The sequence below is a fragment of the Chelonoidis abingdonii genome, chromosome 19 (assembly GCF_003597395.2).
Source record: "Chelonoidis abingdonii isolate Lonesome George chromosome 19, CheloAbing_2.0, whole genome shotgun sequence".
NCBI classification, from domain to species: Eukaryota; Metazoa; Chordata; order Testudines; family Testudinidae; genus Chelonoidis; species Chelonoidis abingdonii.
In genome coordinates, this window is record NC_133787.1 from 35,973,117 (window position 1) to 36,045,205 (window position 72,089).

A 72,089-nucleotide genomic window follows, 5' to 3' on the forward strand; every position below is an offset into this window, starting at 1 on the left:
ATCAAGTTTTCCCACACCGCACTTCAAACAAAGGATTTAGGGCAGTCATATTTTGGGGTGGCACTGTAAGGCATATGAGTGGCTGGACACGGGCCCTCAGAATGCAGTGTAGACACTGGAGCCCCAGGCTTGAACAATTACTAACCTGGAATTACAAACGAGTATAGCAGATGTTCAAGCCTAGCTTAACAAACCCAGGATCTGCTAACATGAGTTCTACTAACCCTCGGCTTGCATTGCAATGTAGACATACCCTGTCAAACTATGAGATCAGAATCAGGCCTTCAGCATCTAGCTCTTTCAGGCCCATGCTGTATTGTTCCAAGATCAAGTTAAAACTAACTTGGGGCTGGGATTGTCACTTGCTGTGTGTTGGTACAATGTCCAGCCCAATGGGGTCTTGAACCTGATTGGGATCACTACATGAGACAACAATATAAATAATGATAATAGTCTTTATTATTAGCTGCCTCTGTAATGGAGAATATTCTGACCCTTATACTTTCTTGCAGACCTGGGTGAACTATTTGGAGTTGCCAGTTAATTTTAAAATAATCATCTTCTGATCACAAATAGTAAAAAGCATTTCATTCATTTCTCAAGTCTAGCCAGTGAATGGCTTATGTGAACAAATTATTAACCAACACTAATATTATTATATGCAAATTTTATGAATTATTAATATTATATGCAAATATTATGAATTATTAACCATCACCAATGCTCTGAGCATTTGCTTCTTATAAGTCATTATCCCTGCTCTATGAATGGTCACGTAATGCCCATATTATTTTTTCTTGTCCCTGATGATGAATCCCTAATCCATAGAGTTTTTACCACAACTGTGCAAACATTTCTGCTGTTCAAATACATATTTGCCTAAGCATTTGTAGCACATTCTCTTTCTGCAAACATTTTTGCCAACAAAAATATGCATGGAAGAAAGACACCTCAGGCAACATTTTTCAAAAGCACCTATCATCCAACACCTCAAAGGTCTTCAGGTGCCTAACTCTCATTGACTTCATTGGTATGCCTGTGCACGACCCTAACTCTCATTGAATGTCAGCGCCTAAGCACCTGAATCACTTCTGAAAATGGAACTTAGGCTTGTCTCTCAGAGGCTTTTTAAAATTTTACCTCGTGTCTAAAATTTCCCACTATGGATAACCCCATTGTAGTGCCACTAGTAGTGACAATGGCAGGTTCTAGACAACATACTAGGGCCAGTGAAAAAGAGGCAATTGTATTTCTGTGAAACATTTCAAATGAACCGGTTTCATCTGAGGGGTTTTTTTTTCCACATGAAGTTTAGGGGCTTTTTTTAAATGACAAAACTGAAATGAAAACACTCTCTCTCTCTCTGGTTATTGGACACCAAACTGAGACAAATGTTTCAAGCCAAAAACTAAACTGAGCAACATGAATTGCATTTCTGGTTTGTTTGGGATTTTTTTTTGGGGGGGGGGGTGGAAAAATTGACAGTGTCATCAAAATTGAACAGATTTTTGCAGAACATTTTGCTTTTAATGAAAACGCATTATTGATGGAGAAAAGAGTGGAAACAAATAAAAAATCCTGACACGGGGATGACTTATCGGCTGAGTCTGAGAGAGGACAAGGTAGGTGAGGGAATCTCTTTTATTGGCCCAACTTTCACAGAATATCAGGGTTGAAAGGGACCTCAGGTCATCTAGTCCAGCCCCTGCTCCATGCAGGACCAATCCCCAACTAAATCATCCCAGCCAACTTTCTCTCTCACCATCAGAAGCTGGGCCGGTAAAAGAGAGTCCCTTTGCCCACCTTGTGTTGCTAACAGCCTGGGACCAGCAGGGCTACAACAACGCTGCACAGGAGTCAGACCAACAAGCGTTTAACCCCCCAGAAACTGCCCTGGTGATATTGCTACCCCAGCTGCAGACACAGCCTAAGAGCCGCCGCTGACACAAGGCCACGCGTGTATCTGAATGGCCCTTCCAGGGAGGCTTTATTTTGCACTATTCCGCCTACGCTCCGCTCTTATTCTTCCCCGGGCTGTGCTGGGCTTTCGTGCCAGGGGAGCGGTGCTCCCGAGACCGCGCGGAGCGAGGGACAGGCTGCGACACGCGGGCAGCCCCCGCCGCTGGCCCGTCCCCGCATGGCCCTAGCCCTGAAGAACCGCACCCCGAGCGGACGGCAGATGGCGCCAGCGCCGTGTTAAAGGGCTCTGCTGGCAGGCCGCTTAACCCTTGCGTTGCCGCCGAGTATTTCTGCACCAATTGCAGTCGCTTTTAGCTCTGCTGCTCCTCTTTTCTCTTGGGGGCAGGGGGTACCCGGAAGCCATATCCCTCCAAGCCCCACCAAGGCCTTTGGAATCCTGCACTGCTTTATTTTCCTAATTTGCAAAACACCCCAGCCTCCCCTCCCTCCTTTACAAGGGGCCCTACAAAGCCCAGAACTGGCTTGAAAGACAGTGATCAGACTTGCTCTTTGAGGCAGGAGGCCATGCAACAAGGCGGGGGAGGGGCTAAAACATAGAGCAACAGCCCAAGACCTGTGGTCAAGGTGTCATTTTGCTCCTCTTTCCTACCCTATTTAATAGACCCTTGACTCCACTAGAGATTTAACTCTGGCTCCATCCTCCCAGGGAACATGCTGCTATTCAAACTCAACCCTGCTATGAAACCAGGGCCTGGCTGATCTTGCTTTTTGCTAAAGGGGGGAGGGGGGGGATTCCCAGTAGTTGTTTCTCTGCTGCACAGCTGGGGGCTTAGCTGGAGAAATGTATCCCAAACCTGCAAAAAGCTGGGCCTGACCTGCTGGAGAATATTCTTGGCATCCAGGTCATGGGCACACCTTCAAAGAGCTATAAACCAACTCATTAAGCAGGATCTTTGCTAGGTGAAAAACATAGCTAGGGGAAATCCTTACCCCTTACCCAGGCATCCTGAGGGCAATCTGACTCCCACTACCTGAGCCAGAGACTATGGCCAAGCAATTAGGGCCCGGATCCTCAAAAGTATTGGTATAGGCTCCTAGTGAAATCAACAGAAGTTGAGTCTAAATAGATCTGAGCATCTGGGCCTTTGTGTATTTAGTGTCTGCTCATATTTGGACACAGTTCATCATGCATGCACACCTATAGGTCCCATAAAGGGCATAGTTATTATCAAAGCAAGCTTCTACTATCTTCTGGAGCAACTCATACCGGGAAATGGCTGCCCTGATACAGGAGAAGGCCCCAGAGATGTAGCAGCCTCCAGGGGTTTATCTTTTTCTCCCTGGCCGTAGGTGTATGAGATGGAGTGCTGCCTGTCTGTTTAGACTGCGCTCACTGACTTGAGGAATATGTGGCGTCCATGGTATGTGGTGGTTCTGTTTTTCCAGGTTTCAAAAAAAATTAACCATGCAAAACTTTCCTGTGGAATGGAGTTAAGGCCTCTGGGAGACTTGGCCTGCAGCCTGCAAGGTGCGTTCTCTCTCCCTCCACCCCACTCTGAGACCAGACTTTCCAGGGATTTATTGTATACACAAAAGGCAAGCCTGAAATGAAGCTGAAGACTGAAAATGAATCTTGGGAAAGATAAGGAGACTTCAAGGAAAAGAACCACTTGGTGGCGTTTGAACTTCTAACCTCAGGACCTTTATCTCGGATACACCTAGTAAAGATATTTGCTTCGGAAGCAAAATCCCTGACCCTAGAGTCTATGTTACATGGCCCAATTCTAGCAGGGCTACTCAGGGAAATGCCATGGATGAATAGCTGTATCTATTTAGGGCTGAGATTTCTTCTGAATCTTTGTGGATTTTAGCAGTAGTTTAAAACAGACTAGAGAGATTTAAGGTATGCAGATATTCCAACTATACCTGCCTGTAGACCTGTGGATTAATTGTATGTGTGCGTACACTTATTCTCTGTATAATTCGATTGATAACATCACAAGTGTGTGTGTGTGTGTGTGTGTGTGTGTGTGTGTGTGTCCAAATAAGTCCCATAAAAGGCATAGTTATTATCAAGGCAAGCTTTTACTGTTGACCAGAGGAACTCCAACAAGTGAAAGGGCTGGCCCAGAGATATAGCACCCTCCAGGGGTTGTTTTTTTTTCCTCCCTGGCTCTAGGTGTATGAGGCAGAGTGCTAGACACCTCTACTTTCTGCATTAGAGGTATATGTATTATAGCCTCTACTTTCTGCATTCTCTCTCTCTTTAATGCAGAAAGTTGAAGATAATAATACACATACCTCTAATATAGAAACACTCTCTCGCTTTCTCTTCTCATCTATCTATCCATCCCCACCCACCCTATCTATCGCCATCCACCCCATCTATCTATCTATCTATCTGCAGATTAATTGACAGGTCTATATCAAAATACATGTATATACTTCCTAGTTTCTGCATAAGCAGTATATGAACTATATCCTCTAATTTATAAACTATATTTATACCTACAAAGAGTGAAAGAGAGAAATGAATTACAGCTCCATATAGGTATGTATATCTATACAGAAGTAGAAATGTAGGTGTCTATATACTGCTATCTACCGATATGGCTATTTACCTATGGATAATGGCTGTCTATATCTACTTTCCCCGTGCTCTCTCGCTAAATAGCGAGAACTACAGGCATCCTATACACAGGCCCAGGCCTATCTCTAGCTAGCGAAGCAGCTTCTGGCTTCCATAACGCTGTGTGGGGTTGTCAGTAGCCAAGGAAGAGCTCTCAGCCCTTGGTGTTATCCTCCACTGAGTCCTGGTGTTTAATATGAGCCATTAGTCGCGATTAAGATTTGTAAACTTGTGTTAGATTCAGCTAGATTTCTCCTCCCTCCCCCCAGCACAGCCCAGTTAGGGTGGATCTCAGGCACTGGGCTGCTTTGTCGCCCTGCAACGAGACCCTTTAGGTGGCAGGCTCAGGCCCTGGTCCCCCGGGGGAGGGTTGGCTTTAAAGACAACGGCTCCAGTTCCGAAGGTAACAGGCGCAGCCTGCCGCAGTGACCCTGCCTATGGGAGGGATGGTGCTGGGACGACACTTGCAGTTAGCATCGTCCCCGACCGCAGGGCCAAGCGGATACGCTGGGAACGTTAAGGCTGGTGTGGGTTAAATTGCTCCCCCCACCCCGACCCTGCCTAGCATCGGGCCCTCTCCCCGCAAAGCCTTGCTTCGGGGAGGCCTTTGGAGAGTGGGTGGCAAGTTACTGCAGCAAAACCTCTCGAGAGCGTAAGATGCTTGGCCTGATTCTCTGTATAATTGACTTGATAACATCCCAATCAGATCGAGAGACAAGATCTAGTGACCTGTGTGCTCTGTACGTCGGTAGATAAAACAGGTTTATTGGGGAATTGAGAAGCAAAACGTAAACCGCTTTTACTCAGCTCCGACTTGTCCTGCAAACACCTATATTCCCTGGCTATGGAGAGGGGGAAAGCGACAGAGCCGTTGCTTTCTAACTGCGAGCCGCCTTCTGCTTCAAGCGCTCAGATGCCCGTCCGGTCCCACCCAGAGCTTTCCTGAAACTGAAAAATCTGGCCTCTTGCAGGCAATTCTTTAGGTTGTTTTCGAAATCACGTAGCCAAGGCGTGTAGGGCACTTGGTGCTTTTAGCACAGCTGATTCGAGAGATAGACTGTGGGGGGGGAAGGGCTTTTAATTCTTTAGTGTCTTAAAAAATCCATAAAATACCTGGTAATTTACAGTTTCTAAAAATGCCTGAAAGTCTCCCCAGCAGCGGGAGGAAAGAACAAAGCAAACGTTAATGGGACGCCACAACAAGCCATGCACCCTAAAGCAGAGAGGAAAAGAAACAGGGAGGTGGGGATGCCAAGCAAACAGACTTTCGCTAGCGCGGTTGCAACGCCGAAGATCTGCCCTTTTACTGCTGTTTGGTGTTTATTCCTTCGGGCAATGAACCTACAGGTTTCCTGAGCAGCGGCTGGTTGTGCTGTTTGTTTTGCTCTTGCTGGGTTTGAGGGTAAGTTTTGTTTTGGGGGGTGGTGATGGCGGAGAGCAGGGCGGAGTATTTTGTTTTTAAGGCGTTTTCTCAGCCCATTGATCTGATTTTTCTCTTTTATTTCTCCGCTAATTCTTTTTGCATTTCATTCTATTATTTCTAATGCGGGGGAGGGGAGAGAAAGAGGGGGGTGTTCTATGGTCTTTACACCGAAATAAAAGCCCCTTCAGGTCAAGTGAATGTCGCTTTATTGACTTCACCCGGAATTACCAAAAAGAGACAGAGCCCCTGGCTTTACCAATCTGCCTTCGCTTTAGAGACAGCAGCTTGTGCCATCAATTGCGTTCGTCGGGTTTATCGATAATTTCTGTGTAACCGAGCCCCATATAAATTACCCCCTCACGTCCAAAATGTCAAGTTTGAAAAGAGCCAGTTTCAGGAGCTGTGGATCGCAAAAGGGAATGAAGCTGCGGTGGGTCCAGTCCAGAGATCAGCCCAAAGAGGAAAAGAGGTGTTATCAAAGGAAAGCTAGTTAATTTCAAGTCATTCATTAAGGGCTTGATCCCAAACCCATTAAGACAGTTGGCTGTTGATCTGGTCCTAAGCAAGAAAAACAGATCAGTTGATTTAGGGCACCGCTGTCCATGAAATCTGGTTTGTTCGCTACTTCATTAGCTTCAGCTAATCCCAACATATGTTTTAAAAACACACCATTTTAGTTCCTTATAATAGGAAAAGCAGACTGTAGTGTTGGCAGATAAAAATCCCACTGTATAATGGGTAGGAAGAAAAGAGAAAGGAAGCCTTGAATTATATTTATCTTCATCAGCACGAAATTCCTTCGACCAAAAAAAAAAACTGTCAAAAATAATATTCTCCTTGCAAAAATCGCCTCCGGGTATTTTTAAAATTATTACTAGTATTATTTTAAAGATTTCTTTAAAACAAGGGGATTGAATTTAGCCTGGGATAAAGGACTTCTTGGAAGCAGAAGCCAAGAACAATAGCAGCTCCTTTCAAGTTTGCACTGAAATATGAAATTGTTTTAAAAAAAGTGAAGATATTCAAGTAAATTATCCTGGACTGCAGGGATACGAGCTGTGGCCATTTGCAGAGGGGGAAGATCTCGTTGTAAATATAGGGTCCTATTATGCTTCCTTGCTCACCCTACCATCCCATTGGCACCGCAAAGGGAGTTGGGGCACCAAATAATGCACAGTTGGGCCCTCTATGGGCTGATCCAAAGCCTAAAGCTGCCAATGGAAAGATTCCCACAGACTTTGGATGGGGGGCCCTATGTCCCCCATAGAGGTGTCGCACACTCTCACCACGTATTACAGCGCATGCTATTTTATTTACTGTTCATACAATTGTGAAGACCATGTACAAATAACATACATGTTTTATTTTTGGTTCGGTTTTTTTTTAAAGGACAAACGTACACAAAGGGGGCAAAAAAATCACAATTACCATTTAATACAGTGCAGAAGAAAATTAAAATAGGTGTCACCGAACTGTACAAAGGCGGGACAAAAAAGGGGGGGCGGGAGGAGGAAATAATCCTTCATTATATATATATTTATATAAAACACGGGGCGGATTGTCTTTACACGCAGATCAGACATTTTAAAAATGTACAATGGCTAGCTAAAAAAATCTATATGGCAAATATTGCCAACAAAATTACCCCACTTTAATACTGATCAACTGAGGCTACTGGTGTCTCGATTATTAGCAAAAACAAAAAAAAAAGGAGAATAAATAACAGGATGAGCCTGGCTATTTTTTTTTTCAAAGTGCCTTATTCTCTCTGCACGTGGTCTGATCCTGCAGTCTGAGGCAGGCAAATAACTCCCTTTGGGAGGTTTTTGCCTAATGCGGGGTTGCAGGCAAAAAAAAACAAACCAAAACGAACAAACAAAGGTAGGTATCTAAAGCAGGGGCTAGACTGGAGCCTAGGCTAAAGCCAATGGGAGGGATTTTGTTGCCCTTATTGAGACGCCAACCCCCCCCCCCGCCGCCCCCCAATTCCTCGTGAGCCAATGTGTAGTCCTTAGTGTATAGCGCTGATTCACACACTCCCTAACCCAACAGGGAGAGGGAGACCACAAAATCTATTGCAGAATTTGGAGAATAGGCCACAAATGCACAATCACATGAAAAGAGGGCACGTGGAGTTCTTTTCTGCTCTCAGGGAAGTCAATAGCCCCACAGTCATTGACTTGGATGGTGCAGGAAAGCCCCCCCCCACACACCAGTAAAGAGCTGATAGGGAATAACACAGGCACAGAGAGGAATTATTTTCTCTTTTCTCTTTTTAAGGCAGTGAGGGGTTGGAAGAGCCCTTGGCCAGAAATCCCATCTGTGTTCTGAAGAAGATTCCAAGCAATTCCTTAACCCTTCAGTGACACATCCCAACCAGACCATTTCCAAAAGCTTTCCATGCTCCTTTTAAAGCTCATCGTGACTAGAGTTCTGGTCCAAGCAAACCTTTCCCGATCACTTCCATCTCATATTTTCCGGTTGTTTTTTTTTTTTAAACACTCATTTTTTTTTTTGCTTGTTTTTTTAAAAAATACAATTTTGGATTTTTTTCCCCACCCCATCAATAAAAAAATAAGCGCTCGTTTTAGCAATGAAACAGACACGTGATTCTTGGAAACTTAGTCAGACCACAGCCCCCGAGCGATGCTACACACGAAGGAAAGAGACAGCACCCCGGGTTCACTTTACCCTTTCCAAAAAGGCACGCGTAGCCCTGCTTCTTTCGCTTAGTGTTAATTCATTTCAAAATGTTCCCCAACGCCTGGCTTCTGCGGAAGGCTTCTATACCTCCAGAGTAAAATCAGTCTAATTATTTGGATGTCCCTTTAGCACAGAGGGTCTTTTGGGAGGTCCCTTCCACACAGAAAGTTTCCTTTGTGTCATGATTGGGGGGTGGTCCCCAAAAGTTGGCTTCTTTGCCTGTTATCACATAACACACGGCTTGATGTCTTGGTATGTCACTTGCTGGTGATAGTAAGATCCGCTCCCTGCTGAATGCATCGAGGAAGAGGCCATCGCGTTGAAAGAGAAGACGAACTCTTTCCTGTCACACATGCTTGGAGACTGGGAATGATACCGCGGGATTCCTGGAAGAAATCGGGGATCAGAATTAAAATGAAGCTTTAGCAAGTGGCTAGACCAGTAATCCTATAGAGAGGTTTAAATCGAAGGAAGCCGCTTGGGGGATCTCTACCATCACCCCGTGCTGGCTGTGGGGCATTGGGGAGGAGGGTTTTCACTGCACGGAAGGGAACACGCCAGTGCTGCATTATCATCCCAGAGGGGGTTGTTGCGCTCAAACAGGTGCCGTCACGGCTTCGATGTCTGCAGTCCTTACTCAGAGGAAATTCCCATTGACTTTAATGGGAGTTTTGCCCGAATGCGAATTGCAGGGTAGGGCGGTATATTTCCTGGCTGGCTAAGGAAGCAGAGGCATTTCGAAGATGTGTGTTTACATTCTGCGTCCTTGATATACAGATTGCGGGCCTGATGCTCCTTCCGTGGGAGTCAACGGGGGAAGGAAAGGCCCCTTGATTTCCAAGGGGATCTACCGGGCTTTGACTGCTTACTCCTCCCTGCTCCCACTACTCCTGAGCTCTGACAACGAAAAGAAGAAGAGTTAGCAAACGTGGGGGTCAAATGTGAGGAAGCCCAGAGAGCCTGGGGTTTTTAAGCAGAACTCCCATCGAAATCGAAGTGAAACCTTCAGGAGATTGCCCCCAGTGACACCAGAAGCAAAGCAATGCGATATTAAACCAAACCACAGCAATGGGAACAAGGATAATAATAGGAGTAAGCGCCAGGATGCCGACAGCCTTCCGAATTATTCATTTTTTCCCCAGCACAAAATCAATCAACTCTGAAACGCTTCCTTCTACCCGATCTTTGTAAACCAAACCCAAGTCCTCCCAGGTTGGTGCCATTGTTACACGCTTGGTGTTTAAAATGTTGTATTTAAAACCCCGTAGTGTTTGTCCGATTCTGACTAAATTATAGTTTGCAGTTAATTTCGAATGATTAATCCGGACTAGTCCCATGGAATTTTGCAGCTAATCTGAAGTGATTCATCCGGTCTATTCCAATTATATTTTCGCAGTTGATCTGAAATTATTAATCCGGATTACTCCAGGCGCTGCAGTTTAGTTCCCTGAACAGTATGTTTACACGTCTGAGGGGCTGAACGTTCCACCTGCCATCCGATAGGTGGGAAAGGAGATTTGCCACGAGCGACACCGCAGCGTTCACTCTTGCTGTTTCATGGCCTCTATTCCGGTTCACTCTTATTTTATGGGACTCAATTTACACGTCGGACTGTACGTTTCTCTAGCAGGCCCGCATTTCAAAGCCCAGATTGGCTCACAAAAGCCCCCCAGGAGCTGTATTAAAATGCAGTTCCCCCAAACAGCACTCGATTAAAATGGCGAGAGAAATAGGAGGGGAAGAGGCAGCGATTTTTTAAAAGGCTGCTGAAGTTAATTGTCAGGTTTCAACACAAAAGTCAGGCCACGGAGAAACCCCGGGTTTAGTCCTATTGACAAACAGCAACTCTGTGCGGCAGTTTTAAAACTTTCCTGCTTTGCGATCACTTCGTTTCTATTCTTACTGCGAGCCCAGAAAATGTGATCGAGCGGGCCCACTAGCCGCTAATCCAGTTCATCGTGTCTACAGCGTATCGGTTCAAGGAGCCGATCGAACAAAACTGCCACTGAGGTCAGAGTTGATCCAGAGATCTGGATTCATTTTTGGTTCGACGTTTTTAGTGCCCGATCTAATCGATTCGTTCAGATCCGGTTAAACTATATCGGAACATTTCCCCCTCTTCGGGTACCACAGTCACCCCACTCCCTTCTCAGTAGTACAAGGCCTAGCACGAAATTGCTCACGGGACAAGAAGCGCCAACCTCCGCGCAGAAAAAAGATCCCTGGAAAAACAGGCCGGCGGAACTGGTTTCAACGCCATGCGTGACAGGCGTGAAAACCTGAAATCCTGGCCTCTGGGCACTCTCCCGGCCTGCAGTGGAGCCAGTGTTTCATCCTAGGTCCCCTAGAATGGGCCGGTGCAAACAGCGCATAGTCGGACTGTCCACACCGCAGGAAAAGGGAATCCCCAGCAGAGCCGCAGGCTGCTGGGCCTGAGATAACCTCTTGCCGGAGCTCGCTGCTCCTGCCGGCCGCTGCCCTCCTCAACCCTATCCTTGCCACTGGCGTATTCCCTAGAAGCGAGCCCTGTCCGGGAGTGGCTCAGCCCCTGGCCACAACACTCCGCGGCTCCTAGAAACCGCATCCCCCTCCCCAGGCGAAATCCACCGATCGCACCTCGCGGGATATTTCCCTCCCTGCAAATAATAGCTGATCTCCCCAGCACAAGGGGAGCAGGTGCGTTGGTTTAATTCACTCTGGCAAGGAAAAACATGATCCCTGACTGGGAAACAAAACTCTAGATTACTTTACTTCGGGGTCATCTATCGCGACATCCTCCTGTCCCCAGCCACAATTCCCCGCTAAACTACCGCGGAGCTAGCTCTGTCTGCAAAATCGACGGCATTTCACGGCTCTAATGTGAGTGCTTAGGTGTGGATATAGCTAGTCAGCTCTACTGCTCTGATTAGGTAGGAAGCGATCGTTAACGTACCAATCCAGCAACTACTCTGGCTTGTTATACAGGCTGCGAAGAGACTGCAGAGAAATAACCCCTAATTGGAGGATCCAATGCAAACCAGAGTGCACCGAAAAAGGTGGGAGGAGTGATATCAGATTTGGGGCCTGAATTACTAAATGGAATCTGAAATCAGAAAGATAGATAACTAAAATATCACACACATGCACTTGTATTTATCTGCCTAATTTCACATTTAGACATTACAGATTTAAAATCTTTTCCTAAAGGCCGCGAAAATGGTGTCCCAAAACTTACACAACAGCCGTGGGAGAAAAGAGGTAGCGGCCGGGGCCTCACGCCTCTACATGCGTGTGTATATGTTTACGTGCGCGAGCGGGCATGTCCATGCGTATGAGTGTGTGTGTGTGTCATGCCTGAGCATACAAACACTTGCAGGAAGTGTCCGTACGGTCACTTGCACGGATCGATGGCCTGGCTCGCGTGAGATCACTTGCATGGATGTTGCAGCTACGCTGCATGCATGCTCCAGGGCCTGCTCCGCAGCAGTGCACTTGGGAAGGCCCACGCTTTCCCCAGGCCGCCGGGCACCGGCCCCCCCACCGCCCCTGTTACCTTGCAGCTCTGCGGCGTTGTGGCTGTTCTGGTGCAGGTAGGACTGGTCCAGGGAGTGCGTGGAGAGGCCGGAGGAGAGCGGGTTGGCCGCGGGGTTGCACGGGGACAGGGACTGCTGCTTGATGTAGGGCGCCCCGCTGTTCAAGGCAGCCGAGGCCGGCGGGGCCCAGGGCGAGGCCGAGCTGGAGTACACCGAGTGGGGCTCCATCACCCCGCCGCTGGCCAGCAGCGGGGAGGCCGGCACGGAGCTCTCGTGGTGCGGGTAGTCGCCCCCGGAGGAGCCGGTGCAGCTGCCCATGTAGGAGTGCCCGCCGTTGGCAGGCAGGTGAGGCACGGAGTGTCCCCCCAGGCCCATGCTGTCCACGTTGCCGGGCAAGTGCCCGTTCATCATGCCCAGGCCCCCGTCCAGGCCCAGGCTGTTGGGGCCGCAGGAGAGGCCCCCGGCCGAGCCCTGGAAGCTGTAGCTCTCCGGGGAGAGGTGGTTGAAGCCCAGGCTGTTCATCATGCTGTACATGGGCTTGAGGGCTTGGCATTTCCTCCTGAACCCGCGGGGCCTCCTGCGGAAGGAGCCTTCCTCGAACATGAACTCGCTGGCCGGGTCGATGGTCCAGTAGTGGCCCTTGCCCGGGCGGCCCAGCCCCTTGGGCAGCTTGATGAAGCACTCGTTAAGCGAGAGGTTGTGGCGCACCGAGTTCTTCCAGCCCTGGTAGGAGCCGCGGAAGAAGGGGAAGCGGCTCTGCAGGAACTGGTAGATCTCGCTCAGCGTCAGGCGCTTGGACGGCGAGCTCTGGATGGCCATGACGATCAGGGCGATGTAGGAGTAAGGGGGCTTCTCCGGCCGCCGGATCCCGGCGTTGCTCTTCTTGGCTTTGCCGCCGCCGCCCGCGGGAGTGCTGCTGGCGGCGGAGGAGGCCGACTCCATGGCGGAGCCCGGCTGCTGCTGCTGCTGCTGCTGCTTCTCCAGCGCCGAGGACATGAGGCTGCAGCCGCCGTGCGCCGCGGGAGGAGGGGGCTGAGAGGAAGGAGCCTGCTGCACCTCTGCAGTCATCGACAGCGGCGTCCCCAAACCAGCTCCGGCCCCCCTCTGCTCAGCCCTCCTCCCCCCCTGCCCCGGCCGCGCTGCTGGGGGTTATTTGCCCCCCCTTCTAGGTGCAGGGGGGCTTTCCACCAGGAGCCTGCACCCCCTGGGAATAAACAAACGCCAGTGACCCCTCCACCCTGCCCCTAAATCCGAGCCCCGCGGCAAGGCTGAGCCAGAGGCTAAGCGACTGGCCCGCTGTCCGGGCTCCGGTGCGGAGCAGAGAAGCCCCCTGGAATTGTTTTGTTTTGTTTTTTTTCTTTTCCCCTACGTTGTTTTGCAAGAGGCTGGTCTCCCCCAACGCCGCCTCCTGGCTCTCAGCTCGGCTGCTGCTGCTGCTGCTGCTGGGACTTGCTTTTCATCTCAGTCGGGCTGGTTCTGCCCCCAGCCGAGCCGATCGCCTTTAACTTTATCTCGTGTCAGCGGCGTCTGTCGGGTCTTGACAGTCAGACGTAAGAAGCAAGAGGAGTTCCCCGCCCCAACCAACTCCCCCCCTCCCCTTCTCCTTCCCCCCCGCCCCCCTTCGCTCAAGCTCAGCTCTGGTGGGCACTTAAAGGGACCTTTACACTCCGGTCAACTGATTTGCAACTGACTCACAGGCGACTCCTTCTCGTATTGTACGTCAATCCCTTCTCAGTACGCCCCCCCCCACTCAGGCGGTCTGTGGGGGTGATTTGGGGGAGTGGGGGCCGGGAGAGAGGGAGTTTTATTGTCTTTATTTTGCCTCGCAGGTAGCAACGTTTTTAAGTCACTAACATTTTCCTCTGGACTCCTCTGATTGTCAGCCCCATCTTCCAAACCCCAGCTGAGGACCGTGAAGACAAAGTTGCTCTGAACTGGGCAGTTTTCTGAGATCTTTGCTCTTACAGTCTCTAGTCTTAAATCATAACAGAGATCGAACCGGAGCGGGGCAGGGGGCTGGCGGGGTGGGGGAGTCAACGCGCCTGCAGGATTTAAGAGACAAAAATCCAAGCAGCAGCAGGTTTAAGTGCCCGGGCTACTCGCGTATAGCCCGAGAAAAACAGCTGTTTGCTGGCTCCGAAAGCCACGGGGGCTGTTTGTACACAACTATGAAAAAGGGGAAATGCGACTCGCCCTGGAGTGCGAATCTAATTTGAAATGTAGCAGGAGTGAAGCTCGCCCACTTAAAAACCCAGTTTCTTATTTCTTTTGAAGATAGACAGGAACATGGGCAGGATGTTTATACGGCGAAATGTAAACATCGTCTCAGGGGTTCTTTAATAAAAAGAAATCAGAAAGAAAACTCCCTGGTAGTTCGCATAGGGCCCCGTGCTGCGCCGTATAAAATAGCGCCCTTCGCCTGATTTGCTGCCGGGTTAGACTTTTGTTGTTGTTTGTTGTTGTTGTGATATAAATATGTGTTGATTTTTTCAGCTATGCCCAGACTTTGATCCTCAGAAGTAATGGATCTCTCCCTCTCCCTCTCTCTCTCTCTCTCTCTCACACACACACACACACACACACACCACATGGGGGGGGGGGCGAGGAGGAAAAGGAGGGCAAAGCCTTACTCAGACCCCCACCCCCCAAAAGTCTGACCATCTTTTCATCAGTAAAGCTGTCACTCACTAATCAAGGTAAGTCACTTTAAACTTTTGTCACCTTCTTGCCAGGCGCGCGTGGTAACTTTTGCACAATTAAGCTGTGAGAGGGGCTTGTGCGGGGGGCGGAGGGGGGCTTTCACAGTTCATCGCTAGAAACTGAGCAGATGTGCTGGCTGTTGCCGTTTTCTTTCTTGTCAAGATGGGGGGGGGGGGCAAAGGCCAGATAGTACGAAAAAAATCCAACTGAGTTTGTGCTGCTGCTGCCTGTTCTCGGCTCTGCATTGTCTTAGCCGAGTGAAAGGCTGAAACCCCCTCCGCCTTCTCTCCTTCCTCCTTTAATTCCCCCTTCTGCCCAGATTCGCTTTTAAGGGTTTTATGATAATTTAATACCTTTTAAAAGGAAGATAGATACTGATCGGGTTTCCAAAATCCCTGTTAACGTTATTTGCAGCCAGTCGTTACTAGCCTCTAGGGCGCCTGACACATCTGTGATACCACCAACAGGGATTTCACATCAGGATTTTTTCTTCTTCTTCTTTTCCCCTTGCAACGCTCAGAAGCAATCGCCAGCGTTTGCAAGAGGTAGCAGGACGTGTGTTTCTACGGGAAACAAGCGGATTTCGGGACTTTTGCAGCTCAGTTCAGATCTGTCAGTGTGCCTCGGTATATAGTTGTGTGTAACTGGCCCTTAAACCGTGCTAACAATACAGAAAAGTGAAGCATCGATGGCACGGTATGCACTGCAGAGAATGCTTTGCTGGTTGGGATTTCACAGCCGGTAAAATGCCCTAAGCTGCAAGCGAGAAAGAAAGCTCTCTAGTAAATAGCCTGGATTCAGGGCCTGGGTTGCAGGATAATCCACATATAACTGCAGTGTGTCAGGGGGCTTTCTGTTTCTATATGGTCTTCTCCCCCGGCTATAGAAATACGGTGAAATGTTTCCATAAATTGATATTATACGGAGAAGGGACCATCCCCCAGCGCGGAAAATCTCGTCCCACATCTCCATCTCAAAGCAGGAAGACACATGGTTTAAAATACCATTCTATGCCAGAAAAAGCACAGAGCACAGGGGGATAACAAATAATCCGTGTATCGTGTGTTGTTCCTCGGTTTAAAACAAAAAATCAGACATTTCCCCAGCTCTTCTTCAGTAAGTAAGCATATGCTTTCTCTGTTTACAGATGCCAAATTTATAATGCGGCATAACCTTCTTAAATCAGCCTTTAATTTTCTTATGAGCATATCTAACCTATTTTTATCTATTGCAGTCATTGTGTTATAGCTCAAATTATTATTTGTCTCGATTTCTTTAAAGTATGAAATCGCATTGTAGGTACCTTGCTCCCTCTCCCTTCCTCTCTTCCTCCGTCCCTCCCCCCCGCCACTTTGCTTGAAAGAAATATAAAGAATGAACTTGGAAATTAAACAATTCAGAACCCAGATTATATATGTCAATTCCAGAATTCTAAACAAGGGATGCAACGTATTAAGATCTTTTGCAATTGTTTCTGGGGTGCTGCTAAGGACACATTGCAAATAAAATTCTGGCTTTACTGCTTGCACTGCAGTTCAAGTTAAAATGTTGGTGGTAATTTATATGAGGAAGTATCTCCACTATTGTATCAGGAAAAAACAATCAGCTGGAGCAAACGTGACGCTTGTTTCAGTGGTCTTAACGAAACAATGTTCTTTAAAATAAAACAATCTTTTGCTTAATTGTTTTCTTTGTTTCCCCCAGTGACTTTTGGGAGAGTGAAGTTTTTTTTCCGACGTATTTATCTGGTAAACGTAAAAAATATATATAATCTGCTCCGTATTTCATAGGCCTATCTGTGGGAAAGGAAGAAATATTACATCGTTTTATGTAGTAAACTAACCCGTGTATTTAGTAAATAGCACAGGGATTTTATTTTACAATAAATTAACCCTCAGTGTCACTCTTATTATAGCCTGAGAGGACCATGTTGTTAGGTAACTTGTTATCTTCAGTGCTTTGTTGGTTATAAAACGTCAAAATTATTCAAAATATGATCAAGACTGGATTCTTGAAGGGCAAATAGAATAGGTCTTAAATTCCTGCTCTAGAAAGATGTCAGGCTGGAGATTCGTGTAGATAGATATTTTCCTGTATAAAACAAATAAAATAAAATATAAGATTCCCCCCACTCCATCTGTGGCGCCGTCAGCAAAATAAACTGGATGGGGGAAATATAATTTGGAGCATTTATTGTCTTTCAAAAATATGTTGCCACTCTGATGCAGATTTCACATCAGACAGTTGGACTAAAAAATCGCCCAGTGGGCCTGTAATGTTGTTTTTTTTTTAAAAAAAACGCTTTGTTTTCAAATTAATTTCCAAAGACATTTCTTTCTCCTTTTTTTAAAATCGGCAATGCTTTGTGTAAAAATAGACAAATCTGAGCTTTCTTCCTTTTCCTGCACTGAAGGTATTTTTACTAGCTAATTGCTTAAGTGAACTAGACTCTGCAACAAGCCAGCCTGTAATCCGAGTATGGAAATGTATATAGGTTGTATTGTTGTAAGAAGACTGTGCAGTTGGGTGCTGCTTTGCTAAGAGGCCCATGTGTTTATCCGAGCGCAGACCACCCATGGAGAGGGGAGAGACACGCGTGCGTCCTCCTCCCCACTGCCCCTGCTTTTCATTAACACCAGGGACTTCAGTTGGAGAAGCCCGCCCCCCTACTTCGCTTTCTGGAGGCGATCGCCCAAACTCCTTGCTTTAGCCCAGTGCAAACGGATGCCTAAACGTTTACATAAGGTAGGAGGGGAGGGAGCGATGGGGCTGATTCAACCAGCGGGTTACAGACGGAGGGAGGAGGGCTGGCATTTTGTTAGCTTGTAAATAGTCCAGCCTAAAAGGTGTTGACAGGAGGGGGCACTATTTGGGGGGCGCTTCGGGCAGCTCCTTGGCATCTCCTCTCTATAATAAGCTGTCCACAAGAGGCTCCTCCAGGAGGGAAAGCCCGGGAGACGCTTGCTCCCCATCCCACCTTTAAGAGCCAAACGGCACGTGTGCAAAGCAGATTAACCAGCGAAGGTCTGGGCAAGGCTAGGGGGGAATGCAGCGCCCTCAGGGCAGTTCTAGCAGCCGCGATCTGGTGCTATTATTAACGGTCGGACCCGGCGCCGTTTTCGGTCTCACGCACCATCCGCGTTGTAGCGTCTCCGGGTAGGTGGGGGGGGGGTAAAAAACCTCTTTAAAGGCACCGTAAGTGAGTTCATGCAGGAAATATGTGGCGGAAAAGACAAGCTTTCCCGGAGCGCCGCTGATTTCCCTGGAGACCAGCAAGGCAAGAAAGCCAGCTTTAGCAACCCAGGCTTGGCCACAAGAGGTTAAAGGCAGAGGGTAGCAGGCCATTGGGCGGAACAGGATTCAGATGCAGGTCCATGCCGTGAGAGTGCAGCCAGGATATAACTAGCTACACAATGCAGCATCCCCACACCCAGGCATACATAAGCCATTCCCTGGTTCCTTTCTGCTTGGGGAAAGTCACCCAAAAACTAGGGCCTACTTTCATCCCTCCCATAACTCTTATTGGTTTCAAATCAGCCCTGATCGGAACCTCTGATTCCATAACTGATCCTTTTATTCATTTATCTAGAATGTATGGTTCCTATTACACAACATATACCTGTGCATATACAGGTTTCCGCACACGGGTGTATACATCTGCGCCCTGACATATGTTATGAATGTATGAATATGGTTTTCATGAACAGTAGAATGTTATCCTATATCTACACACACATCGATGGGATCCAACAAGCGTAGGTTCCTAGTTGGGGGCTGAGTGAAATCCATAAGGGTTTAGGGGAGCCTGAAGATTGACCCCGAGTTTTGGGGCGACTTTGCACAAATGACCGCCGCTGAGTTGTCGAATCCAGCTGCTGTTGGTTCTACTGGAGCATAAATGCAGCACTTAAGGCCTCCTGGCAGCTGTGGGTTAGGGAGAAGTTCAAGCCTTGGTCAGAAAAAAGGATTGTGCTTTTCAGCTGCCTGGTCCCGAGGTTGCCCCAAAGCGCACAGTTTCCATGACGTTCTTCAATGAAATATTTGACAACATCACAGCGCAGGAATTTACAGCCCTGTGTAGCGCAAGATTTTTGGGGAATTTGCTGGCAGGAACAGCCCCTCAAACAGAAACCAGTTCCCGAGATATTAACCTTCAGACGTTACTATTTAGCTCCAAGACACAATCGCTTCCCACAGAGGAGACCTTTAAAATATCTCCGTGTATTTATATCTTCGCTTACGGGTGGGTAGCTAGAATGCTTTCCTTTGAGCATTTTCTCGCTGGCTGGAACTCAGATCTGCGTAGCCTACCACGGCATAAATAGAGAGGAGAGGGAGGGAGAGAGATTCAGTGGGCGAACTCCGCAGCCTGCCAAGATGTTACTGAATTGCTAAGCTGCGAAGTGGCTAAGGTTGCTTCGCTATATATGGGCCAAAAAAACAAACAAACCCTCAACTTGTTGCAAAGCCTAGAGCCAATCTCAGCACCCAGCGGGAAATCTTAGTAGGATTTCACCTTTAGGTGACATTCTTTCAGGCAATTCTGCCCTCACTGAAATTCAGTGCGGTCAGGATCGGGCCCTGCCTGGAGGCAGAAGTTGGTGCTTTCTGATAAAACGTGTTCGTTTCCCCTAGCCTCCACATACTGTACTTTCGGTAGATCTGGCCTAACCACCGTTAGATTCAAAAGAAGCTTTGTCTCGCACTCCCAGACTGGGACAGACTTCCGGAGTGAAAGGAGCTTTCTCGCTTCGATGCGGGTGTATCAAGTAGTTGGGTGCAAGAGAAAAGAGAAAAGCTGTAAATACTCTAATATAGAGAAAGGGAGATTAGAGTGAACCCCAACGTCTGATTCCTGCTACAGCCGCGGACAGGGCACTCTTATTGGCGGGTATTTGGAGGGAAGTTATTTGAGGTCGGATCTTGCAATCCTTTCTCAGGCAAAGTTCCCAGTGAGCCTGCAGGATCGGTTCTGTCTGGACTCTAGTCTGTTATCTCACCGGTCCCCACCTTGTTTTGTTTTATAACCTCCCTTCTCGCGATCATTTTTTGTTAGGGCTGGGCTTTCCCTTGGTTAAATCAGGGGGCAGGATCTTGCCTCTTTCACCTCTTGCAAGGTGACGCTGCTCTGGGTCATGCGTTGCGTTCCTCAGCAAATCCGCTCTTGAACCAACCCAAGACTCCCTTCAAGACAATCCTTATTTCCCATGATTTTTGACGCTATTTTCAGAATAAGCTGCTGCATGGAAAGTGCAGTGTTATTTAAAGAGAGGAGAATACGCTGACAAAAACAGGGTTAAAGGATCCTTTGGGGGAAAATAAATATTTATATAGATCAAAGTAGCACACCAAAAGATGCCTTTCTAACCCCAACGAGCGTTATTAACCACACAATAGTCTTGCTCTGAGTAACTTGTTGTCCAGAGAAATGTTTGAGTCCCACGAATAGTTCAGATAAGTAATCTCTCTTACTTTCCTATGTGTGCCGAAGGAAAATAATTCGGAAGGAGCTAAATTGGTTTGCTGAATGAAGATAAAACAGCAACAGAGTCATTAGAAGGACAGTTATTCCTGTAGCATGAACAACTTTAATCCTTTGAGAGCAAGGTTTTATAAACTGTATCTTCCCGCCCCCGAATCATGCTTGAATTTATTTTCAATTTTTGCCTTTATAATCAACATGCATTTGAAATGCCCTAATCCAGATTTCAGGTGGTTGGAATGGCGCAAAAGTAAATGACAAAATGCATCAAAGACAGAGGATTTTGATTTTATGTGACTTGGGGAAATAGCTGCATTTGTTGTTTGTGGACAAGGGAAATTGTTTTAATTGTTGTGGTGTTGCAAGAAACTTTTGTTTCCCTCTTTGCAAAGCTTTCACCATTTTGTGAGTTGTAAAAGTCCTGCTCTATAGATAGAGTTTGGGACCGAAAAGGAAATACTGTTTTGTATTTATTCACAGTTAAGCGACGGGAGGAAAAGTTTTTCTAATATATAGAGTGAAAAGAATTAATACAGTATATTTCCATTCTATATCAGGGACAAGCGAGCGTGTTGATTTTTCTACTAAAGAAATAGCACAATGGGATGCAAAAAATATAAAATAACCAAATAGGTTACAGAAGTTCCCAGGAGTTGATTTACATGTGCTCTAATTGCTCTCTTTGACCATAAGAGTCTTCCTAAAGTGTTAATACCTCGCTGATTAATATCCAAATTAGTTCTCTCAATAAGTGACGTCTTGTTGTCCAGACGCACAATGTGTTGGTACAATCAAACAGAAATATCCACATGACTTTGAAAAGTTAAAGAAGGTAAGGAGTTATATGAGCCGAAAACTAGATCCGAGTTTCTGATAGTTGAGGCGTTGATCCAAAGGAGAAATATAAATCACCCCATTAGCTTATGAGATCAACCGTGTGCTGATTGTCCATACCTAGAGAACATACCCGAATGCACATGTTTAGAACAGGGCGGCACCATTACATGCAAGACAATAGGGACTTCATTAACCGTTTCTCCGGCAGAGGTGGGGTGCGGATCGCCTATTTGGCAGGCACAATCTGTGCGTTATTGTGAAACCTTATCCCGCCTGCAATCCGTTCGTTAAAGCCTCTAGCAGGCTTTTGAGCCAAGCGCCCTCCTCTTGTGTGGAGTCAGAGAGGTCAGTGGAAGAGACCAGAGCTACGTTAGAAGCAGGATGTTGGGTCCATATGTCCCATGTATGTCGATGAATCTCCCCCGAAGCCTGCATCCTGGGGGAGAGATGTTCCAGGCGAACGAATTGGGGTCCCTGGACTTTTAGAAGGATGCTGTGGGGCCTCTTTGGGGGAATACATTACAGCAAACTTTGAACTCTCTCAGTGGATGGGGAAGTCCAGTCTGGTCCCCCCCAACAATAACCAAAGAACCTTTCCACGCATTGTGTCCAATCAAAACCCTCCAGTTACCTGGAGCACCGCAGAAAGCCCGTTTAATAGATTCATAGACCCTAGGACTGGAAGGGACCTCGAGAGGTCATTGAGTCCAGTCCCTTTCACCCCAGACTCACAGGCTGGCAGAAACTATTTCCAGCTAAGAGGTTTGTTAATATCAAAGTGTCAGTGGTGTTCCTTGGCTGACAATATTTCCGTGCGGAATGGAATGAGACAAACTCCCCTGAAGTCTTATTTTAAACCCTTTCCATACTAGAATTCAAAGCCTTCAGAGAAATATTCCATCCTCCACTTCCCCTCCCGGCGGTTACCAACTAGAGTGTGATGTAGAAAGAGTTTAGTATCCTTAACCCAAGGATGTGCGTGGAATGATCGTTCTTCAATACGATACAATCACCTCTCTTGACTAGCTAAGGATAGTAGCGTGTATTGAACTGTAATAAATTGATCACGCGCAAATACAAACATTTTTAGACTAATCCCAAGAGATAACCGAAGAGTCCTGACATATTTCATCCACCACCTAAAGAATACTACAGGTAGGAGTCATCGATAGATGACTATGGCATTTCAAAAAAGCCACTCCCCAAACGCACATGTAAATAAATGCATGCTGTAGATCTGCAGTGCGTGGTGAGCTTTTGTGCTCACGTATCTATGGAGTAAAAGCAGGAGGAGATTTTCGATAAAAGGATCAGTCAAAATACATTTCAGTGCAAACTCTACCCTCCATGTCCTTTTCTATAAGCCAGGCTAATACAGATGCGCTTTGTTTATAACCGCCTTAAGGACAGATCTCCATCTGAAATTCCCACTGTACACAATGATCTGCAAACAAGGCATCCGGGTGAGTTAGCCACCTGCTAAGAGAAGGCTCCTATAAATTAATCCATGATTTAACTTTCACAGAACTAACGGATTCTCTACCCCCTCACACACACACACGCCTTGTGGGTGCTAAATACAGCCCCAGGCAGCTCTCTAGCAAACTGTCCAGAGTTCTCCAGCTCTCTGGGCAGAAAGATAACCGGTTAGATAGCGACATTCATGCATTTTTACTGTCTGGTGACAATAAGGAGGTTCTGCAATTCTTTTGCAGTCTGATTCGTGAAGGCTTAAGACTCAGTCTTCCAAATGACCCAGCCTTGGTAACGTCACACTAACTGCGGGGAAAGCGTATGTAAATACTCATCATACAAGGAACGTTTATCATCAAGTGCTGTGCTTAAAACAATGCCTCTTTGAGGTACTGTCATTGCCAGTGATTAGAATATGAAGAAATAAATAGAACAATAGAAAATGAAGATTATAGACTAGGATGGCAGGTCCTGTGTTGCAAAGCCCCGCACAGGGGGAATAGCCTGTACTCCCTCTGCTATTCCTTTCGGTGAGGAGTTGCAGGGCTGGGCGCTGAGACCGGGTATCCACATACCTATGAGTGGCAATCCAAAGGCCAGATTCTGCTCCCTTTGGTGCGAACCGGATTAGAAGGCAGGGCAAAGGTTAGCCCCCTGAGTAAGAGAGTCATTGACCTCAGTGGAGTGGGCTGGATCCCCTCACACTTAGTTTCTCCTTCAAAGCATGTTCTTTCTCCTGGCCTTACTGTGTCCCTTGGCGAAAGGACACCAGAACAACACCTTGTTTTGAAATATTCCTTTAAACAGGCCAGAGGGTCAAGGGTAAAGCACATTAAATAAACCTCTCTCCGAACCCCATCCTGAACACCGTTATGATGCCCACACTTTCTCCTTTTGCAAAATGGGAATAGCAAACCCGCCCCCTCGGATAAACTAGTTAGTTAGCTGTGCAGGGCTGGGGTAATTTAAAGAACTAGGGATTATTCACTATTCTTTTGGTACAGTAAAGTTGGATATGTTTGGAAGGATCAGTAAATGGTCACGTTGTCAAGACTCCATTTAACCCTGCCGCTTTTAATAATTGTAATCAGAAATGCAGGCAGAAATAGAATTAGGTTCCACCCGATGTTGATCCTGCAAAGCTCAGCCAGGCAGAATTTCTGTTGAGTTTAGTGAAAGTTCTACTTCCCCCTGGGATGCAGGATTGGGCCCCTCCCTGAAGCTAGTCTCTCTCTGACAGTGAGTGAAACCAGGCCCCCATTCAAATCCATGGCAAAACTCCCATAGATTTCAGTTGAGCCAGGATGTCACCCAGTGCATGTATTTTGGGCGTAGGTCCATACACAGAGCTGGATAATATTACTCCGCACCCACCGATAGTTAGTTTCACCGATTATAGATTATGCCGCCAATTAACATTTGGTGATTTTTACCTTCTTGCGTCCATAATAAATCTCAAATTTAAACTATATACAGAAATGAAGGCAAAGGAGGAAAGCTCTGGACGCCTATCTGTGGTGTAAACGATGCAAAACGACTTTTGACATATCCTGCCTACGCAGGAAAATACAATTTTCTCTTCTCACCCCCCTTTAAGGCTAAGCAATTGTTCTGGGTGGAACCTATCCCAGCGCCTTAACGCAGAAATTATCTTCAGACTGACTTTTTTTTTCTTTAAGGTCAAGAATTGATTCTCATTTGTCGTTCATCATTTAATCTGAATAGGCGAAAGCCTGCTCCTTTAAACGATATGGTGGCGGTTTTCACCACAGTTTTAGCGTTTAATTATAATAGTTTTAGCTTTTAATTATAATTATAATTAATGTTATGGAGTCCCCACTATGCGAACAGACACAAGAATATATAAGCACATACCCCCAGTCTGTATCAAACTAGAGGGGCAGCGCTTGTTAGAAATACAACAGTTTAGACAATCATATCGCTCATTTCCTATACAAGTAATCATTGAAACGGTTAATCTCCTTTTAAGAATCTGTTTCAGGCTAAGTATATATGCATTGTTTTTAACACAAAAGAACACTCTAAGAAATTACTCTGGAAAAAAAATCCTCAAAGGATTTGATTAGGGTTAATTCAAATGGAAACATGAAATTTAGAAAAGCAGATACAGGAGTCTCTGCAAAAGACTGGTATTTGCTTCTGGAGTGACTTGTGCTCTGCAATAAAGCAGTTGTTTTTTCCATGAGTCCATGTAATTATAGGGTCTGATAGATTAAGTTTTCCCATTCTAGGTTTATACTTCGTGTGTCCCTCCCTCCTCGCCAGGCAAACTTTGTAGAAATTTATTGAAAATGCAAAATACCAACCCTTAAATTCTATGGCTTTTTCCTTAGTCGCACGTGAATTTTTAAAATATCTCAGTGGTTGGAGGGGAAAACGCTCAGGTCCTGACAGCTAATCTCCCCATCAACTGCATCTCCAGTCCTTAAAATATGCCTCCAAAATATCGTTTTGCAGCTAATCCAATTAAAATCGGTAAATCAAAGAGAGATCGAGGCAGAAGTTTAGTTAGCCTTAAACAACGGAATTTGGATTGATATCTTAAAGGCATAAGAAGAGTGAATGAATGATACAGTAAGCGTGTTTTACACTGAGATTATTTTTCTGACATTCTGGGAATTCTACAGTTAAAAACAAAAATCGCTCAACATTTCCCCCCTGGAGAGTGATATTATTTGAATGTTATAAATCATTAATTTAAAGCATCGTCGACGATCAGGAAATGTATCCTTTGAGCGGAGAGGTCCTGGATGAAATTGTTGTCCTAAAATATCTGCTGGGTGTTGGTTTAAAATGATGTTAGGAATCTCCGCACAGAGGTTTATGAATGTAGCTCTCAATTGTCGCATTCGTTTCTAGATAGTTGTTAAAGCGACTACATGTCGAGGTGCAGGGAGGTGATATCACCTCGATTCACCGTGTTTAAAATCACCCCGAGCACCGAAAGAGCTTTTTCTCCGCCGAGTCTCAAACGAGTGCTGCCTTCTTTTCTATCCCATAGCCTACAGCTTGTATTTCGAGCGACCCTGGAGGGCGAGATCCCTCCTCTTTACCTAGCTACTCCCAACCGCCTCAATCATGCTGAAACTTCCAACGCCAGGCTGGGAGATAAGGCAGAAAGTGATAGCAAGGCGGCCTGGGTTTTTGGTCTCTGCAGAACAGAGCTCCCCACGCACCCCCGGCCACCAGAAATGGATGTAAATCAGAATCAGCACCGGGGGTTGCTATTTGCCTCTTCGCTTTGGAATCTCGTTTAAGGCCACAATGTTATATTACGCGGTGGAGGAACCAGTGCGCTGGATTGAAACTCGCGAGTCAGAGCAGAACTGAGCCCTGTTCCGCGCGGCTGAAAGGGCTGATTCTGGGAAGCCCTGTGCTAGAAATATTTGCTCAGAACTGCCCCACAGTGAGAGCAGAAATTACAAGGAGGCAAATTGCAGCAGACACTTCTGTATATATTTATTGCAAAACCAACAGGAGGGCAAAATGCTAAGCACTTAAACCGCACACAAGCCCTTGTCTATATAGCTATGGCATCTGGGGAGAGGTTGTGTCATATTCACAGAGGCATTAAACTCCGCTGGTGGATATTAAAGCAGTATCAAGTGCTTTGATTAAAACAAATATACGCGTGTTGTGAAATTAGCGCAGGGATGTCATAAAGGAGGGTTATCACCTAGGGGAAGCGTTTGAGACTGCAGAGCTCTAAGAGAAGCCATGTGTCTGATTTGCACAGATTTCACTTAATTGAAAGAAGCCATTTCTCTGGAATGTTCTCCAAGGTCACCCTGCAACTGTAAAGTGTTTGATTCAGCTGCTTGAAGAAAACAACATATTCTGCAGGTAGATAGATTAGACGCGCACGGGCACAGGTAAATTTCCCTCCGAAACTGTCAATGGGGAAGGAGCAAGGAGACAGAGAGCGAGCAAAAAAAGCCCCCACATGTAAAACAACCACATAAATACCGATCACCTCACTTCAGAAGGAGCAGTTTCATTTGTTCTTTCTCTGTTTCTCTCCCCAGAGCCAGTAGTCAAAGCAAAGCAACGTACCTAACCCAAAGGAATTGTCACCCAGAGCTTGAATTCTGCATACAGTGTTGAATCCAGAACCTTAGATACTCTCTGAAGTTGAGGCACAAGAATGGAAAGAGACTGAGAATAAGGATTTTTTTTTTTTTTAGTTAACCTATCAAAGTTTTGTTGTATAGGGATAGTTTGGCTGGGTGAGAACGTCAATTGAAGTAAAAAACACCAAAATAGACTTTTGGAGGTGGGGGATCAGTTGTGGGGGGATATCTAGCTATATCGTGTATGTATTTTAGTACATATAGACATTGAATGAATGTCTCTATATATTTTTAAATACTTACTTGTAAACCTTTATAAGTAAGAAGTATTGAGAAAGAGAGAGACGTGTGCACACATTCATTCACACACTGAAGGCAAGCTAATATGCTCGCTGAAAGCAACGAGATGGTCTCTACATTCACTTTACTGGCTTAGTAGGTGGCCGTGTATATTTTTGTTGAGTGGTGTTTATGTTAGTAAAAAAGGATGAGATTACAAACAGACCACTGAATGCCCTGAATTTTGCTGCTGGATTGGTAAATTGTATAAGTAATCAGTTTCTGTGAGCAAATATGATTGTTGTAGTTTTCGCAGAAACACATTTGCATTATTTGGGGAGATTTGCTGTGTGTGGTTATTGCTGCTTTTGTCTTGCTCCAAGCTATATAATATGTTTCCCATCAGCTCCTAAGAAAGAGACAGTCGAGACAAGGACAGACTAGCTTTGGTGCTGGGATTGGATTTGGAAAATAACTGAAAGTGCACACGAAAAATGTATGAAGAGCGCTCAGGTTTGCAGCGTGTTTGGTACAGTATAAAAGGGCCCGATGCTGCTTTATCCCGTGGAGTAGGCAGGGCAGGATCAGGCCTTTAAACACTCCTCAGGAGGCTACACTTACAGAGTTCCCAGTTTCCCACGATCACGGCTAACACATATTGGCACGTGGTCTTTCGTGATCACGCCTGAAATAGTAATAACCGTAGAAGCCCTGGGGTTGGTAAATACAAGATCTTTCCAGGACTATTTCAAGCAGACCCTCCCAAAGATTATCATCTGCTCCAAAATCAGGGGCCTCGCATACCCATGATTTCCCCAACATCAATCGCCAAATCGTTTGCCCACTCCCTTTAAATCACAATGGCAGGCAAAGGGCCCGATTCTGAGGTCCTTAGCCAGACACAGCTCCCACTGACCTCAGCAGGGGTTTTTACCCTAACTGCAGGACCAGACTCTTGAGTCTAGTGGACTTTTCAATCAGTCACCATCCCGAAATATTTAGGACCGCAGGGACTGCACCGAATTCTAATCTTTCTGTGGGATATTGGTACATGCTCCCGTACCAATGCATTTGATGGAATCTCTTGCGTGCGGATTACTTTTAATAAATAGGATTTTTACAAACTTCCCCTGTCCTCATCTTTAGGTAGAAAATTAGTTCAATGCCCACAAATTACGTCAGCCTTTTCCATATAGGTACGTGTCTCCTTCGCTGCTTTCCTACTTTCAGTTTTGTGAGTAAAAAACTTCTCGACAAGAGGCATTGTTAAAACAGGGCTGGGTCAGGGCAGTTTTAGATGCATTTGCTTTATTACTGTTGTGCTTCCTCATGGACTAAACTACAAAGAAAAAACGAAGTGTAAACAAGTCTGGTTTGAAGAGGATATTACCCAAAGTTCAGGAATGAGCGTGAAACGTTCGCAGGCCAGAATGTAACAGAACAAGAAAAAAACAAAAGCATCTAAACAATAACCTCCGCATGCAAGAAACCAGATGGCTTTGCCGAGTGAAAGTTGCCTGTGGAACTCCTGCACTGGGTTTGGTGGCAGAGATGAACGCAATGGCCCCAGAGCTAGTGAACTTGTTCAAAGCCCAGGGAGTTAGATCCAGTCATGACAACTGAGTTTTGAGCGGTTATCTTGTATTCCTTGAGATTTTACCCTAAAAGGGGTTTCGAACTTCACTTGGTGCCAATGGTGCTCCTCGCCGGATGCCTCATTTGCGTGATCTCTACCTGGTCCAGCCGGTTCTTTCAGGCGTATCGAGCTAAGGTTTAGTGCCTGAACATGCGTTATAAATATATAGACTATGCCTGACGTGTTAAGATTTTTTCTTTTTAAGGATAGAGAAGCCAATACAAGATCGCCTGTTTTGAAAGATGCAGAAAATCAGCCAAAAAGACACATGGGCCTAATTTCCCCCAAACCCGAATCACCTCGCCCACATTTTCAAAAGTGACTTTATCCGACTTCCTTTGTTTTTTAAAAAAACGGAGAAGTCTTTTCTCGTGAAACCTGCAATTTCTCCAGTTACATCGGAGTAATAATTCCTCCAAGTGAATCAAGAATGTATCAGTGAAACCCAAACCCACCATTCCGTCGGCATCTAGAAAGAAAGGGTCGGAGAACGAATTCTCCTTTGAACTTGCAGTATTTCCATCCTCTTCTGGTTTTCCTGAACGGTTTTATTTCAAAGTGTGTTTAACCGTGGGCACAGTACAATTGGGCTGGGAGGTTTCCTGTTAATAATAAAAACGCCAAGCAGACATATTGGAATCTAATAAGTGAACACCCCCCCCACACCACACATACACTTCCTAGCACCAGTACCTAACCATACTGCATTCTAGTTCCAGCTTCCAGCAGCACTAGGGATGCTGTATACCCGCTGTGCAACGTGAGGCTAAGGCAGATGAAAGTGATGTCACATTAATGTCAGCCAACAACTCGAGCCCACACAGCCTTGATTGCTCTGATTAATCTTGCCAATTTGTCTGTCAGCACTTGGCTAATCCGTAAATAGCCTTCAACAGGTGCTTTATGCTTCTGCCACATCCTTGTTTCTCCCCTCCCCAGTCAGCTCTCTTAGATGGGGACAGTGACTTTCTCCTCTTGAACTATGTGTGTGTTTTTTTAAAGAAAACTTTCAAGCTATTGTTTAGTCTGTGCAGTGGATGCTTTGGTTCTCCTGAAAGGAAGTCATGGCTCAGGGAGGAAATGTGTGAGAAACAATGGGGGGATTACCTGGCTGCAATTTACATGCTGCTTTCACAAATTTGGCAATACACAGCTACATCACAGCCTCCTCTTTTGCAAGGATCCCTCTCTCTTTTTGTCTAAGGGATCGATGCCTATATATTGTCTAGCTGAGCTAGAGCCCACAGTAAACAAGGGTTTAACTGGTGACTCCTACCTGGTCAATATCCTAAGAGTGCTCTGGGTTCCGTCTTACATGGATATCCAGTTTGCTGAGGCTCAAATTTCAAACACCACTGGCTGATTCCACGGGCTGTCGTCATTTGTTTTGACAGTGCTTGGCCAATACTCACAACTGAAGCAGTTTCTGCCCCGAAGATCATACAGCCTCAAGTTATGTTCCCTTTGCCCTGCGTGGCCCTCTGTGGATTTCACAGACAAGATCAAGTAAAAGATCCCAACCAAAGCTTGAGCTAGAGAGAACACATTGTACCCGACGCAATTTTATCCTACAATTAAAATGATGGTCAAATATTTTCTTTGCTACGCTATCAGAAATTCCACCGTCTTATTATAGTGTATCTTTAGCCATAAAATACTGGTTGTATGGAAATAGAGGATTACAATTATTGTGTTTGTAGGATGCAATCTTGCCAGCTCTGGGATTTAGCACAGTAATCTCAAACACTGGTTTTTACATTTAGGCAGCCCTATTAACTACGGAAGCTGACTCCAAAGCGCTTTACTCTTCCTACAAAGCGATTGTTTTATTTCACCTTGGCAAACTGTGCTTACGTTGAGCGGTTCTCTAGAACTTTTTAAACACTTTAGCTCGTAGCAACCTCCCGTTGCAATTTATCTAGAGAATGCCTCGGTTTGTGAGGATTTATTTGACGCGCTTGGCGTTAGCATCCAGGACAGCTGCTCGTTTTTAAAAGACGAGGTTGGCGCTGCATTTTTCGGATCCTTTGCTCAGCGACAAGGGAACAGCGTCTTTTAAACTGGTTTCTCTGCAGGATCGCTAAGAGTTCGGGAAGTCACGGGGGAAGGTTTCCAGGCACGTTTTCTAAGGTTTTGGATCATTCACTCTTAGAGCTTTGGATCAGACCCTAAAAGCCCCAATACACGCATACAATAAAATACAATTCCTAGCTGCAAGTTCACATCTTCACCTGAATTTCCTGTGGGTAGAGAGAGCGACTATTTTCAAGCAATTATTTGATAAAATAAGACGATTAATCCACCTGTTCTGGATTCGACCTGCAGTCTGAGGACATGTCAGGAAACGACTCACAGCCCTGCGCGGTGCAAATATTTGGACGAAAGACAGGTAGGAAGGATTGTCCAAATGTTTACCAAAGGCTGTTGATAGGCTTGGGATTTATAACCATGTATAATCTCTGCTCCCCCCGCCTCAACTTCCCTAGCAGGTGCGTCTAGTTTGAATGTGACACATGCTGGGGGTGTGTGGTGGGAACGGGGGAGAGAGGAGAAAAGGTTGCTACGCAATTCTAGGCATCCCGATGCGCTGTAGTCCTGAGCGTGTTCCCGCCGAAGTCAATGGACAATCTCCTGTTCACTCCAATAGCTACTGGATGAAGGCCAAAGTCAATTTCAATGAGTCAAGGTCCCTGTTCATAATTAAAACCATCACTGGCATTTTTAAACCCAAGAAATGCATCTGTTTTTCTCAGCAGTTATGACAAAGATTGCAAAACTGGGTGTGCTTTTAGTCTTGAGAAAAGAGGACTGGGAGGGAGGGGACCTGGTAACAGTCTTCAAATATATTAAGGGCTGTAATAAAGAGGTCACTGATCAGTTGTTTCCATGCTCCCTGAAGGTAGGACAAGAAGGAACTGGATTAATCTGCAGCAAGGAAGATTTAGGTTAGATATTAGGAAAAAACTTCCTACCTATCAGGATAGGTAAACTCTGGAATAAGCCTTCCAAGGGAGTTTGTGAAATCCCCATCATTAGAGGTTTTGAAGAACCGGTTGGACAGACACCCGTCAGGGATGGTCTAGGATTACTTGGTCCAGCCTCAGTGCAGGGGGCTGGACTAGATGACTTTGAGGAACTTTCCAGCCCAGCATTTCTACAAATTGTAACAAAATAATTCCTCTAGATTACTTAGGCCTATCAAAATATTTATCACAACACTCACTGCAATATTGTAATATAATTCTCTCTAAATAATGACTTTTACTTTCCAAATGATATGTTAGGATTCTAAATAGACCAGTCGGACAATAGATTGTAGGGAAAAATCAAGGCAAATAGAGGTCCATAAAGGTCTGTAGACTCATAACTTGCCGCTGAAATCAATGGATGCTACTTGCCTAAATACTTTTGAGGATCCAGGCCTGGGTGATTTGACCAATCACACAGCAGGCATTGGCAGAGATGGGAATAGAAATTAGCTCTCCTGACTCCCAGTTCAGTACCCGCTCCTCTAAACCATGCTGCCCAGAGAGCAATTATTTTGTCAGCATAAATGTAAGTGTGTTTACTGAGAGAATCATTATGATTACTACTGTCATTAGCACAGCCACATAGGAATTGTCATACTGGATCAGCCCAGCCCATCTCCTCCAGTATCCTCTCTAACAGCAGCCAGTCCCAATGCTTCAGAGGGAGGTGCAAGAAATCTACCAATAAGCTCTCTTATCAATCACTTGCAGAAAATCACTAGCATGCAAAATGAGAAAAATCAGCATAACATTAAGTCACTCCAGTCTGGCAATTTCCCCGGCCTCATCCCCCTGGTTCTGGGTTTTAAGGTTTTACTCTGTGCAAGAAACACTAACATGACTTTAGCATGCAGCAGACTAGAGAGGATTTCAGAGGACGTGCTTTTTTTAGTAACAAACAGCAATCCTATCTGCTGCAGAAAAGCCTTTAATTCATTACAGCCTTGTGCTACCACAATTTGCTGACTGCTCAGATGGGTGGATACAATGGCTCCATTGTTGTGTCTGAGGGATATCCCATAATTGCATACTGTTGATTAAACGGTATGTTTTCTATTTTGTTATCTGATTTATTTAAATGATTTTTCTAAGATAGGTTGGGGGGGGAGGCTTGTCCTCATTGTGTTGACAAAATGAAGGAAAATGGCTGGATTATTTATTTATTATGGGAACTGTGTAATTTTTCTCCAGATCAAGGATTGAAGAATAAAACATAGGAGAAGGTATTCAGAACTCTGTCAATTCAGTTTTTGTGCTCAGTGAAGTTTTAATGTATACTCAAAAAATTAAATCCTAGTTTAAATGCAAGTCTCAGTGCAACCTCAAATATGGAATCATGCCTCTATAATAATTCAAACTAATCTGGATTTTCCTTTCTCTCAAACTATTAATTAGCACTCACTAAACAATGTTCTTAAAGAGCTTCCCAGATTATGCTCCTGGGCCATAGACTGACTCCAAGATATATAGCTGTGATGGTGCCACAGAGTAACAGTCTGACCTGCTTGTGTAAATGGACACATAAGATGACCCCTAGATCCTAGCCCTCATTGAAGTCCGTGATGGGTATGGATCTGCATTCATGTTGCACTCCCTGTTAGTACCCAGCCCAGGGCCAGGGAAGTTAATGATCCACCAACAGACCAAATTCAGTGGTGAATCCTGGTTACATGCCACCTCAGGCATGTTGCACATCTTTCTAAGAAGATTGAAGTCAGTGGGAACTTTACTCTGGATTTCAATGGGAGCATGTGCGGGGTCTTCTATGTCGAATCACAAAGGTTAACTGTGGCTCTGTCTTTATGGCAAGTGCAGCTGGGTTTCTGTAAACATCTGTCTTCATTATGACAAATGTGGTTGAGTTGTGCCTGCTCCTCAGCTTTCTTCATAACACAACCATGTATCAACCACATTTGTGCAGCGAATATTGGTCTCTACAACATGGTTAGGTCGAGGTAAGTGGCCTTGCATCAACCTAGTTGTGGAAACATCGTCATTTAAATTTGGCTCCCACCGACATAAGTGCCTCTCTATGCGGAGTTAATAACATCCCCTCCCTGAGCAGTGTGGAGTCACGGTCAATGTAGTGAGGTCACTGCAGTGCCAGTGCAGATGCTGTGTCGACGGTTACTGACTTTCAGGAGCCATTGCACAATGCCCCACACTGACAATACAATCGATACAAGCACTTCTGGTGAGGACGCGCACCGCCGGCACGAGGAGCCACCTGCACACACACAAGTGGTTTGATAATGGTGGCTGTATGCCAGCGTCAGTTAGGTTGACATAATTTTGTAGTGTAGATGTGCCATATATCTACAATATTTCTTAACTTTAGGCCTCTGTTATGTTTCAGAGATCTGTACATCAGAGGGAATGCAGCAGATGGGGAGAGGGCCGGAGATCCTCCTTGCATGGATCACCTCTTCCTTCACTGGATGGATGATCAGACGTGTAGGCTGTGGTGCCAGGATATGGCCAGCACAGTAAGTGCAGCCTAGGGCTGTCATTCACAGTATGACTCTGTGGGTCATGTGGAAGGACTAGGCTGGGTAAGGAGTGGGCAGGACAGGGTAGTGGGAAGACACATCATCCCCTCACCCAATGGCCCAGCTGAATTCTCCATGGAGAGACAGTACAGGCCCCCAGCTATCTTACCTTTTCTGCACCACAGCCATCTGGGGTGGGAACACAAGCCATGCTTACTGCAAGCCATGACGCTAATGGGATACAAAGTTAGAAGTACTGTATCGATGCCTGTAGGGGCACAAGATCTCTGTCTTACTTAGCCAAGTAATCCTACTAAGGTCAATGAGACTATTGCAAAACCAGTAGGATTTGGCCCAAGGTTAACTAAAGTAGAAACAAACTAGCTAGGGCTTTTAAATTCACTGAGTTTGGGTTGGAGGCTGCAAGTGATAGTTTGTGGTCCAGAGCAAAGTGGTGGTTATATATATTTATTTTTTAAAGGGAACCATTGACAGATGAAAAGGTTTATATTCCACAGAATTTTACTGACTGATCTTCCAGGGAACATGCAGAATTTTATGGCCAAATTCTGCACTCGGTTTCCCTGGCGTAAATCCAGGCCTGGGGCTGTATTATCTTATCTGGTGATGCTGTGAAGGAGATGATCTGAGTGTCCCTGTCCTGTTCCCAGCTCACCTGCCCCCCCTTTGTTGCCCCAGGACTGAACCCTGAACCTGCACAGAAACTTGCATAAGGCCTGAGGATGACTGGAGGGTGGCGGGGGGGGGGCAGAGGGCGCAGAAGTCCCATGGAGACAGCTGTGTCTGCTTCTACACAGGGATTGCAGGGAAGAAATCTGGGTATTACAATTGCCAGGGGAGCTCTGTATACTAATAATATTGAAGTCTTTTAATATGGGAGAAAAAGTATCTTTCTTGGAAGGAAAGGAAGTTGAGTACAGAGTGGGCATAGAACTAAAGTTGTACAATGCACTTTCCCAAAATATCAGGTCATGGTTTGTTTCTTGGTGTCACTTGTCTTACTGAGCTGGCTCGAGTTCTGTTAGAATGTGGATTGCTGAAAACTATTCCCCATGCAATGAACAGTTACAGTCCAATGCATGAACCCATACAAACCATTTTCATTTTAGCATGGAAACTGGGCACACCGAGAGTCAGTCAAAAATAATTTGATGTGAAGTTTCTTGGAGAAATGTTTGTTTAAACTGGCATGGAAGGGCCAAATAATATGCCTTGTTCAAGAAATATCAGCATCAGAGGTCAATGAACAGGGTCTCAATGCCTGCATATAATGAGTTGCAGTGACAGACCCTGTATCTACACCTACATTAAAATATTAATTATTAATTATTATTATTCCACGAGCAAAAATATAAATAATAGAAAAATATTTGTATCCAAATTCTCAGTGCAGAAAATTGACTTTTCATTGCACAACAGAATATATGTATGTGATTTTTATTTATTTATTTATTTACTTACTTATTTTTTGAGGAAAGCTGACACTTCCTGTGAAAATATTCATTTAATCAAAAAAACCATTATCTGTCCAAAAAAAAAGTTTGAATAGAATTTTTTCACCACTTCTATTCTACATAGGAGCTGGGGTGATGGGTTTAATCTCAGACAAACAAGGGTGAATGAGAAGGCAACGAGGAATAATTGGCAAAAGCAGGAACTCCTCACCATTAACGAGTACAGCAGCAGCAAGGCTGATCCAGTAATTAAAGCACTACTGTAAGTCTTGCGAGGCTGGGGCTCAATTCCTGGCTTTGCCAGATTCCCCGGGTGACCTCAGGCAAATCACTTGGCCTCTCTGTGCCTCAGTTCCCCATGTGTAAAATGGGGCAATAGCATTTTCCTACCTCAAACAAATACATTACAAATTGTGAGCTGCTCAGTGATGGAGTCCATAGATAGAAGGAAGGGATATTTGCAGCATGTGCTACACAAGTTGTAATAGCCTCTGGGGCAGCCTTCCAGCACTTATGCGGTTGATAAATTATGTTCTCATTGACCTCGGCAGCAGCACTGGGCATAGGTGCTGGAACTAGCTTGAAGGTTTCCATTATCTGCAACGGCTGTCAGCCCTCGCCCCCCCGCCGCCCCCACACCACCACTCTAAAAACTGTTCCAGCACCCCTGGCACTGGGGCAATATTTTCTGGGGCAACAATTAATTGCTCTTGAACAATTTCTTCACTGTATTGTGAATATATTCCATAAGGTCAGGCTACAAAGAGTCCCTCACTAGGGTCCATCTTTGATTACCCCATGGCACTAATTATCTGCAGTGCATTGTCAATGGGCATTTTACAAGTACATACACTTTAATAGCAAGACTGTAGAACTGGGAGTCAGGCATTCTCATTTCCATTCTTCACTCTGGCTCTGAGACAAAACACTTCACGGTCCCTGTGAGTCCATGAAATTTCCTCATCTGTAAAGTGAAGTATTAATATCTACCTTGCCAGTGTGTTGAAAGGCTTAATGAATGAATGTTTGAAAAGCATGTTGAAATTTTTGGTACCTCACTGTAGAGTATTGTAAACCGGTTGAAGCAGGGGCTGTCATTGACTAGGGTTTTTATGTTCCCTGCACCATTAGGTCTCAAAAACACAGCCACAATATAAACAATATATACTAATCAGGATGATGAGGTCTAAATTTAGGCTCATATTAAATATGCTGATTCAAATCTTAGTTCTTAAGATGTTGTTGAAGTTAGTATAGAATGTAAGAAAAAAGAGCAGAGATGAAGACCTACTGAAGCACCTTCTATAGGCACCCTGAATTATCATTACCACCTCAGTATATTTGTCAAATCTTCCCCCACCCATCTAGTTTTCCTTTATTTTCACAGAGCTTAAAGACCAGATCTTGCACTTGCAAAAGACAATACAAAACATCTCTTGTCTTCAGTGAGTGCAGCTTTAGGTCATATTGTGGATAAGGGGGAATACTGCAAAAAACATTTGAAAAATTTTGAATGAAACCTACAAGTTAATTCCAGTGGCCTTTGTGATCAGCAGTGTTGCCTGCTAGACAGAGCACTAGACTGGGACTCAGACTTGAATTCTATTCATGTCTCTGCTACTGCTCTGCTGGATGACCTGGGGCAAGACACTTTGCTGCTCTGTGCCTCAGTTTCCCATCCCTAAAATGGGGATAAATGATGCAGACTCTCCTTTGAGGTCTACTGATAATAATACCTAGCTTTTATATAGTGCTTTTTATTTATTCACTTCCCATGAACAATTGTACCAGTGAAATTCTATTTGCAAGAATAAGCCCTTCCTGCTGAAGATGACATATTGCCGTTGTACAGGTGTTCTTCTTCACTAAATGCATCAAGACCCTGATTGAATGCCCAACTGAAGTCACTAGGAATCTTTCCTTTGATTACAATCAACATTAGATTAGGACCTATGGTCAATTCCCTCCATCCTGATTAGTATATATATTATGACCTAGTTTGAGAGTTCTAAAATAAGCTACCTACATCCAGATTTAGTCATCTGAAAATCAGGCCATCATTTAGAGGTGCTGGGCACCCGCTACAGCTAATGAAATGAATGGGACACAATGCCTATATATGGATTTAGGTGTAAAATTTTCAAAGGCACTTTAAGTGACTTAGGAACCTGCTCCATTTTTAGAAGTGAAAGTCAATGGGAGTTAGGTTCAAAAGTGCCTATGGGCCAGATTTTGAAGGGCATTCCCATTGCACTTCTGCAAATCCCATCAGTTGCCTATGTATGTCTTTAGGTGCCTAAATACCTTTAAAATTCTGGCCCTCCATCCCTTTTGAAAATGAGGCAAGCTTCTAAGTCATTTGAAAATGTTACTTTTGGTGTCTTAAGTTAGGCACTCAAGTTTGAAAACTTTAGCTTAAGACAATGTCTTGCCTTACGAAGCTGAAGAAATATTCAATGCGCTAATATTGGTTGCATGAAGCCATGCTTATGTCATTACTTTAAGTTCATTTAGCTATGGTTCTTGTTAGCTACTTGATTATTGCATGAGGTAATATAGTTGCACAGGGTTTGCCTTGATTTAGTTAATCATTTCAGTGATGCATAATATAAAAAAAGGATAAAACAAATTGTCTCCATAAAAACAGAAAGCCAGCAATGGTTTCATATCACATTTAAGCAAAAACATCTGTAATTGTCCCCACTCACTGAATGTGAAGCATTAATGGTCATCCTCCACTAAACTCAGTTTCAGCTCTGCTGTGCGTTAGGGAAGGAAAAGTTAACACAATCCCAGACGGAAAGACATTGAAACAAGCTGCCCTTTTCTCTCCCTGTACTTTCGTAATTCTGCCACAAACACTATTTTCCCCCTCTTCTTTACAGGTTTTTGGCCAGCCATCCTGACCTACTCTGAGGAATTTTCATGCATGAGGCTTTGAATTTGCAAGTGTGCTGTGTATATAATCTTTCTCTGAAGATCTTCTACAGTATAGTAATAGAGAGAGACTGATCGGATGATATGCTGCCCAAAGAATATCCAAAATGCACAACTTTTAGCTTCAGCCAATGGTGGTTATCAAACGGTAGTTGAATTACATTTATAGGTTTCCCTATTTTCTCTGTGTAACTGTGGGGCTCAAGTGTCAGTTTTATTTACCATTGCGTGACTCCAGTGGCTCTCCTGGTTTCAGTAGTTTATACTGGGCTTGAGCTACTGGTAGGGATATCAATATCAGCACCCCAGTGGTGCACACTTAGGGTAGACCTGTGGGGATTCTGGAGTACTAACTAGGCCTCCTTTGATTGCTGAGCAGACCAACCCAGCCTCTTTAATGCATTCTCATCAACAAGGACAGATCACAAATAATGGGTCATCCCCTCACTAGTGGGAGTGGGATGGTTGCCCCTTAATCCACGATGCTTCTGTTGGAATATCTGTACAACAAAATGTTGTACATTTCTCTTCCTAACTCCTAGTGTATATTGATTGTATCAGGCTGATAATGAGATGAGCCTCACTAATTGGAATGCTAAGTTGCAACCATTTTTCTACTCAGAGATCCGTGAGTATGGAGGGCCGGAGTCATGTATACACACTCACATTCTCCCTGTTCCCAGTTGTCTGGAAAAGCTGCTAGATTGAATTTTTGCAAAACAATATGCAGGAGTGAAAAAGCAACAATGCAATATTTATTCTGCTAGGCTCCTAATAGATCCCCTGTACGTACTCCGGCGTTTTGTCTTTATTACACTTTCTTTGTTAGTTTAATCTTGTTGTAGTGAATGCTTCACCACTTTTTCCTTTCAGTGAGTGTGGAAATAATAATAAGAATAATAAATGATCAAATTCCATGTCTTGGAGATTTTTCAAATGTGTTGCCATGACCTTTAATGGGTTAGGTGAGAATTAGCATAATCAGTTTAGAAATGAGAAAACTGACATTAAAGGCCACATTTAAAACAAAAAATGGCCTCGAGTTATACACCTGAAATGTTGCACTCATGGTGAATGGGGAGGAAGAGACCGAGAGACGGTCTCATGCATGTATATAATTATGCTTTTCATTTACATAGTTTCTTTCATTCAAGCTTCTCAAGGCCTTTTATGAACATCAATTACAGGTATGTAAATGTCATTAGCTCTTTATATAGATGGATAAACTAAGGGGGAGATGTATTAAATAACTTTCCCATGGCTAAAAAAAGAAAAGTCAGTGGCAGAGTTAGCCATAGACCCAAGGAATAAGACTGGGGTTCTAATTTGAAGATCATCACCTTTGAAGATATACATACACCTTGGGTATACCTTCCACGTCAAGGCTGAAAAGTAGTGCCACATATTAGAGATATGGAAGATGGGTGATGACTTTTGGAAGATTTTTGGCCCTAGGTGCACTGATATTCTACAGGTCTTCAGGACTTTTACTCAGCAGAGGTTGATCTGACTTCAGTTTGGTTTAAGTTACCAGAGTTACCCACCCGATTAAAGTACAGTTCATAATATGGTCTGTGGCTAGCTCTTTCTTTGATAAACAAATGGGAAAAAAAGGAATTATCTCAAGGAACCGTGCTTTGTTTCAGGCCCAAACCCCAAAGTCTTTCTACTCTGTTCTCTCCTTGACTTGTTGCAGATGTATTGAAATAAATCTTTAGAAAGAACAAACCTTCATTTCCTCTCTCCACCTGATGCAGTCACAAATCCCAGGAAAGAAAAATAAATCACAATCTTAGCTCACAAAGTCTTGGATGATACCACATCTACTTCTGCAGTCCACCATTCAAATGAAAATCTGTCCATCTCCTCATAAACAGGAGTATCAGCCTAAAATATCAAACATACCAAGCCAAAACAAAGCAAAAACACATTCCTTTGAGCCAGAAGGGACTTCTAGAAGGCTAGCTAGTCAATTCTTCTGGACCTTTTCCAATAAAAAATGGGGGCCCTGTGTGGTCTAAAGTGGGACACAGACCTTATAAGCTCTAGCTCCCTGTTCTGAACCTGGCCCAAATCAGCAGTGACCAAAAGTCCCTGAATATATGAATATTGTTGGTGGCCTGTGTGAAATGAGTTGAGTGGATGTGTCTCATTCCGGTTCCCAGTGGAAAGAAATAGACACCACAAGAATGACTATGGCAATTGTCAGCCTTGTTGTCCGTCCCAGTAGAGAGACCAATAACTGAAGGGGTATGACGATGGAGTTATCCTGGCATTCATATGGGCTCTTCTAGCCAGGGCTGCCCGGGGGGGAGCAAGTGGGGCAATTTGCCCCAGGCCCCGGGCCCCATGAGAGTTTTTCGGGCCCCTGGAGCGGGGTCCTTCACTTGCTCCGGGGGCTCTGGAAAACTCTTGCAGGGCCCGGGCCCCCAGAGCTTCTTCCACTCTGGGTCTTCAGTGGCAATTTGGTGGCGGGGGGTCCTTCCACCCTGGGACCTGCCACCAAAGTGCCGTGTCTTCGGTGGCAATTCAGCAGCGGAGGGTCCTTCCACTCCGGGACCTGCCACTGAAGTGCCCTGAAGACCCGCGGCGGGGGGGGGTGTCCTTCCACCCCAGATTGGCCGCCCAAGTGCCGGGTCTTCGGTGGCAATTAGGCGGTGGGGGGCCCCTGCCACCAAAGACCCCAGGCCCCCTGAATCCTTTGGGCGGCCCTGCTTTTAGCATAGAGTGGTGGGCACACAGGCAAGGGAAGTTTGCATAGAATCATAGAAGTGTAGGGCTGGGAGGGACCTGGAGCAATTATCAAGTCCAGCCCCCCATCCTGAAGCAAGACCAAGGTGACCTAGACCATCCCAACAGATGTTTGTCCAGCCTGTTCCTAAAATACCTCCAATAATGGGGATTCCACAACCTCTCTTGGAAGCCTATTCCAGAGCTTAACTACCATTATAATATCTAACCTAAATCTTCCTTGCTGTAGATTAAGCCTATAACTTCTTGTTCTACCTTCAGTGGACATGGAGAAAAATTGATCACAGTCCTCTTTATAACATATTTCATCCATAACATATTTGAAGAGTTATCAGGCTCCTCCCCAGTCTCTCTCAAGACTAAAATATGCCCAGGTTTTTCCATCTTTCTTCATAGGTCACTGTTTCTCAAACTGGGGTTGCCGTTTGTGTAGGGAAAGCCCCTGGTGGGCCAGGCCAGTTTGTTTACCTGCCCCATCCACAGGTCCAGCCAATCGCAGCTCCCCCTAGCCGCAGTTCATTGCTCCAGGCCAATTGGAGCTGCTGGAAGTGGCGCAGGCCAAGGGACTTACTGGTCGCCACTTCCAGCAGCTCCCAATGGCCTGCAGCGGTGAACCATGGCCAGTGGGAGCCGCGATCGGCTGGACCTGAGGACGGGGCAGGTAAACCAACTGGCCCGGCCCACTAGGGGCTTTCCCTACACAAGTGGCGACCCCAGTTTGAGAAACAATGCCCTACGGGACTACCCAAAGAGAAATATAGACTTGTAAACTGCATTTATTTCAAAGACATGTTGGGTCCAGCCTCTTGTGCCAGATCTTCACTCTTGAGGGATGAGCTGAATGTTTTGTTACAAGTGACAATGACACGTGCTAAGCAATTATGACAGTTACGATTGAGGAAAGTGTAACTAGATGCTCTGAAAACGGGAAGAAATTAACTCCAACCGCAGACCATCAGTCAAACTATTATTTAATAATACTTCCCAAATGTGCAAAGTACTTAGTTTTAGAATAACAGGAAAGAAGAATAACTTTACACTGAGTGTTATGATATTGCTCATGAAGCACGCATGAGAAACATGAATGACAGGGGTCATGCTAACGGTAGTACTAAGTAATCACCCCTCTTTTCTCAGTTTGCTGCCTTGGAAGGTTTTGGAGGGGGAGGGCAAGTGTACTCTCCCCTACCTGGAGGCTGACAATGAATCCTATTGGTATTAATTCTGCCTAAATACATGGGTCCTAGCTTTTTGCTATGAAATGCTATTATTCATGAACTTTAACTCCAGTATTGGATGGAAGGCAGCTAACGGTAAGTAGCAGGCCTGAGGTCCAACAGGAGAGTAACAGAAGAGTTGCTGCAATTTCCAGCATGCCAAGGAAACCACTAAGAAATTGCTGTTTTCCTTCTCCTACAGGAGCAGGCAAGCTTGTTGACTCACTAGTAGCTAGAGAAGGCCTGGCTAGAAAGAGATCATTGTGATCCCTTTCTGTTTCTTTCTTTGCTACAAAAGGGTCCATTCATCTGGGCTAATTTTGAAGGGAGGGCAAGGGATATCACTAGCATGAACTGGATCTGAGCACTTCAACCACAATTTGGAAGGCCAGGCTTCAAGGCCTGTTCAACCTGTGGAAATATTTTTCTTTTGAGCGGAATCGTTCATTTGATGCTGAACAGGGGTATCTTTTCCGACAGTCGCCTGCTCAAAAATAGTCAAAGAGGCAGAAGAGCATCCTTGCAGCAAAAGCAATGGATTAATTAATAGGAATGAAACCAATATTATCCTCCGGATACATGGGCATTTTCATTGTGCTAGTCCAAAAAACATAAATAAATCCCACAATCCCCCTTCTGTCCAAAAATGCTGAAACTTTATTTCAAAGTCGGCATGAAAACGGATTTTTGAAATGCAGACGTGATTCCTGATACACTTAACCATTAGTCTTCATGGAGCACAACTGGAGCTGTCTGTGTGTGGGAAGATCTACAATGTAATTGCTTTCAGCAGAATATCACCACACTGTGCAATTAAAATATAAGAGGCTGCCAGTTTCAAATTTTTTAATTGATTTCATCTGCATCTAGGGGATTAAGTCCCTTTGAGCTGCTTACTGATACTTCTATTTTCGGTGCGCAAAATGGTTCCCAATTCCAGGCAAGAGGGAGAAGAAAAAAAGATCTGAGTTTTGCAACTGCCTATACTTCTAACAGCATCCAAGAATGCATCTGGAGGTTAGCGCAAAGGCTTTGGGCAAACTGAACGTACGTGTTGCTTAGCTGGTGAAGTCCTTTGTGAAAGCAGCTCACAACTGCTGTTTCAGAGAGGGAGCTGAGGGCTGAAAGAAAGGAAGGAAAAATGGGAAAAAAAAATAAAAAGTGGGGAGAGGGAAAGACCCACAGAAAAATTTGACACCTCCTAAATCAGAGTGACAATTTCAGCACAGTGTTTACACACGGTGGTAAAACTAAATTGTCTGAGACTGATTGTGCCCACATGTCACTTGTTATCCAGCCTGGATTTCCTTGAATATCAGAAACTTAATACAAGGAAACACATGACAATTAAAATCAATATAATCATCAAAAGGACAGAATCAGCAACAAGACTTTTTTTAAAAAAAAGTTTTAATAAGTGAAAACAGTGGTAGAGAAGGGAAGTGTTGGTTGGTTGCTTGGTAGACATTCCTCCACCCCACCCACACAAAGAAGGCAGAAAGAGAATAAGTTTCAAGGCAGGAGCTGAATAGGAATCACAGTGGGGAATCTGAATAAGGACAAGTACAAAATCGCTTAGTATATCCTCAGTCATTTACAAAAGACTATGAAGACTTTATACTTGTATAACACCCTCCATCCAGTTCACATTGATTTGTAGTAGAGAGAGAATCTGGTCCAGAGGGTAGCATGCTGGACTGGCACTTAGGAGACCTGCCTCTAGTCCCTGTCAGTGACCTTAGGGTGGTCACTTCTCATCTCTCTCTTGTCTAGTTAATAAGCTTTTGAGGGAAGGAACTATTTTTCACTATGTGTTTGTACAATGCTGAACTCAATAGTCCTGGGATCTCAGCTGAGCCCTGTAAGTGAACATAACAAATTGTATTTGTAGCTAAATATCATACCTATTTTACAGAGAGAGAAACTGAGGCACACAGAGAAGTGTTATGGCTGAGACTAAAAACAAGATCTCCTGCTCCCTCAGGCCCCTGGGGATGTACCCACAGAACTATATTTCCTTCCCATTCTTTCAGAAAGTTCTGGATGGTTCTTAAAACATATGAAAAGTTCAAAGAACTTGTAAAGATGCTAATGTGCTGAGTCAATCACATAAACCAGCACAGAGCCTGTGATAAGGTGTGGCCCAGATCCTCAAAGGTATGTCAGTGCCTACCTTCCATTGATGTCAGTGGGAATTAGGTACTTAAATACCTCTGAGATCTGAGCCTCTGCTCCTGATCATTAGAGGCACTGGCAACCTGCAACTCCATTTGATTTCAATAACTGCTGTAGAGATTCAGTGCTGCTCAAGATCAAGCCTTCTGTGAAGAACAAAATGACACTTATCTGAAATGAAGGGTTGGTCTCATTCCTTTGGGACTAGGTCTCCACCACAGCTGTGTGGGATGGATTGCTCCCTGCAGTGGCACCAAACCAAATCTCTAAACCGGCAATTTTCAGTGGAATTTATCTGTCCAAAAAAGCTTTTTAATGCTTAGGTCATCCTTTGCCCAGGGCTATTGTGGCATTATTTATTACTAGTAACTTTATGTCCTGCTGCAGAGAGATTCCCGTCCCTGTTTTAAAGAGCCTGAGCACGATGACATAATGGAACATCGTGGAAGAACACAAATCTGGAATAGTTAGGCATGGTAATGCAAGCAACCAGGTACAATTATCCCAGATGAAGGAAGGCATATGAGGTCATTTCATCCAATTGTTCTACCTGAAACTACAGTTTGGGCTGCATTGGCAGAAATCCTGGCCACTTGAAGCTGCAGCTAAAGTCAGCACCTCTGAACAATATCAGGGCTTTAGTGTCTTGTGGGGGACAATTTTTAGCAAGAGATGAGTGTAAGTTACGAGTGTATTAATTCCATGCAATGGCCCTCCAGGAAACAGATCCACTTTGTAGGCACTTACAAAACTCTAAACTTCTAGGGTAAAATCTTGGTCCCAGTGAAGTTACACACCCACCCATTTTCTTTTTATTGTGAATATGAAACAAATGTGAGTTGTGACGTTTTTCAGTTACAAGAACACCGCTATAAATGATTCTAAACTCTGCAGGAGTGGAAGTTCTGTAGTTCTGGAAACTATCTAAACTATTTATAGCAAAAATAAGGAGAAAAATGGTTGCTAAGTTTCCGTAGTAGGAGGAAAAAACCTTCAAACTGAACCCTTTTGAAAAGAATTCCTAAGTATCTTGTGTCACGGATGTCACACTACGTGCAGGACAAGGATTCTAGAGTTGCTAAGTGTCTGACACTTCTCCCAATGACACCTTAGGCAGTTTTGCGGTTAACTTCATTGAGAGTAGAATCCAGCCCTAAGTTATTGATAATGCCCTTTGGGCCACATCCATCCTTGGTGTAACTCCACTGGAGTTTGGCATATTGGGCCAGACCTGTGACTGGTGTAAACTGGCTCACTTCGTTTGACTTTATTGGAGCGATAATTGATTTACATGAGCTGGGAATGTGTCCTGTATTCTTTAAGTGAGTCTAAGCTCAGTTACTTCTCAACATCTGCAATCTTCATACCGTAGAGTATTCTCTGTATGTCTCAAAAGAGGATTGCACAGAGACCCTAGAAGTTAAAGGTATGCCTGGCATACAGAATTTTGATCAAAATGAGAAAAGTAATAAGACAAATATGATAGCATCACTGTTATAATCGTAATGAGACACAAATGCTATTTTGATGGTTTTCTTTGAAAGAAATACACAAAACCCATCCAATTTAAAGATCTTCTAGTCTTTGTAATCAGTGCAGCCACTAATGAAAGCAAAACTACTTTCATGTGGCAGAATACAAAAGTAGGTTTCCCATTGGAAAAAAAAAAGATATTTTTTGAAAAAAAGTTAGTGAGTAACAATACTGGGACTCAGAATAAAGGCATAAATTCCCCCAACCCCATCTGAGATAATAAGTAAGTTAAACTTAGGTCCTTTATAATGCATGAAGATGGGAGGGGTAGGTTTATGAATACTTGCATTAGAAGATAAAATACATTTCCCTTTAGGTCTGAATGCACCTTGAAGAAGTACCAGTGCAATATCGGACTGCAAACAAGCAACTCTAAAATAATGGACTTTAGGGATGAAAAAAGTCTATTAGATTATCCAGTCCACCTCCTGGCCAACTATTATTGAATATTGTTTGCATAACAATAGCACTGACAGGCTTTCGTTGGAATCAGAGTCTCATTGTGTTAGGCGCTGTACAAAAACTTAGTAAGAGACTATCGCTGCCCTGGACAGCTCGCAATTTAAACAGGCAACACAGAAAGCGTGGAAGACAAGAACACAATATACAAAACACATATGAAGCTGGATTAAGGTATATGCACAATGGGACAGTGTCTAAGGCCCCAGTTCCTGGAGAGTACATCAGAAACTCAACTTGTAAGTAATTTTTTAGCCCTCTCGGTTGCAAAGAAAAGCTTGAAAATATGCATCAGGGGTAACTTATGCAAGGCTTTCTTCCTGAGTCTGCTAGAACAATACTTTGAGAGCTATAAACTGTGCTGGTAATCTCAATCAGTAGGCTTGGAAGAATTAGATTTTTAATTGGTAAATGTCAATGTCACCAAACTCCCACAAACTGACAACAAATATTTCCATTGATGATAATAAAGATTTACAGATAGGCTAAGTAAGAAAAATGCTGCTTCAGGACTTATTCATTATAGTCTAAAGCCAGTGATTTAGACTTTTAAATTAGGCTTGTTACAAACGGACTAGGAATTAACAGTAAAAACAGCTACAGTTGGTTGATTTAAAGACACTGACTTTGTATATCTGGACATGTGATCTTGACAGTGTGTGTCTGAATGGTTTATGAAGCTTTAACTTTTTTGAATTGCCATGTGTACTGCCATTAAATAATTGTCTGACCCTTTCTCCCATGATTTCCTGCAGCTGTGAACACTGAAATGGATAAATGTATAAAATAAAGCTTAAAAATAAACATTGCTATTACCCATCAAAATTATAACAAATAAAAATGAAATTCTACCATGCCTATCCACAAGGGTATTATCTCTCAGACCCACAGCTCTGAGAGTCCCTGTCAGCAGCACACTCATAAGAGGGCTCTGCGTATGGCAAGAGAAGACTGGTGAACCCATCTGAGTTGATGTGCCCCAGCTGCTGCGGAAAATACTGGGGGTGAGATCACAATGCCTCCTCTGCCTCTGCATGGGGAAAAAGAACACTGCCCCTTGATACTGCCCCTTAAACTCCCCACAGGAGATAGGCCGTGCTGTTAACTCTGGGTGGGGGTGGGGGCTGAGAGAAGGGGTCTAGCCCCATGCATCTCTGGGAAGGGAGAGGAGCTGCTTGATACCATTCTGAATGGGAGAAGGGGCCAAGGGACAGGAGCAGAGTCCTAGAGTGTTGTGCTGTGTGTTAGTGTACAGCATACCTAGAGCTCCAGATTGCCTTATTCCAGCCCTACAAGAACAATGATCAGAGTGAAGGGATCAGATCCTCAAAGCCATAAAGAAATTAACCAAAGCAAGTACATGTTCCCCACAACACAACTTATTTTTGTAAAAGCTAATTCTTACTTTTTAAAAGTTTAAAGTATTTGATCTGAAATTTAGAATAAGTTTTGTAGAAAGAAAGACATTTCAAGGTAGTTTTGTCCCTCCACAATTAACATTTGAAAACCAAATGAGGTCTTGCTGGCACACTAAGGGTATATCTATGATGCAAATGAAGGTGTGATTGGAGCACAGATAGGTATACCAATGCTAGCTTTAATTATGGGCTAGTATCCCGAGTACAAGCCTACTGGCTCCATGCTGAAGTCTGTGCTGGCATATCTACACTTCCATGTTAGCTATATGTAGCTACCCACACCTACATACTTTCCCTTGCATTCTAGGCATTACTCCTGGGGGGAATTTCGCGCTTCTGCACAATGCAGAAGTTTGCAGAAATGAACAATTTCCTTCCCCTACCCCACAGAAATGGGCTGCAGTGCTGTTGGCCACCACTAGGGGCCGTTGGACCAGACAGAGCCCATCTCACAAACAGAAGACAGGCCAGGAGAAGGAGGGGGGAACTGGAGGGTTCCCAGCAGATGCAATTCCCATCACCCTCTGAAGGAAGGAGGTGGTGTGCAGGAAACTCCATGCAAGCCCATGACCCAGCATCAGACTGTTTCTCCCTCTGGATCCCTGGGTTCTAGGAGGGTAGGGATTGTAAGTGTCTGGGCCAGGGGGAAGCCTGCAGCTGGGCTCTGGGGAGAAGAGATGTGAGTCTCTGGGCTGCAGGGTGTGGGGGCACGGCTGGGCTCTGGAGGGGAGTCAGTGAGAGTTTCTGGCTCCCCGGCTGGGCTCTGAGGGGAGCAGAGAAACAGGAACTAGGCTGTCATTGGGGTTTCTTTAACTCTCTACTCCTGGGAGAATTTGTGTGTGCGTCTGTATTATTACAGACATACTTGCTGACAGTACTTTGAATAAATTTCCAAAATAATTGAAACTGGCACGATTATATAGTGTTATTTTGACAAAATATGCAGAATTTTAAAATATTGTGCACAGCATTTTTAATTTTTTGGCACAGAATTCCCCCAGGAGTAAAGCATACTCTGAATTATTTAGTAGTGTCTTCATGGAATAATAAGACTTCCAAGGGGTAAATCTGTTCCTTCCCTAGTGAAATATGGAACTATATTGTGGTTGTGCAAGGCTCAATGAAGCTGGAATAGAAATAGATGTAATACAGGATAAGAATAATAATTATAACATTTGTAGATCTAGGACTAGGTGAATTTTCACACCATCAAGTTCTTGAATTCTTTGGCACTTTGCTACAATACAAAGTCAACTATATATTTGCCCATTGGTCCCTACTCCAAAGAATGTACAACCCAAGTATAAGACAAGAGACAACAGATGGATATAGACAGGTGTATGGGGAATACAAGCAAACAAGGAGACATGATAGGCAGTGGTCTAATTTGCATGATGGTGTGTTTTGATTAACACTATGAACTCTAGTCCACTGCAAACTGGAGTGAGGCCACCTACTCATCTCATAGAGCCACCAAACAGCTATTAACTGGCCACCATGTTTGGTCAGTACTAACCTGAGCTGAGTTATTAGAACTGATGGGCTATAGGTGAAAAACTGTTTCCTCTGATTCATCCAATTCATCAGCCTCTTGGTTAACTTCCAGAAACTCTCACAGTAACTCAGCTTCTGGGTTGTTTATGCCTTTACCAGCCCTGATAGAGGCACAAGGTTACATATATATGATTTGCTATTGAAAAGCCAGCCTATGCATCCACCCTATAAGGGCCAGGGCCAAAGTCCATTGAAATCAGTGAACAGACTCTCACTAACTTCAATGAACTTTGGATCAAGGCCCAAATGTACAAGCTCCCTCTAGGCAATGTGTTTGCTCTCTAGCGCCCCCTGCCCAGCCATTGGTAGCACACTAATAACTAGTGTTGCTAAAAAATGAAGAAACCTTCCCTCCCTCACTACCACCTACATCTGCTCTACATTTGCATTTCAGAAATTAGAGAACTTAGTTATGTGAAATTACATAGCAGCTGGGCTAGGACTTGTGTATGGAACTGATTGGGCATTCAACCTAAATAAGAAGAGTTTAAAAATCTTTCCAGGAAATTGAGTGGAACACCCTAGCTGACATTTGGTATTAAATATTATATTGTATAGTTGTTCTCTCTAGTCCTGTGGCATTTTAACATCTGGGAGCAAGATTTATAAATGTAGAAACTGAATACCTGCTTGGAATTATGCTCATCAGAGCTGAGAAATTAAAATATTAAGGGGTACACGCCAAGCCAGCCCATTTTTAAAGGTAGGGCTATTAAAATATGATTTGCTGAGCCATATCTGGTCTCAGAAATGTCATACACCATTAAAATTGAAAAGCCTTTGATGCCGATACTATTGGCAAAGCCTCCTGCTTGATCAGCAGCAATATATCGAGGAATGCCAATTGCAAATACATCCCCAAGCACCAGGAACCTATCCCCCCCCCCCCATCTCTTGATGGTACAATTTTATGTTGTTGTCCGGTTCTGGGATGAACAAATTTAACAGGAAGCACTGCTTCTTGTAATAGTGGTTTCAGTCGCCTTCTCAGTACTAAGCATATAGAAACTTTTGCCTTAACAGAGGCAGCAAATATATACACGAGAGCAAAGTGCTTGTCTTTAGTTTCCAGGGGTTTTTGGGGGGGAAGGGGCATGCGTCTGATCAATGTAATTCCAAATAAATCTGCCTGACAAAAGCCTACACCTCAAGTTGTTTTCCTTCTTCCACGGATTGCTTTTGACCATACCTCTGGCCCTATGGAATCAATTCCAGAAATATACAACATTGGCCAGAGAGATCTGCAGCAAATGCAAGGCGTATGCTGTGGAAATGATCAATAAAACAGAGACCACGGAAAGCTGTTCCCTGAAAATGAGATGTGTCACGTTTCTAAACTCGCCGTGAACTTCATGGGTGGTCGTAGTTGCATCCCCCCCCCGCCCCCTTTCTACAGGCTACAAAGTCTGGGCATTGGGCTCACGGTAGGTTACAGAGATGATTTTTTTAAAAGCTGCGATTCTTCTTACATATCCGATTGTTTCTCCTAATGAGGCGGGTTGCACTAATCAGGTCGGAATAGCAGAGCGTTAATTACTGCAAACCTTCCTGTGATGCGCGGGCAAATGACTTCATCAGCCTCGAGCGAGTCAGGGCCCTGGGTGCGTTAATTATTAGCTGGTAGCTGTAGGAAGCCGCAATCTGAACTGGGTGCCCTTGTGGTCTTTGCAGCCCTTTGCATGAAGCTTAGAAGTCACTGCAGGACGAGAAAGCTGCTCCACAGGCTCCCCAAAGGGGGGCGGGGGACGCGTTTAGTGCATGCCACCAAGATTTTGCTTATGGGTGACTGGAGCTCACTGCAAATCAGGACTACAGCTCAGCTGAGGCTTGCCAGGGGTCACCGAAAAAGCTTTGGAAGCCACCTCAAAAGCCAAAGTTAAAAAGCAACCCTGGATGGGGTGGGGGGCATCACCCCATCCCACTACCTGGAACTGACATTAGTCCCAAATCACTGTCCGCTTAGTTTAAGTGGAAAGCACAATGAGATAGATGCAACCAGCCTGGAAACCTAGGCATCTCGCTCGGCTGCCCAGGAATAAAAGAGACCTGATCCGCCTCCTAACTCACAGGACAGATTTCAGAGAGGCGAGGAGAGTGGGTGCTTCGATAAGACTGCTCCGCGGGTGCGTAGTGGGCTGGAGAGATCCAGCAGCGTTCCCTGCTCCTCGGGGACAGCCCGGGGAACCCAATCTCAGAGCTCGCCGCGGTCTCTCTCCAGTCAGACACAGAGAAAGACGTAGCAAGGCAGAGACCTAGCAGCGTTCTCAGCTGGCCACCACGAGGGCTGGGAGAAGTAAGTGCCCCCCCCCCACCAATATTGGCCTTTACTGCCATCCTGCCAATACCAATTAAGTCGCCTTAGAAACTTACCGAAGTGCCAGCAACGCGCAAGGCAAAGGGTGGTTTTGGCCACGGGCTTTAGCCTGCCGTATCGGGAGCCGAGAGAGAATTTAAAATGTGATCAAAGCGACTGTTCTTTAAAAAGTATCTAAAGCAGAGGCTGGGGAAAGCGTGCCTGTGCAGCGGGGTACAGTGCTGGGGTTAGCCACAAACACAAAAAAGTTAGTGTTTGAAAGTCATAGGATGCACAGCTCATGTAATCGGCAATCACCCACGTGTAGGGGAATAAATCTAACAATACAGGTTAGATGTTAAACGCCTTACACTAGGATGCATCGCTCATGAACAGTTGCACAGGGATTTGGGTTTTTTTAACCTTTCCGGAGTGGTCACCCACCACTTTTTAATAAAGCTACAAGGTGACTTGGGGGTGGGGGTAGGGTGACCAGATGTCCCGTTTTTTAGGACTTTTGCTTATATCGAGGCCTATTACCTCCCCCCTCCCCCGTCCTGTTTTTTTCACAGTCGCTGTCTGGTCACCCTAGTGGGGGGCGCACTGTTTCTGGGACCTCTCCAAGGGTTCTAGGCCACCCCTTACTCGAGCGAAGGGACTGGTTTTCTAAGAGCTTTGTCAGGCGACTACTTCATGTTTTCACACTCATCCCCAAGGTGTTGACCTGTTCTGAAAGGTTAATTAGTAATTTATTGCCCTGTCATCACGTTGAGGCTACTAATGGCTTCAATTTACCCCGAGGTTTTTTCCCGAGCCCACTGAGTTGGACGATTGAGTGGAGCAGTCGGTTTCCTATGATGGAAAGTCTCCTGGAAGCAACGAGAACACACGAGTTTTAGGGACCCGACATGAATCCGCCCCTTGCTAATTCCAGCAGAATCTGACCAAGAATTAAACTGAGCTGCAGTGTGAACACCTTTCAAATATATCCTCCCAGGCTGGCTATCCGCCTTCCTAGTTCGGAACCGGAAACGTTCTCCAGGGAGAGAGGTTTGGAGCATCCTACAAGCTAGAAATGGAGCGAGCGGCTGGACTAGGAGGAAGGAGAGCGAGTATATGGAGCAAAGTTTGGTGCAAGATTTACATCGAAATAATTGCTGCAATGCAGGAGGAGGAGTGACTTTTAATTGTGAAGCTTCGCGACTTAACGTCGAACCAGTTCAGATCACAGGCGCATCCACAGAAATGTACCTCCGATAACCCGAAATAACGGACGGCTACAATCTCCAGTGGCTTCAGTCTTCTGGCAACTGCCATGCAGCACTGCGTGTGTGTTATTTGTGTTTAATAATCATGTGATTGGCTCTCATTTGAGTCGGAAATAATCAGATCGGGGAAAAGCCTGGATTTCATCCGCAGCTTGCTCGCAGAAACTGATCTAGGAGCAGGACAGAAAGCCAAGTTAACAGGCAACGTAAATAATCCTGTGCCTAGATGTGGCTCTTGGCAGGATTTGGTTTGGTTGCTTGACAACGTGCCATCTGCATAACGATAGAGCCATTAAAATGTATCTCTGCCTATCCACCTTTTCAGTCAATTGCAAATAGGGCTCAGTGAAGAAAGTTACTCGTGAAGGATTTTGCGTCGCAAACCGCCAAATCCTGGGAAACATGATCGTGTGGTTAAAGCACAGCACTGGGATTAGGGAAATCAGTTATTTTTCCCTGTCGCAGACTTGCTTTGTGATCTAACCTTTCCGTGACTCAGTTTCTCTACCTATAAAACGGGAAGTTAAGGGAGCTATTTTGAGCTAAATTCATTCACGCTGGTTAAGCACATTTGAGATCCTCTGAGGCTCTATAGTTTTAGTCGCATTACTTGCAACGGTGGACCCACTAGCAAACCCACATACTTGCAAAGAAAAACCCAAACCCTCTAATGAAGGTAGCAATGCCAGGTTTGTGGACTGAGGAACAGGTAGAGGCTTTCGGAAGCAGGCGGACTTAAATAGACTGGGCGATGCTCATGACCCAAAGTTCTTATTTTATTTTTATATAGTAACAAGGAAACAGGTTTATGGGGCCTTAAATTACAGTTCCCATTAGACTTCAAGGGGAGTTTTGCCTGAGTAGGGATCTGGCCAGTTACCTAGTTTATGTAGGGCCTTATCCAACTCCCATTGAAGACAATGGAAATGCTTCCATGGACTTCAGTGGAAGTTGGACCAAGCCCATACGTAGGCCCCCTTCAACATCAACTCCACAATTTTGGCGTTTTCAGGACTCCAAGGACATGGTTTCTCAGCCTGGGGTGGTGACCATCTTGGTTTTCTTTATAGCTAGATAGGAGGGGGATCCTGAAATTATAGGAGGAGTTCCCAGAACTTTTCTTCCTGATCTATCATGGGGTCTGGGCATGGATAATGTTGAGAACCTCTGACTGATAGTAAGGGCTTCTGATATTTGGTTTTAACCCCCATCAAAATGAAATTGGTGTTTATCCAATAAACAATGGGAGTGGTTACTTGTACCCAAGGGCTTGTCTACACAGCGCACTAATGCAGACTCCAGGATGTGATTTGTAAAGTGCTGTAAGGTGTTGTGCCTTATCTGATCCCTGTAAACCCTTCTGGTGTGCAGTAAAGCTTCCCTAGTGTGCTCTGCCATAGTGGTGTTTGAAACAGTGCTATGTACGATTCCCGTGTGCACTTCCACAGAGAGCATACTCATTATAGTATGTGACAAGAGAGATCCTCCAACCTCCCTCCCCTGTTTTTGGACATCTACATAAAGCTTAAAAATTGCTAAAAATAAACCTTCCAAAATAAGTGAATCCCATCCACCATCACCCCAAAAAACCTCCTAGAAGCCCTATTTACAGTTAAGAACAATTCAGCTTTGCAAGATAAAGACTGGCACAGCTCTGATTTCCAAACAAAATCTTAACTCTACCATCTTTTTAAAATGGTGTTGACTCAGCTAGGAACGCCTGTACAGTATTTCTCCTCCTAGGTTAGCAAACATACAACCAATCAGGCAGTGCTGGCTCTGAACATGAACATATTCTGATCTCCCAACCTATTTTCTTCTCTTGTCATGTGATTGAGGGAAATAACAAAAAGGCCCCATGGAAACACCTGACTTGGAAAAGTTTTCAGTATCTGATAAGAGTTGAAAGAGAGAATATGAGATGATCGGTGACAACCTCCTCCCACCCGCACAGAGATTATTATTTTGCTTCTGATTAAAAAAAAAACACAAACAGATTTTTCAATATCCCATCTCTAGACTTTCAGAATGGCACCACCACTGGTACAAGGCCTGATCCAGAGCCTGTTAAGTCATGGAATTTGGTTCCTTCTCCCTTAAACAGTGTCTTTTTCGAGGGAACATAGCTTACAAAACAGTTGTACGTCAATATCTGGAAAATAACCACGTTTCCTGTGTTTATACAGTCTGTTAGGTAAACTGGGGGAGGGAGAAGGAATGGAAATGGATGACTAGGTCTGGCAGATTCAGCTTTTCAAGTCTACAAATTTTATCCAGGTCAGGAAAAGGAGAGAGAGAAGAAAGAAAAATTGTTCATTACCTCTCCCTCTAGATAGAGGTGTATTAGACCATTGTAGTGTGTGTGTTCATGTCTGTCTTAGAAATATCTCCTCCCACTTCGCCCCGTTCTTCTCCACATGTATGGGCAGTTTTAGTTGATATTCTGCTGACACTAACACCATAAAGCAACAGAATCCATGGGTGAACTCTTCTATTATGGCTTTTAACATATGTAGGAAAAAATGAAAATACTAGAGGCAGAGGGAATTAAAGAGATAAAGACATCTAGGTACATCAGGTTTTTTTCCTCCTAAAAATCAGCTATCAATGCAGTCTAGTCAATTTCTCAGTCATTTTTTCCTTGTATTGATTTGGGGGGTGGGAGAATGAAGCCCCTCACCATTCCCCCACAAATCCATAAACAGCCTGTCATAATCCTCCCCCCAGCTCTCCTTGCACCAGCCTGGTAACAGCTGCAACAGAAGTATGTGTGTGAGCGTGTGTGTGTGAGCACACTATCTCCTGGGTGGTATCTATTACTGGCAGAATAATCAGTTGGAAAGGCTTTCCAGGTCTGAGGTTAGGAGAAATCAGGGGGTGGTCTATGGCGGTTGTGGGAAATGAGGATGTTGTTGTGCATTGGGAAAGGTGACCTTTCAGGGAGCTGGTAGGTGTACAAGCACACGATCAGATGGGCTCTTTGCTGGGATGCAAATATCTAACATCAATGATGAGAGAGCAAGGGCCGATCCTTCAGTTGTCTTCAATGAATGCAGGTTGTCTGTCCCTTACTACACTCAGGCAGTTGTGCATCTCCCACAGACAATTTTCTGAAACACTCCTAATACCCCATAGGTATGGTTTCAGCAACCTTGAGCCTCAAACTCTTGCAAATGAATCTCCCTCTGCAGACTTAATAAGCAACTATAAGGGAACTGTTGACACTGTTCAAGAAATGGGAGCATTAGACTCCATTCTCCTCTGATTTTAAACAATTTACACTCAATTATTGTTTTTAAGCTGCATTTGGCAAAGTCCAGGTTTGACATTTACCCATCCTGCATTTAGGAGCTGGTAGTTAAAAAATCCATAAAGATTTAACAGGTTTTTAGGGAAGCACACAAACAATTAGAGAAAATCAGTTTCCTATGTGTCCTGATTGTGAGTTACGTTGGGAGGAATTATTTATTAGAGAAGCCTGTGAATAATCTCCAGTAACATACACACACAATACTCCCTTCACACCGTCCTTGGCAAATAAGGCTAAGCAGCAAAAACCTATATGCAGGCCTGGCTATGAGTGGAGTATACAGAGCAGATAAGACCTAAGCTGACAAGATGCATGAGTGACCCATGAGCTGTCAGCTTTAATTTGCTTGAGCAGAGGAGAACCATTAATAATTCCTTAATGAAGGATGAAAAGTGCATATCTTGGAACAGAAAACAAGGGATAAAATTGTTACCCAGAAAGGAAAGAGGTCATTGTTTTTTATTTTGTTATTTTTAATTTTAAAAAAATCTATATTTAGCTTAAATTTTCAGACACAGCACATGGATTCCTGTACTAACATCTGCTGTTCCCCTCCCCTGTTCAATTTATTGCAGTTAACTTTAGTGCTAAGGACAGTTTATGGAAAAAAACACCTGCTTTCCCTGCTCCCAGAGCAATGATGGAATTTGCTCTGACTCTGGATTCTTAATAGCTCAGTTTAAACCAGCAAATGATTCATAACGCGGCTTTTGCACACATGCATTATGTTAGGGGCCTTGTCAGTTGCTATGCCCCATTGCTAGGACTGAGGCACACACTTTGAAGGGAGCTCATTTATACACTTCACTTAGTTTACAACATGCCAGCTTGAAATGCTAGGAGTGGGGCTTAGGCAAGGTTGAGTTAAGGGGTGGGGCAGGTGGGGGAAGGCAGGACACATGCAAGCTCTGTGAGAGGGAGACTAATGGAAAAGGTTAGTATCTTGCACTGGAGTGTAGCATCACTTAATATATGTCTTGCTGTCCTATTAATAACAGCTCACCTGTTGTCCACTCTTGTTGTATCTAGGCCAGGCCCTGCTAAAATCCCTCCCTCCCCATCCTCCATATGCATCTCAGTCCTGTCCTTTTTTTAAAGCAATACAGCATCTTGGCCCTTTGACATGGATTCCTGGCTCTGCTTCTGTCATTATAAAAGATTGTCTTTCCATGATCAAGCTTCCACTCATGGCTGTTTGTCAAGAAAGTTTAAAAAAAAAATCAAAATGGAAATTGTTGGCAATGAACAGTAGATAAAACCTGGACAGGATTCCAAGCTCATATTTGAAAACTGATAGCCAGCACGCAAGGACCCCACACATTGCAAACAGCTCTTTGTAGACATCACCCGGCTCACCCCTAAAGTTAAAATAGAGGTTTTACTCCCTCTTTTAGCAGCTTTAAGATCATCTCTCTCTTTTCCCCCACCCCAAATTACATCCGAGGAAAGAATATTTGTTGGCCCCTATGCTCTATCTTTTTTTTTTTTTTAAAAAAAGAGGGAATGGGAGAGAGTATGACTAATCCTGTAACCTTTCCTTTTAGTGTTTAATAGAACCTAAGTCTGTTTACAATAAAATGGAGTGATATTTTTCATCCTTCCAAATGGAACAAGGGTTATATAAACAAAGTAACCTCAGACACAGCAAACACCTGTTGAAGGAAACTGACTTTTAAAGAAAAAAAAATCAAGACCTTTTGTTGACTCACGGTCAAGTTCAAGTTGAAGTAGATGGCACAGCTTGATCAGGGGAGATGCTGATAGGTAAAGCATTAGCAAAACACCTATTTTTGCCTAATGGACTGATGATCAGGCCAATGAGCTGCCTATCCTCAACTATACAGTCATTATATAATGCCTGCATCTGTAATTTTCACTCCATGCATCTGAAGAAGTGGTTTTTTTTTTACCCATGAAAGCTTATGCCCAAATAAATCTGTTAGTCTTTAAGGTACCACCGAACTCCTTGTTGTTTTTATCCTCAACTAATAGCACAGGAATTCTATTCTAAACAAAATTGGCCCTACTGAATCTGATCAGCTGTCCTACTACTCCAGTATTCCAGCTCCAAGAGTGGGCAATGCCAGATGCCTCAGAGGAAGGTACCAGACACCCTGGAGTGGGCAATTATGTAATAACCTATCATAGAGGTATTTCTTCCTGGAGTCTGGATTATGCCCTGAAACATGAGGGTTTATATTCCTTCCAAACTTTTGTGGTTTGGATTTGTTTTTATAAAATAATCTCATGTTCTCATTATCCATAGAAATGTACAATCCATCTTTGAATCCCATCAGCTGTTTGGCCTCCGTGATATCTTGTTCCACAGATTAATTATGCACTTGCTTAATAAAATTAAGAAGATACATTTGATTAATTATTAATGTCTTGGCTTTTAGAAGTGCAGGGAACCCACAGATCCCTTTACATTTCACTAGGGAGCCTTTTGCACACTTAACATTTTTGAGAATCAGAGCTTTCAAAAAAAATAATTAAAGATGCTTTCTGGTGTAAACAGCAACAGAAAGAGGATCCAATATGCAAAGCCAAATGCAGGATACAAAAGATCGGAGGAAGTTTAAGTTAAGGTTTGCAGTGGTTCTGGCTGAAATTTTTTTGTTGATATTAATCTTCTTGTTTGCTTCCTGCAAAAACTGCAACTTGTCATGGAAAACTCCAAAATCTGAAAACCCAAACTTTTGAGGCCAAAGAGTTTAACTTTTTTTAAATACAAAAATTAAAGCTTTCTGCAGAATATTTGGATGAAAGTTATTTTTAAAAAAATTGTCAAAAACTTCCACAGGAAAACATCCCTACCTCCCTTCGCTCAGTTTCTGACCAGCTCTCGTTTGCAGCATGGGTCCTAGGTCTGGCTGGAAAATGGAAACATTTTACTGAAATTTTCCATCAGAAAAAATGCTGTCAAATAATTTCCCACCCAGCTTGAATGTGTATCCTCATTATTTATTTGTATTGCCATAGTGCCTAGGAGCCCCAGTTACATACCAGGACTCCATTGTGCTATATGCTGTACAAACACAAAAAGAAAAGATTGCCGGCCCCGCCAAAATAGCTTACAAGCTAGACCCAATCATTCTTATCAATCTATGTCCACAGGGACCTTTGGGACAAACATCTGCCTGTTGACTGCATGGAATTCAGCCATCTCTTCATCACCACCCCCTTTTCTCTGAGACCCCATGGGATACAATATCCATGTGTTGGCAGTGAAATGAATATTAACCCTCCTGCTTGCAGGAAAGCTTGCAATTCTATTACCTTTCCTGCAGAGCCCCATTCATGAGAGTGGACAGTCCAGGGACATTCACAGACCAGGGAGCCAGAAGGAGTTTTTAGGAAGTTCCCAGAGTCAATGCAGAGATAGAAGGTTTCCACACAGGGGGCTTTTCGAAGATCCTCCACATCTTCTTGGGAATCTGTTGGGTGTAGCCCAGCCATACAACAGCAGAACTGAACTGAAGTGCATTACATATAGTTCTGTATTAAAAAACTCACTGGCTGCAGAAGCCTGATTCTTGCCAGTGCTATTAGTTTTTAACTTGGTAGTGCCAAAATCACTCAACAGTAGGGATAGCTGGGTAGGGGGCAATGCATTCTCCAGAGGATGAAAGATTGCTGTGTCAGGGTTTTCCAGGAATAATCATTAACTGTCAAAGATGCTGCCTTTCCACTGACATCTCAAATTGCAAGTTCTGGTTAAAAAGCATTTAACAAAACAATTAATTCTCCCCGTAACAGTAAATGGTCCCTGGATACCGTTCTTACAGGTCCTTGTGTGGAAGGTCCCAGGGTTTTGATCCTAGATCCACGCTCTGAGACTGCCAAATCTTGGGACCCAGTCCTTTGCTTCAGCTGAGCTTCACTAGATACATGAGCCACCTTCACTACTCTCTTGATTCTGGGGCCAATAGGAGGTTGGTGCAGCCGAGGGCTGCTTTAAGTTATGCCTGGCTACAATAGGTGACAAGAGGCAGTTCTGGCAGCTGATTAATGCCTAAACTGTGAAACAGAGTGGGGGAAGGCTAGCTATGCTAGTATTATCCTACTAGAGGATTCACCTATACAATGGAAATCCTCAGTAGGGACATTTAGGATCCAGTAGCTGTCCCTTGCGGGCTCCCAGAGCTCGGGCTCCAGCTCAATCCTGAACATCTGCACCACAATTAAACAGCCTCATAGGCCAAGCCCACTGACACAACCAGCTGTGAGTGTTTAATTACAGTGTAGGCATACCCTGTAGTGTCTAGATACCACAGTAACGGGCATGTTAGCTTTGATGGTGTCACGGAATCACAGATCGTGCCCACTCTTGGCCCCATGCGGTTTGTGGGGGGTGCCCCTTTCAGTGAGGCAACTCTTCTCCCGGGGGTCCACTCTCTCTTGGGGTAAAGCCCCTCCACCTCCTGGAGCCACACCTCTCTGAGCCTTAGCACACCTGTTTCTTGCCGTGGGCCTCCTCAGGGAGTCCACTCACACTAGACCACTGGGGCCTCCACCCCCTAAAGGGAATGATGCAACCTTGTTCTCTAGACAGGAGTGACTCTCAACCAGCGTAAAACAGGAGCATTTATTGAGCATTGAACACAGCACAGGAAACTCTCAGGGCCTCGGGCCTGGCCTCCCTCAATACAGCACATCCAAGTCTCCCATGTGTCCAGGTGGGTTCTGCCTACTCCCTCTCTCCAGTCCCAAGACCCCTTGCTTCCCAGCTGGGCATCTGGTATCACTGGCCCCAAACCCCACCTCTGCCCCTTATCTTCTCTCCAGATAAACAGGGTCGCCTGGGCCTCCTCTCCTCTTTTCTGTCCTCTAGCCCCTTCTGGCTGGAACTGGCTTATTAGGTCACCAGGGTCCTCTGTTTGCAGCCCATTGTCTTCCCACTGGCCAGAACCGGCTGTGACTCCTGAGCTGGGCCTCCGGGTCACCAGGACACCAGTCATTGGAGTATCCATTCTCCAGGCCATTGGCTGGGGTCCCAAGTTCTCTCTCCGGTCCTCTGTAATAACAAACTCCCTCTTCCCTCACCTCGTTAAACCAGTAACACCCAGGGAAACTGAGTCCCATTCTGCATGCAAACCACTGGAAAAAACAGGGAAAAAAACAAGAAAATCCCCCACTTCATCACAGATGGTATAAAAAGCAGGTGCAGACTTTTCAGAATGAAACAGGCAAGGAGCCTGCATTTCCTTCTAGTTCTCCAGAAGCTTGTTTTTCCAGGAGCTCTGATGTCATTTTCAGAGCTTGCACCGACTTTAAAGAAATATTTTTGAATATTATGATTCTTTCAACTTCATTATCCTTGAAAAAAAGAATATCTGTTCCACAAAGTATGGACCAGATTCATAGCTCAGGTCAATCCGGATAGCTCCACTGAAATCAATAACATGCCAATTCACCCCAGCTGAGGATCTGACCCTATATTTTTATAGCTCATATTTATGTTTATTGTGGGCCTCCTTACCAAGAATGAGAGAGATCTGGTAAGGTACAAGATACTTATTTATATGATGCCCGAGAAGAAAAATACATTATCCCAGCTGACACATTGTCATCACAGGGCCTGTGCAAACTGGAAGCACTGCTGATAGCACACAAAGGAAAACCTTGTCTTCTGATGCATGTGTAATTTTAATTCTTTTTAAAGGCTTGTTACAAATATTTTTTCACCTGTAATTAGAGAGGCCAGTTTGCTTTGGCTAACTGTCCTGGGTTCTGTAAGGCGGCTTTGACAGGTTGTGCATAATGTCATGTTCCCTATTTTAACCCATGTTCCAAGTTTGGAAATCCAAAGGGTGGAGGGAGAATCTGCTCTGGAGAAAGATGTTCTTTTTTAGTTGTAACTTCATTGCACTCCCATCTTTGTGACTTGGCCCTAGAGGAGATTTATGGGCAGATTTTTATAACCTTTTGGCCTAAAGTGGGCGTACGTGTTGCTGAAAAACTTTGAAAAATCAGTCCTCTAAAGCCCTCATGCAGCAGGATCTCGACATATAGAAACACCTACACAAAATCAGTGTCAACATTAAATACTGTTGTCAGATATCGTACTTCAGCCTACCAGTTGCCTATAACAAATTCCACATTATGCCACAATGGCAGCTGTACACATTATCTACCTACAATACGTTGTAGACACAGTCATATAAAAGACATCTGGGGTTTCGCTCTGTAAATATAATCATTTACAAGGATAATACTGGTAATATGCTCAGCCTATGTAAATCATAGAAATGAGAGATGGAAAAGATCGATTAGATCCAACTCCTGCCAATGGGAGACAGCCCCCCTCCGCAAACAGAGACGGACTCTGATGGGAATTCTGATTGGCTGCTGAGCTTCCCTCTTGCCAGGGAATACGATGTGCAGACTCCTGGGGATACAGGGTTTGCAAAGCAGTGTCCTCTTGCCAAGCCTCATTCAGAACACGTTTGCCTTTTCATGGCGATACCAGCCTGAAATCCTCAAAAGTGATGAACACACAGGGGCATTCCCAGCTGCAGTTTGGAACATTGTAGGTAGGAAACTGTCAATTTCAACTATGAATTCCTAGGCCTGTAAAATCCCTGAGGTTGGAGGTACAGCATCTATCTGAATTCGTCTGTTCTTCGATCAACAACAGTTATTTGCATGTCATTTTCCTGGTTGGTGTCCAATATCCTTCTTGTGTAGTACATTTAAGTCCATAGCCGCTCCATTTCTGTACCTTTATCTGTCTCAGATCATTGTGTCTGTCTGTCTTTCTGAAGGGGTAGAGCTACTAGACTCTTCTCCTTTTCTTGAAATCTAACATTTTGCCTTTAAATCCTCAGCCACTCATCATTTGGAAACATTTTCAACTACTTCATAGAGGTCCAGTAATTGTTAGGTGCCACCTCTCCATAGGGACTCATCTTCCTATCCAGCGCCATACATATCCACTACAAATACACCCCCACAGCTCAGTACTCCAACATTTGTCTCATAACAGAAGTATAGAGAGGTCCAAACCAAAAATCACCAGATCTGAGCCCAGATTCACATCCAGGTGTGGATGCCAGTTCTCAGCTCAAACCTCTCTAGAATGGGCCAAATCTAAATACCAGGTGCCTGATTCTTGGCACTACTCAGCCAGCTTTGTGCTATTCTTGCACAGCAAAAGCAGCTGGAAAGTTAGTTTTCCCACCTCCCTCAAGGATTCTCCTATTTCAGTGGCAGGGTGTCAGCAGAGCAGTTCTTTGCTACAAGAGAAATGTGGCATGACAAGGCCTCACTGCACCCCAGGAATCCCTGCCTGCTGGAATAGTTCCTTGGGGTCGTCGACAGTAATACAGTTTGGATTTGGATGTCAAAACACCAAGTTCAGTGATGTTTGGATCAATCCATTATGGAGATACATGACCACTCACTCTGGTTTTACAAAAGTGTAAATTCCATGGACAGTAAGGGAGTTTTTACTGATTGACACTGGTACAAGTGAGAACAGAATCAAGCCCATGAATTTGGATCTGGATAAGGGAGGTCAGAGCCAAGTTGTTGGATTGGCCCTCCCTGTAACTAAGATCTAACACTGTTAGTATTAACATTTGGCGTCTCCTTCCCTTTCATGACCCACCCAAGCATCCCTGGTTCAGCTCAGAAGTGTTCCACACCTGACACCTCTCAGTTCTGCATGCACACAATAAAGATTGTCTTCTGAGTTCTTTGGCTGCTTCTTGTCTAATGTTGGCACAGAAGTCTAATCTCCACCAGCTGTTTCCAGTTCTAACACATCCTCAGATTTTTAGACTCTCCAGATAACATGGGAGCTTTTTCACTATGTTGGAACCTTATGTTTTAATACTTGCATTGTATTATTGCAAATATCCTTAAATACCCCTTTTTCAAGTCAGTAGGAACCAAGCATGCCCAGGACCTCAAAGGCCTGACCCTGGAGTATGTAAGCATTCATGTGCAATATTCCAGAGCTTTGAAAAGAATGCGAAGTTGGCTAAACATACTAATTTGCTACTAATTAGAGCCTACTATAAGTGTTTAAATCAACTTTTTCAGTTTGATGCAAAATCAGTCCCAGATTTGTATGAACCCCAGAGGGAAGTACTAAGTTGTAATTGTTTAGAACCATATAGGATCATTCATTTTTTGTCAAACGAATAAGGTAACATTCTTCCACGCTGCCTGCTGCAAGTGAGCAGTGGGCAGTGTGTGTTCACTGCTCTTCAGTTGGGCTTGATACAGTTAGCTGTATTTCATTGACTTCAGTGAGGCTACTCATTGTAGTAAACTCTATACCCCTGGAGTGTTTCCACAATTGTGTCCCCAAAATGGTCAGCTCAGGCATTAAGGGCTGATGGCCCAGTTCTGTAAATCATTACACAAGTGGTCCTGTTGAACGATTTACAGAATCATATCATATAAATCTTCCTGGTTCACTGAAGTCAGCTAGTCAGATCCTCAGACTCTGTACGCTGTCGTAGCTCCATTGAAGTTAATAGAGCTCCATTGATGTATACCAGCTGAAGATCCAGCCAAACAGTTCTTGGTCATTGAAGTCAATGGGAATAATGACTTTAGGCTGACCTCAAAACAGTTAAGGAACAAGCTGTTTTCTTGTCATCTGTAACTTCGGTAAGAGTGTTCGTGATGGTGGGGGCTACTCCCTGCAGTAAGTGTTTGCAGGCTCAGGTCCTAGAAATTTTGAGTGTCTGACGATAATGTTATTATAACTGTTAATTGTTTTTTTCCAGTAATTTTTAACATTTCTTAATTCCACAGCTTGTCTGAGCAGCTGGATCCCTCTCTAATTAGAAACCAGCTGTAATGGAAAAAAAAATTTCAGGCATTTCCTGGAATTTGAATGATCAGTTTTCTACCAACCAGAATCAAGAACCTAGTCCCACAGCTTCATAATATATACTGGAGAAAGTTAGAGAAGTGTGCTGAACAACTATGAAAAGAAAGGTTTTCTGAGAACTTTGCTCTCCAGCACGCAAATGCAAGGTTTCCTAGGCATTCATATGCGTAGTTAACACCCTAAGTTTCCTGTCTTTCAATATGAATTATTACCCTCTATCATTCACTAATTTCAACTCAACAGTTTTGAAGGTAGCATCTTTTAAGTACTTTGAGTGAGGCATAAATGGCAGTTAGATAATAGCACCTAGCTCTTATCTAGTGCTTTTTCCATCAATAGTCTCACAGCACCCTACAAAGGAAGTCAATGTCATTATCTCCATTTTACAGATGGAGAAATTGAGGCATGGGAAAGGAAGTGACTTGCCCAAGGTCAACCAGCAATCCAGTGGCTAGGCCAAGTATAGAACCCATATCTCCTGAGTCCCCATCCTGGGCTCCATCCAGTAGGCCACACTGCCTTAATGCTTAAGTCCCCTTTGTGCCTTCGGGAACCACCCCCTCCAATCATAATTAATATGTACTTGACACAAATGAATCCTTTCTTAATCAATTACTACAAGATGTGTTATAAACATATTGCAATTTATAAAAAGTGGCTATAATATTCTAGGGAATAAAGAACTCCAGTGTCCAGACACCATTGGTAAAGAAGGTTTAAATTCTCATCCCATGTCATCCCTGCAAAGGCAAAATAATAAACAGGCTTTGGGCCACACCAAAATGCTTTGGAGGGTGATAGAGTCACCAAGAAACTTAGAGGAGAACTTTACTGAGTTTCCTCCTAATTATCGTCTTGGGCTCAAACTGGGGCAACACAGAGTGGTATGACAGGTTTCAGAGTAGCAGCCGTGTTAGTTTGTATCCACACAAAGAACAGTGGCACCTTAGAGACTAACAAATTTATTTGAGCATAAGCTTTCATGGGCTACAGCCCACTTCATCAGACACATAGAATGGAACATATATTAGGAGATATACATACATACAAAGAACATGAAGAGGTTGGAGTAGCCCAACCAACTCTAAAAGGCTAATTAATTAAGATGAACTGTTGTCAGTACAAGAAAAAAAAAACTTTTGTAGTGATAATCAAGATAGCCCATTTAAGACAGTTTGACAAGAAGGTGTGAGGATACTTAACATGGGGGAAACAGATTCAATGTGTGTAATGGCTCAGCCATTCCCAGTCTCTGTTTAAGCCTAAGTTGATAGTATCTAGTTTGCATATCATTTCAAGTTCAGCAGTTTCTTGTTGGGGTCTGATATAACACCACATCTTCTGAGATGCTACCATTTGCTCCAGAATCCAAACTTACTTTAAAAAATAAAATAGGAAGTCAGTGTCTAGCTCTTATGGTTGGAGCGGGGGGGGGAACCTTCAAAATGTGAACCAACTGTAAGTAGTGCAGTGAAGTCTCCAGAGAGACTGAAACAATGACTCAAAGAAGTTTGTTCTACTGCAGGAGTAGGCAACTTATGGTATGCGTGCCAAAAGGTGGCACGCGAGCTGATTTTCAATGGCATTCACACTGTCTGCGTCCTGGCCACCGACAGGGCTGGTGTAACCATTTAGGCAACCTAGGGAGTTGCCTAGGACACTGGCATTTGGGGGGTGTCATTTTCTTTGGCAACGACTGTGGCGGCTGGATCTTTGGCCACCCCAGTTGCCGCCAGCATTTAGGCAGAGGGAGCTGGGGCAGGGGAGCACAGGGAGGGCAGCCTGCAGCAAGTAAGGGGGGGGCAGCACGCAGGGGAACTCCCTGCCCCAGGTCACCCCTGCCTTGCTTCCTCCCCAAGCACGCCGTGGCTGCTACACTTCTCCTGCCTCCCAGGCTTGTGGCACTTAAGCTGATTGGCGCCGCAAGCCTGGTAGGAGGGAGAAGTGAAGCAGCCACAGCATGCTCGGGGTGCTTGTGCTTGTGCGTGGAGCAGGGGTGAGCTGGGGTGGGGAGGGTGCCTCAGGGTGGAGGGTGGGGAGCTGCCGCAAGGGGGGCGCCTCAGGGCGGGGCCGGGCACAAGGTGGAAGTTTCGCATCCTAGGCGAAACATCCTTGCACCGGCCCTGGCCACCGGTCCTGGGGGCTCCACTGCTGGCCTGGGGTACCTGCCGCCAGCCCCTTGCCAGTCGGGGACCCATCTGCTGGCCCCACTCATCCCGCTGCCGGCCCTGGGTCCCGGCCACCAGTCCAAGGGGCTCTGCTGTCGGCCTGGGGTCCCAGCCACCAGCCCAGGGCTCTGCAGCTGCCCCCAGCTGTGGCCCACTGGCCCCAGCCTGGGGCAGTGAAGGGTACAACCAGGGGCAAGAGGGGGTGCAGCTCAGCACCCCCACCTTAAAAACTGTTCCAGCACCACTGTGCTGGGATATTTTTAAGTCCTGATTTGCTGCTTACATCACTATAATGCCACGTAGAACAGCGCACTGCGTTTGACGTTGAGATTAGAATGTACATGCAAGAACAGGAATCAGAATTTTCTGACAGATTTCAAGATTTCCAGCGATTTGGCCCAATGCTTTCTTTTCTAATTAAACCTGAAAAGTTCAACAAAAGTTACTTGGATTTGCCAGTATTTCAGTAGATGGGTGTTGAAGATTTTGAAATGCAGCTCATTCAGTAAAAAAGCTCAGAATTGTGAGCATCAATGAGTGGAGATCTGCAGAGTGCACTTGAAGCTGCCGAGAGAGATCACGGGACCTCTGTTCTGACCTGCTGGATGTCCCTGCCAGGGAAATTTAACTGTTTGAAGAAAATTGCGTTGGCAATGCTGTCAGCATTCGGATCCACATACCTGTGTGACCAGGTATTTTCACACCTGAAATCTGTCCTCTGTCCCTCTGGTTAACAACTGATCACTCAGAAGCCTGTGCACAGCTTAAAGTATCCAAACACGCGCCAGACATTGGAAAAGTCAGCAAGGGCAAGGATCACACTAAACTGATAAGATCGACCTTAATTTAATTTTAAATGAAGCTTCTTAAACATTTTAAAAACCTGATTTACCTTACATACAACAACAGTTTAGTTAATGTTAAAATGTATGACTGGTACGCAAAAGCTTAAATTAGAGTGAATAAATGAAGACTCGGCACAGCACTTCTGAAAGGTTGCCGATCCCTACTCTTACTGAGTGGGGAAGTTCAAAGTGTTAATTCAAATGATAGTTAACAATGTGGAATTTAAACTATTTCATTGATGGTCCAAGCATGTAACATAGGCAAGGAACAATTGTATTCTGAAGATCAGCACAACCTGTTATAAGCTCACTACACTGCACTAAAAAAACCTTCACAGCACCGAGTCTCATAGTCTGGGTCTATTGACTTGGGCCCCCAGAGCTGTAAATTGTAGTGCAGATGCTCAGGTTCAGGCTGGAGCCTGGATTCTGAAACCCCGTAAGGGGAAGGGTCTCAGATCCAGCCCAAACCTGAATATCCACACTGCAATTTTTAGCCCCTGCAGCTTGACCCAGCTGACCCAGGCCAGCCGTGGGTCTTTGATTGCAGTATAGATGTAACCTTTGGTACCATGGGTAGTTAGCAATTGGGAGAGACCACTACTTATTTCTTACTCAGGTCAAGCAGGTGCTAAATGCAAGGAACCTAGCAGACTCCAGAAGATCATCATCTGAGCCCCACTGAGAGGAAGCCAGCCCAAGGACCTAAGTCCTTATTATTTTTGTTATTATGACATATATTGCAGTAGCAGGTAGGGGCACCAATCAGGGATCAAGGCCCAGTTTTGCTCAACCCTATATCAACACATAACAGAGCCCCAAAGACCGTATCATATAAAAGGAAGACGTCCATTGATGCATGCATCTGATGAAGTGGGTATTCACCCACGAAAGCTCATGCTCCAAAATGTCTGTTAGTCTATAAGGTGCCACAGGATTCTTTGCTTAGTCTATTGATAGTGATTTTAAGGAAGAAAGAAAGAATATAATGGATTCTGGTGAGCATGTGCAGAAACATTCCATGTGGTTTAAAAAAAAAAGACTTGTCAAGTAATTCAAATAGAAAGGTTATTCCTAATATTTATTTCAAGATTTGTAAATTTGGACATCTCTCACCCATGAACCCACAGCAAATGAACCTTGTGTAAAAGCCCCTAGGGTAAACAGAATTCTTTTTAGCAAAGCACAAATTCATTTTAAAATCACAAGTAGCACATTTTAATCTAGGGGTAGAGGAAGCAACTTTTCAGAAGGATATCTTTGAATCCTTTTCACTCCATCTGCTAGCTAGCAGTTTTATATGGTGCACAGGAGAACATATTTCAACTAGTTAAATTTTACATAGCAGAACGTATTGGAACATATTTATCACAGTCTACCATGCTGAGCTAAATCCAAAACCAGTTATTAGCTCTTAAAGGGCACACACAGATTTTGAATAAAAAAAAGAAGGTTAAACAGAGATGTCTGTTTTTCATAATTGCACAGTGCTCCCAAGACAGCGGTTCAGCCATCTTGAAAATCAATGTTTTGATGACCTTTGAACCCTCTTTTCCTGTTGAGTGTCTCTCCTACAGGTTGCTCCCCAGGATGAAAACAATAAAAGCAAATATATAACAGTAGAGGCCTGAGGTTAATGTCTTTAACAAGATAATGTTACTTAAGGGAACTGTAAACCAAATCATTCCTAAATTCCATTTGTTCTTTGCAATCCAGGGTACATTATGAAACCATGTGTGTGTGTGTGAAGCCTGAATTTTTTATGGCGATAAGACTGAGTTTACACGTTGCATATTCTGATATTCACATATCAGAGTGTTAGTCTGATATTGTCATTATTCATGATTGTTAATAGTTATACTGAATGGTTTGCTCTGGTCACTGTCAGTAACATATGTGATCACATAATAACTCAGTGGGAGTACCTTTTAACAACATTACCACTGCATACATTACAGTAAAATAAAGTTACAGTAAAGAATTCTGCCAAGTAGAGTTTTTTTTTACAGTTAGTATCAAAAATATAATTAATTCCAACCAAAACCGGTATAGAACAACCTAATATTTCCTATATGTTCACTGTAAAAGAACTTCATAAAATTATTTCAAGCTATTATTCCTTAATCGTATATGAACTTGAGAAAAAAACCTGAGACAAACATACATTCTTTGGGGGTAACTGCATCCACTTACACTTGTAGAGAATTTGACAGAATAAATTTACAGATAACTCTCTGCACCCATGTTACTTTTAGGTGGCCCCAATTCTGCTGACAGATATTCCACTGAAATTCAATTAGCTTCAGGTTTGCTTTGGTGTAAAGGAGAGCAGGAATTGATCCCATGTGTGTGTTTTTCTTGATCTTTACAAAATTGCTAGGCATGAATGGCTCCAGACTGAAGAGAAAGATTAGTTTATATGAACTACAGTTATATAAAATTTGGAAGCAACACAGAAACATAATTGTACAGAAAATGTTTTGGGGATTGTCCAAAAAAGTCTAAGGGTGCAATTCTCCATGGAGACCCAACATGATGGGGCTCAACTCCATTAAAAAAAAATCAATTGGCAACAATCATACTGCTGATAGAACTCAGACTATGATAATGTCCCTAAGCAATGACTCCAATGTCATTTCCATATGATATCACCTCTCAAGTCCATATAGACACTAAGGCTAAGCATATTCAAAACTCCCTAGGGGATTTTAATGAGAATTGTCTTCTAATACCTTAGGTGGCTTTGAAAATGTCAGCCAAAGCCGTCCAGATCCTCTTATTTCCATATCGTGCATCTCTACACCCATCTTCTGCTCTCTTAGGCCAGGTCTACACTACGCGGTAAAATCGATTTTAGATACGCAATTTCAGCTACGAGAATAGCGTAGCTGAAGTCGAATATCTAAAATCGATTTACTCACCCGTCTTCACCGCGCGGGATCGATGTCCGCGGCTCGCCATGTCGATTCCGGAACTCCGTTGGGGTTGGTGGAGTTCCAGAATCGATATAAGCGCGCTCAGGGATCGATATATCCCGTCTAGATTAGACGCGATATATCGATCCCCGAGCAATCGATGTTAACGCGCCGATACGGCGCGTAGTCTAGACGTGGCCTTAGATGCACAGAACCCTTGCATACGAAGTGGAGAAGAATATCAGACCTGAGGTCTGTCATGATGATTAAGGAGTAGGAGGTTGTTAATCGGCAACCTGTGCTAAATGATAAATATGGGAAATGGAGGGCTCTCAGATACTACTTCTTGCAACACCTTGTGAGACAATTCCTTATTACAATCAATGCTGGAGTAGGATTTCAATCGCTACTGCAATGAGAGACCAGATCTAGCCACCATCCTGCGAGCCAGGCTGCCTCTGTAAAAGTTATCAGTAGTCCTACTTTTACAGTAGCCCCAAGAGGGCCTTTAAGCTAAAGACACATTGTGAAAGACAGTCTGTTCCCCAAAGTACTTACACTCTAGACTAACGGTAAGAGTGAAAACAAAGGCAAAGCAACTTGCCCATGGTCACACAGCAGATCAATGACCAAGACAGATATAGAACCCAGGAGTCCTCTTGTGGCCTAATCTGGGCCCCTAGCTATGAGCCACAGCACCTCTCATGCAGTTCAAAA

The 72,089-nt window shown here is 44.4% G+C and overlaps 1 protein-coding gene and 1 long non-coding RNA gene across 2 annotated transcripts; one reads left to right on the forward strand and one right to left on the reverse strand.

Moving 5' to 3' along the window:
- Positions 1-7,262: 7,262 nt before the first annotated feature.
- FOXF1 (forkhead box F1) lies at positions 7,263-13,721 on the reverse strand. The gene is made up of 2 exons (XM_032793804.1): positions 12,208-13,721; positions 7,263-9,061 (listed from the first exon to the last, which is right to left on the reverse strand). The coding sequence occupies exons 1-2, from the start codon at positions 13,253-13,255 to the stop codon at positions 8,901-8,903; spliced, it is 1,209 nt and encodes a 402-aa protein (XP_032649695.1). The 5' UTR covers positions 13,256-13,721; the 3' UTR covers positions 7,263-8,900.
- Positions 13,722-14,742: 1,021 nt separating this feature from the next.
- Positions 14,743-39,532, forward strand: LOC116832779 (uncharacterized). The gene is made up of 3 exons (XR_004375539.2): positions 14,743-14,883; positions 34,071-34,200; positions 38,564-39,532. It is a non-coding gene; the product is annotated as an uncharacterized LOC116832779 (long non-coding RNA).
- Positions 39,533-72,089: the final 32,557 nt, after the last annotated feature.

Bases quoted from the DNA above. Each gene is read 5' to 3' on its own strand.
- FOXF1 (XM_032793804.1), bottom strand. From the start codon at position 13,255: ATGACTGCAGAGGTGCAGCAGGCTCCTTCCTCTCAGCCCCCTCCTCCC. The intron at 9,062-12,207 runs GTAACAGGGGCG...GATTTCTTCCAG, and splicing joins CAACGCCGCAGAGCTGCAAG to GAATCCCGCGGTATCATTCC.